Genomic DNA, 72,089 nt, shown 5'->3' on the forward strand with positions numbered 1-72,089 from the left:
ACAAAATGTTTACTGTGCTGCACAAGGTTGCAGTTGACCCCCAGAACTCTCTCTTCTAAAAAAAGACAGATTGAGGTAAAATTTCTATTTGAGATATATATATATAAAATTAAATTTCAGAAACAATATCTTACTTTCAACTATTTAAACATTTCACTGCTTATACTTTCATTAGGATACCTCAGGAGCAAGAGGCAGCTTTGCAGCACGAGCCCACCAGAGTGTCCTCACAAAATGTTTACTGTGCTGCACAAGGTTGCAGTTGATCCCCAGGACTACCTCTTCTAAAAAAAGACAGATTGAGGTAAAATTTCTATTTGAGATATATATATAAAATTAAATTTCAGAAACAATATCTTACTTTCAACTATTTAAACATTTCACTGCTTATACTTTCATTAGGATACCTCAGGAGCAAGAGGCAGATTTGCAGCACGAGCCCACCAGAGTGTCCTCACAAAATGTTTACTGTGCTGCACAAGGTTGCAGTTGACCCCCAGGACTATCTCCTTTGAAAAAAGCAAATTGAGGTAAAATTTCTATTTTATATATATATATATATATATATATATATATATATATATAAAAAATGAAAATTCAGAAACAATATCTTACTTTCAACTATTTAAACATTACACTGTTTATACTTTCATTAGGATCTGAAATGAGAGTAGAGGTCATTGAAGTAGCAGTATTTATCAGTTTTGGGGTTTTTTTTTAAACCAGGTCTAAAGATGAACTGCCTATATGAAAATAATAAATAAATTGCTAAGTAGACTCTGAGAATAGAGTAGAATTCAAAGACATTTTGTGCCAACCTTTCACACAACGTACCTTATACTGCAGAAAGAGCAGAAATAGCCTATGCACCCTAACAAGGTCACTGCCCCTCATTTAGAAGCTATTCAAACAGCAAAGTGCAATTACTGAAAAAGCAATGTAAAGGTTTCCCTCTAAGAATCTCATCCACAGATATTGGCAAGAAACAATATTCACAAGTACATATACTGAGATGAGAGACAGTTTTGCTTATGTTGTGAGACTGGAAAAAGCTGAAAATGACAACTATTTTCTGTGGTAACAGCAGGAGAATGTTGTTGTTGTTCATGGACTTTAATCTTTGTAAAAAGTCATCAGAAAGTTCTAGTGTTTTCCTGAAGGCCAATCAATTTACACCAGGAAAAGAAACAGATCTTGACCTTATTGTCAGAAAATGGACAGATACAAGTATATTTCATCTGACTTCTTTAACTAATGGAAGCCTTTCAAGCCACGCAGACAACACAGAGTATATGAATTAAGATGTGTACTAAGAACAATGGGAAAGATAAGACATCGTTTAATGGGTGATGTAATCTGATAGTTCATGTCATGTGATCTAGAAGCTGGATTTGGCAAGGTTGAGATATCAGTACAAGAAAGAAGAACATAGTGAATATCATAAAGAGTCTCTAATGACAACACCTACATTGAATAGCTAGAAGTAACTTTTACGAAAGATGCCCCTAGGAGCTCACCTTTACTACTGAACCTGAGCTGAACCCCTGAGGGAAATCTTTTCCAGCAGCAGTGAATTTCTGAAGTGCACATCTGCACTGTGTGCCGATAGAGAGTAGAAAGAAGATTGCTGCAAACTCTGAAAGTGATGAGATTTCTCTGAAAGTGATGAGATTTCCCAAAGTCAGCTAGAACAGTTTAGAATGTATAAAGACATATCTAGTAGGAGTTATCTTTTGCACACATGAGTCAATATTAATTAGCCCAAGTGGGCTTTGCATGCTTGTATAACCCAGAGTTTAAGCCCAGGCCTTGCCCTATTTGGAACAGACACCTGAGGCAGACACAGCTATGTCTCATCTGAACCAGTTGGCCACCAATTATTTCAGAGTGGAAATGAGGGATGATGAAAAAAATGTCTTTCATGACCTTAGAAGCTTTCTGCAGAAAAGTTCAGTTGCAAGAAGCGCATTTCCTAGCAAAAGACAAGAAAACCTCCTGCCTGCCCCCCACTCCCATCATTTCATATGAAAATGTTACAAACAGAAGAGTGAGTAATGCTAATGCTTGCCCTCAGGTCCTGATCAGCTCAGACTTGGCTCTGAGATGACAATTTGTCCTAGAAAGTGAAACATTTCTGAAGTTGCATGACTCATTCTGTACACCTGGCAAGACTTTCAGAGTTGATTTAATCACGTAATCGGTTTTAGTGGTTATATCTCATCCTTTTCCCTGTTCTTTTCATGATCACCATTGAGGTTACAGAAAGAAATCAAAATAAATAAGCAAATAAATAAATTTAATCTTCCCAGCCACTCATCCTCTCCTTGAGATCCCCAAGACCTGATTGTTGTTATTGATGGCTTTGTGGAAGAAGAGACACAGAAAAGAATAAACTGAAGTGTAAACTCTCTTGCAGTGTATTTATGTTTGCCACTATAGTCTCGAATCCCCAGTGGCCACAAATTCTCTCTTATCTAGCTTACAATTTGCATGGGAAGGAAATGTCTTGTCTTTGTTCTTTGGTTTCTGCTGAACCATTTCACATTTCCCTCCTGCTCTCTCTGAACATTCCCAGAAGGCAACCATGGACCAGATGTGAATGAAGCAAGTCCCGAGGACGACCATAAATACTTCACCATGCAAATGCAATTTCTTTAGCCCCATATAACAAAATGCTGTGCATGTCAGACTGCTCATTCACACTCCAGCTTGCAACTAATCAGCACTAATCAGAGTGATCAAATTCACACTTCACTGAGCTATCCCAGATTTATGCTGCAGAGGGCTTGGAATTCAGCAGGCAGAACAGAAGTAGGTCCATGCTCCTAAGAGGGGAATAGCCAGCCAGATGGGGCTCTTAGGAAAAACAGCACTGAAACTGTAAGGAGGGAAAAAAAAAAAAAGAAGACCAAATTGAATCCTGATGCCATCTTTTCCTTTTAAGCTAGTGAAGGATCCAGAAAATCAAGTAGCACCACCCTTCATCACTTTCACATGGTAAGTGGAACAATAACATGGCATTACCTGATGTTACCATATATTCTATTTGGTTTTGATAAATCTCTTGTGAGGCTTTGATCTTCAGGTCTTATGAGTCATATTACAGAGGAATTTACTGCATCTAATTTAGAAGTAATTTGAAAAGGTCTGCCACATTTGTATCTCTCTGCACCCCTATGAAGATCTCTAAATGAAGGAAGTAGAAACCAATGAACTCTGTGTAGTCCCTAACTCCATGTAATTATTTGATCAACATATAAAAAACATTTCAAAGTAGAAGGAAGCAATTTAAATTATCACAGTATCACAGTATAACTAAGGTTGGAAGAGACCTCGAGGATCATATTGATTTAAGCAGCTGTTGGATCCAAAAGATACAGAATTACGGTTTTTAATGGTTTTCATTGTGAGTGAAGCACTGACTGAGGAAACTTTGGGAAACAAGGAATGGTCCAGAGGCTAGGAGACCTGGGTAACCTTCATGTGTAGTTTTCTTATCTTTAGAAATCAGTTGGCAGGCTCAGTCTGAGATGACTGCTTTTCACTTCTAATTAATTATTCATCTCATTTACCCTGTAATAACCTAAAATGTGGGCACTTTATCTAAATACCCTTTGGAGGCAACAGAAAAAATGATGCTGGAAGACAGCTGATCTCCCCTTCTGCGTGGTCTGCAGGAACTGAGCTAAAAAAGCTGACTCAGAAGGGTGTTCATTCTTCTGGTTAGTTGACTGTCTCAACTTCTAGGTTTTTTTGTGTTTGGTTTTTTTTATAGAAAGATAGAAAAGTGCACAACTGATTTGGGAGAATTCAGTGATGCAAATACTGCGTATAAACTTGGGCAAATTCTCTGGAAAGAAAAGTAGTAATGCTGCCCAAACACTACCTGTAACCAGCTTTAATTGCAGTACGTTAAATTGCAGTATGTTAAATACTGGAGCTAGCTGAAGAGCAAAGTTTGTGAAGAATATCTCCATTTTGGGAGAAGAAGGAATGTTTCACTTTCTTTGCAGGTACAGGTCTGACTTCAGAATTCTCCATTTTCAAAATGCTCTTTCAATTTCTTTCCTTCCAAGCTACAAACATAAATCCTGAAAGAGTGTTTCTTTGGATTTTTCAGTGTTTTCCTTTGGAGACTTTTCATAAGCAAAATTTTATCATCACATCAGTGTTTCAGTCAACAAAGTTGCTTGTTTTGGTGAGGAGGGAGAGGCAGCGTGTAAATCATTCATCTTCTTCTGAAAATACAGGTAAAACACCCACATGCCTTAGAAGTGGGAAGCATTCTCGTGCTTAACTAGAAATATCCCAGATTTGTGTGTGGATTAATACTATGTAACAGGTATTTACTTAGATATGATGTGTTAACTTACATCATCTTCCCTTTATGCTTTGAGTGATTCTTAAATCTTTAGTGAGCCATGATAACTATAAAATTGCCAATCTTCCTTCCAAAAGTTCAGGAAATATTACTGGATGTGTGAACTTCTTATTGCACTTATGTAAATCTCCCTGACAAGCGTTAACAGATCTCCTAGCTGTACTTAAGCAGAGGCAAATCTATCAAGCCTTTGCTATCAGATTTACAAGCTACGGCTTCGGAGCTGTTTAATCACCACCACTGACCATTTAAACACTTCCATAAGCTGCTACATGAAAGAAGATGACATACTACATTTTTCATTTTGAGTGTGAATTTGATATTTCTCCTGCTTTGAGGTGGCAGGGAGAAAAAAAAAAAACCCACCAACAAACCAAACAAGAAGAGAACCAGAATAAATGTCAAATTTCAAAAGTAAATTACATCATATGTACATAGCTCTTTTAGGTTAAGCAGTTTTCTTTTAGCATTTTGCTCTTACTAGTGATTAAATATCAAAGTGAAACCAGCTATTTTAATAAAGCAGAGCACTTGTGTTGCAAAAATGCTTAACCATAGTCAAACGCTGGCTTTCAGTGTTTCTTTTTTAACTTTAGGTCCTGACGCCACAGATTAATTTAACCTCTGCCAAATCAACAACTTCCAATGGAAAACCAGCTTGCACGAAACAGATGTGTTTCAGAATGGACCAAACTGATCCTCATTGCCACGGGCACAAGTTTCTAATTTCCAAAGGAAAACTGCCAATGACCTAATGCAATTGCTAAGGATTTACAGGAGGATGGGAGTGAGACACAATGAGACATGACAAGAGCAGAATGCATCCCTTCCATGCATACATCAGCCCCAGGGGATGTTGGGAGTAGACAGATCCAGGCAAAGCTAAAAAAACCCAGGTAAGTTACTTCAAGGTTGCCAGGAGACTACCCAGATACACTGGCTATTTGGCAGTTCCTTGGAAGATGGAGGCTACTTAGAAAAAGTTGGTGTTTTTTCCCACATTGAAGCCATCCTATAGATATCATGATGCCCCAAACCCTAGGGAGCATATGCTCTTCAAGGGATATACAATCCACATCATTATGGAATGGAATGGAATGGAATGGAATGGAATAGACCAGGTTGGAAGAGACCTTCAAGATCATTGCATCCAACCCATCATCCAACACCATCTAATCATTCTTTTTACCCTAAAGCTCCTGTATGGGTCCCACCAGCTTGATGCTGTGGCCCTTGCTGCATCACTACCTCTCTGACCAGAGCTGTGCAGCAAGGGCTGAAGAATTACCAGCAGCCATGGGCAAGAAAAGGTCACAAATCATAAATACAAGTCTAGTAGCTTACGTCAGATGCCACCACCCAAGTAAATCCTCACTTTATATGCAGGTCATTATGGTGCTAGACTCATCCATCCACCAGTCAGACTGATAGCTGCCTTAGTATTCTCAAGCTGGTCACATAATCACATTTTATAGTTATGTGAGTGAAGTGCTAAAAGTACAGAGGCCTTCTCTTATTTACCCAGATCTTTCATCATCAGAGATACCAGCCTCCCTCCTGGATCACCAGGACTCAACTCTGACAGCCCCTGGCAGAGACCCAGCCTCATCTGAATTAGCCACTAATAAAGCATCATCTGCTTTCACCTTCTTCACACTGCAGAAGTGGCTTGAGCTCTCCCAATATCGACTAAACATGCTAATGACCCCCTGCTAATGCTATCTGCCAATGACCCCTGGAGATACAAGCTAATGATATCTACTAATGAACTGCAATTGAACTGCACCTTCTGCTCATTAAAGGCTAAAGTCCACTAACTTTACTGCCCTTAGGTAGAGCGTCAGTGTATTTGCTCTGCCTGGTATTGGTAGGACAACTTACAGAAGATAAGAAAGTGACAGAGATGGCACCTATGGGTTAAACTGTGTTTCCCACCTGTGGTGCTTTGAAGTGCCTTCCTCTAAAAGGAAAAGATGATCCCCTGATCAACCCAGGGCATCAGAAGTCTCAGCTGGGTCTGTGCTTTATCACAAGTGTCCTGTGAGACAGGTTGAGATTCCCCTCTTTACATCAGCTTAGATTCTCCAACTGAGCACAATATCTTGCAAAAAGATGTATATGTTATTTTCTGAACATGAGATACCATCAGTAATGAATCTCAGAGTCAAAATATATAGTGGAGGAAATCCAGAACCTGTAAGATCGTGAAGAATTGTTCTGGTAGAGCGTTTTTTTGGTTAGCATTTAGCATGCTAAAGGGAAACCTTACAAGCTATGGTGACTGAGCTTTTTAATCACTAGAAAGAGAATTTATAGAAAGAGATTGAAAGTGAGTGGAAAGTTGGGGGATAGCCAATCTATTGCAGTCAAATAGGAAAAATACCCAAAGGCTCTGTGATGCAGCCATGATAAAGTGGGTTTCTTTCCAGGCCAGGTGGGTTTCAGAATGCCTCTTAAATATCCTGCTTTTTGGCTCCTGGGTCATTATGTCTCTGGTAGATTTAACCTGTCCTTGTGGATGCTCTTTGAGCAGGGAGTTTTCCAGCTCTGGAGCTATGACAGCTAAATTCAGCGGAGTCCATCAGGCAGAGCCCTGAGCTAACGCTGTCCACAGTGTGGTCATTGCAGTAAGCTAAAATCAATGACAATTTGTAAATACCTGGGGAGATGTGGATACATCACCATTCCCTGTGCCTACTTTTGGCAGCATCAGCCTCCTGGGTTTTGTGTGTCCAAGGGGACAGACATCCTGGAGCAGAAGTGGCTAAAAATGTCTGTTAAACTTAAATTAAGAAGAGAGTAAGTTTAATCCCCCTGGACAAGGTACCCCCACTTGTGCTTTGCTAATGATTGAGTGTGCAAAGAAGAGTTTTAGACCCACTTGATATTTAATTGAATGAAATCTGCAGCATCCAAACCACTTGGAAACAGAGGTTTTCTTGCACACAGCCTATTCAGTCTAAGTTCTGCCATTTTCAATGAGTTTAGCCTGTGCTTTTCTGGTACTGATAAGTCAGGTGGCTGAGACTTCTCCATAGCTTAGCTGCATAAATGAGAAAATGAGAACACAGAGGGCTCTACTCTCCAAAGACAGACATGGCTGGCCAACCACATATATAGGATATTAATACAGAGTGAGCAGCAGTGTTTATTTCAAAATGTATAAGCAGGCAGGAGTTGTGAGGCGGGGAAAAGAAAACAGGAAGCCCAGAAAACAGATATTTACTCTGCTGCCTTGCTATAAACATTCCAGCAACCCTGTCCTGGGATCCTAGCACCATTATACAGCTAATATTGCTTGATTACCCATGCACCACCACAGCTTCAGCCTCCCAAGAACTGAAATCGAGTTTTCTATTCTTAGCTCGTGGTAATTTAAGCTCATTATGGAGGTGCTTGTATTCCATGAACACAAGAGATAAAGGAAGCAATATAACTTTAATGAACAGCTGAGATAGCAACAAAGGCAGGCTCTGTATGGAAAAAAACAAACCCAACAAACAAACAAACCAACCCCAAAACACAACACAAACAAAACCCAACAAAAATAATAATAAACAAAATCTTTTCTCAGATGTTGTCTTGATTTTTGTCCCAGAGGTCTAAGCAGCTAGTGGTCTCTCTATGTTTTATGAAGATATTCACACACAGATACTTAACAAAAGCAAATGTGATATGGTACTTAATAAGAGCAGGTACATACCAGCTTGAAAGGTAGACCTAATCAACTTGTGGAAAAGGAGGAAAGGAAAAGTGTTAATCTAGAACCAGGACAAATCATGATAAATCATTTAAAACAATGCTCAGCTCAAGCTGGGTAGCTGTAGAGGTTTTCTTTTTACATAAAGAATGTTCTACATGTCTAATGATTCTCAGACTGAAGAAAATGGATGGATGCAGATGCAACTGTTAGAGGCAGTAAGTGGAAGAATAAATGCAAACCATTCTGGGTTCCTCCTGATAAATGTTTGCACACCCCAGATTATTGATTGGGTGCTGCTTTCCTTTCACTACTATTCATTAAGGCTCTGCTCAAATCATAGGGTCAAATCCTGCAGCCCCCTTAGAAGCAGTGGTTCTGTTTGCTGAGGGAAGAGTTCAGAAAGAATATGAGATAGGTAGAAACCACACATTTGGAGCTAACAATTTAAGGAAACCATCATTCAGCAAGGAATGCAACTAAAGTATTACTTCACAAAAAAATATCCATGTGGTCATGGAGGACTACCTACCTGCATCCAGGGTTCCTCCTTACTGTGTACAGTGCCTCTGTCATGAGAAAAGCCTTCATCTCCAGAAGTGAAAATCAAGACCTGGAGGCAGCTGTGGAAGTGACCTGCCTTCTCAGTGTTAAGACATGTCCTTCTAACTATTTTGAATTCCTATTTCATCAAATAATCACACAAAAATGGGCAGAAGCTACTGTAACTGGTCAGAATCCATCACACTTTTAAATAAAATTGGAAAATATAGTTGGTCCAATAGCTGCAAAGCAGAGGGTTTGTTTGGGGTTTTTTATTAACTTATTTTTCCCTAAGAAAATAATTTTTCCATGTTTTTCACATGGTGTTCAATTTTCTTTTGGCACACACCCATCATTCCTTCCAATGAGGAAACAACAGAGTAAGGAAGAGCAAGAGAAAACATCTGCTTAGGATAAAGGGGGGAAAAAAACCAACACAACACTTCAACTATTAAGATTTTATTATTTCAGAGTAAAGGGAATATTATGCTGGGGAACAAAAAAAAAGTATCTGAAAAGCTTCTGACTTTGGTACAGGATTAAGATTCAGAAAATGTTTAAACACGATTATTGCCACAGCCCAGAACCTTCTCATAATAACTACCTATGCAACACCTCTGAATATCCCTGGACAGAGTCAAGTTTAAACTTATCCCAGGGGCATACATTCCCCTCTGTATTTGGGAGAAGGAGTTCTGCATGGTTCTCTATGGACATTTGATTTTTGTAGCAGCTGGTAATTATTAAACCACAAATTTGGAGTTCTTTTGCTATCAACCTTATCCAACATTTAAGTTCACATCTTCAAAGTAGGTTGGAATTAGATTATTTATATATATATAAAAAAAATCCAATATATTTCTGCACCAAAATATGCTAAAGACAGTAGAGATTCAGCATCTCTTTGAAAGCATTCTGTTCTTGCATTTGAAAGAGAAAAGAAGGAATATTTGTGGCAAAACTTCTCCACAATAACAGCAACAAAGTTGTTTTTGAATTATGTTAAAGGGTTTCCTGCCAGCTTTTCTGTTCACCCACATTCTCCATCAGTGCAGGGAATTCCACTGATGTCAGTGGAAACACAGGCTTGAGTCCACCAAGATCTAGGTTAAGACCTAAAGATGACACCTGAGAAGCGTCTTTAGGATTTTTAGAACTGTCAATTCAGGCAGAAAGAACTCACATTGAAGATTCAGTTAGGGTGGGCAGGGGAATAAGGTGGAAGCATCTGGAAAAAGACAACAGAATCCTGTTTATGGACATACTGATATAGTTTTAGCCAATAAGACTGCTCTTATGATCCACAGCACTGAGAATACTTTGAAAGGTTTTATTTCTGCCACTCTATGAACTCAGACAGTGAGATGAATCCATAAAAGCTAATGTGTAGACAATCTTCTTTCGTTACCTGTCATCCACTCAGTGCTCTGACATCTGAGAGATGTAGGAAACTATTTCCAGATAATAGAGGAGATGTAACCTGAGTTCCTTCCAGGCATATGACCTGGAGGTTGCTATGTTTGTCATTGGATTGAGTTTTCCAGGGAGCTGCTGTGCAGCTGTTGCACCACAGAACTGGATTATAAAATACTCCCTCCTGCCTCATTTATTTTCATGCTGGAGAAAAGTCAGAGGATGTCACCAAGAACCAGAGTGACCACAAGATTACAGTGCCTGGAGTGTTTTAACCTCACAGTAGGACTTTTTTGTCATACCTACAGCAGAATGATCATCCTGGACACTGTTTACAAACATAACATCCAAAGACAGAAGTGTTTACAAGCCAGGAATTCTGGGATCAGAAACAGATGCGTGAACCTGTTATGAGTCCAAAAGAAAAATCTTAAGCTACTGATGACTCCTTTTTTGCAGGTTTTCTGACTAAAGGGCTTTACTCCAGACTCACATACAGTACAGGATCTGCTCAACACTATGTATGTACCTTTAAGTCTTCAGAGACACTTCATTGATTATTCAGAGCCACTGTAACCCTCTACTTAGAGAGTCAATTCAGTCAAACCTCATGAAGTTTTCTTCTTGGAACAGGATGGAACAGGAATGAAAGACAAGGCAGTTAGTTGGTTTCTTTGTCCTTAGCCTGAAGCCCTCATGCTGAGACAAACACAGCAATAAAAGCTTGCACTCAGATCACTCAGCCAAACTGCTGAATCACTGTTTTCCTTTGGTCAGTTGTGTTCTCAAACTACCTTGTAGAGGTAGTGGTGGATCAGCAGCCCAACCTGGTTGCTTTCTTGTCTCCTACTGTGTTTGCTCCTGTGAATGGGGAGAAATCCAGGCAGAGGTGAGATCTGAAACCAAACTCCTTCACATGGCCCAGCTCACACTCACGTTCCCAAGCAAGTTCACTGTTGTCTTCTGAGCATTAGCTTATGTAGTTTACATTTCATGCCTTCCCTGTAAAGTAATTTCACTTTGGGAAATCAGATTGCATTCACAAGTCACAAGAAAAGTCAGTGACATGTATTAAAAAAAAAACAACACCTGGTTTTGAATGTTTGGTTCCACACTTTTATCTCTTGAAATTCTCTTCATGGCTGTATATGACTCAAATCAAACTTCCACTGATTTCTGTGGTGCCTGCAAAGACAAAACAAATAAACAAACAAATAAAACCAAAACCAAACCAAACCAAAATAACAAAACCCCACAAAACATGCAAAATGTAGTCAAATGGAAGCATCAGGAGAGCTGCAATAAAATCTGTTTAGGTTAAAACCTGGTTCTACTCTGAAGACTGTCCCTGTCAGTGCGGTTGTGCCTTTCCTTGGTTGGCTCTAAATAACTTCTTTAACATCAGTGCCAAATTTAATATTTTAAAATCTGTACTTTTTCTCATGAGCTACAGCCCTCTAAAACCAATGTGGGATTAGGAGAGGAAGCATGGTCTTGTGGTGAAGACAACAGACTAGTATTCACTCCCATCTCTGCCACAAACACCCACCTCTGACCTTCATCAAGTTGCTAAGGGAGTGATTTTCAAGAGCACTCAAGTTTGGCCTTATTCTGCTTCCTAACAATTAAATGAAAACATAAATTTACATTAATAGGAAGAGAGATAGGTCAGATCTAAGTGTCACAGAAAAAAACACCCTTTGTTTCCTTCCTTATTTCCTACCATTAAGTTGTATTAATCCTTATCCCTCAGGCCCTTTAAAACTGAAATTCTTCAGCGTGGAGATACACTCCTACACAGGGATTATAAAGTGTTTGGTCTAACAAAGCCTCAGTCTTGATTGAGTCTGCTAGGATGATGTCAAACTGGGACAGGAGTGAGGCTCCACCTTGACAGCCATTCTGCTTCTGGCTTTGTCTGCCTAAGGAAGTTTAGACTCAAGCATATCAAGGAAACATGTTGAGAGTGTTCCTTCCACAGCTCCTTCCTCTGAACTTTTAACAATATGTTATTTACTAAATGAATACAATATCTTAATAAAACTTAACATATAATGTTAGCTAAAAAGACAAATAATGTTAAAGAAAAAGTTAACAAATAAGTCTAATGCCAAAAATGCAATCTTCTGTATAAAGAGGTTGGACTTGATGACCTTTGAGGTCTCTTCCAACCTTGGTGATTCTGTGATTCTGTGAAAAATCAAGTTTTTCATAACATGACTAAATACACAATCTGGTAAAGAATTACGGATTTCCATATATGCCCTTTGAAAATATTGAGAAGGTAATATACTCCAACTCTATCCTGCAGTACCACTAGCTTAAAATACATCCTTAGGCAAATCACTTTTCTTCTTAGCAAATCCATTTCTCTTTCCCTCTTTCCCAGTTTCATCTAGATATCTGTAAGGACTTTGGGGTGGTGACTGGCTTTCCATTATAGCTCCTGCAAGGCTTCCCAGTGTGGTCACTGATCTTGAATGGACTTTCCATTTGCAATTGTAATGCAAACAAAGGGAAGATTAGTCTGGGTATAGTCTACATAAAGCAATTATATGAAAACCTTCCATCTAGAAGTATTTCTACAGGTCTGAGAGCACCATGGGCAGTACAAAAAAAAAATTTGATATATTTCTGTTATAACCAACTTGGAGGAAATACATTAAAAAAAATTAGAGGTTCTTTTCTGTTTTAAGTTTACCAAGAATTGGAACTAAACACAAGCCTTCTGAAGAAATCCCTTTCTCCCTCCAGCCATCACACTGAACTGAAATAAAACAGATGTGCTCAAATAAAAAAATCTGTGCTTACTTGTTATTTTTTTTTTTCCCCCTTGCCCTTATTACCAACACAGATGACTTGCACCAATACAGGTAAAAGCAAGGAATATTCCTCAGAAGTTTCCCATCGCTATATTCTGCCAATGCCTGCTGTGATTCCATCCCTGTAAATAATGGCTTTCTTGTGCTGCATTGTCAGATCCCAGCTGCACACAAGCCAAACTCGAAACTCAGACATTCTTGGAGATTCAAAAATCTTAAAAAAAAACCCCAAACTCCCCAAATCCAACCCAAATACATACAAATTCAGCTGGAAATGTGTATTTTCAAGATTCGCGGTCAAATGATGCACATTCTATGATGCAAAAAAATTCGCTCCTTCAAAAAGTACCAATTTTGAGATAGGAATGCAAAGTATTGCTTACAGCTTCATTCAAACATCATTGCAGAAATAAGTTCTCATGATGGGGTTTCATAGTTTCACCATTACAGTAAGAAAAATAAGTTGTTGGTAGAACACTATGCAGTTCATAAGTTACCAGTTATAAACTAATCCTTGCTATCCAGTCCAAATCCTAAGGGAGGCTTCAAGGCAGCCACTTCTTTTTGGCAATACTGTGATGAAAGATATATTGTTGAAAACGATAAAGCCTTGGGAAAAAAAATTAGCAAACTATCTACACAGGAATGAAATATTGAGAGCTTGGCTCATCAGCTGGGGATTTCTGGAGAAGGAGGACTGAAAATATTTTTGCACAGGTTAGCTAAGCCATCTTGAAAACATGGAAAAAAAGCCCATGTGAATTATTAGAAAGGGTTTTCTTGTGTGTATTGCAGAGGCTTGCTTGCCAGGGGTCTGTGGGTAAAGATTAGGTGTTAAATGAATATAAACTATGCTTTTCACAGAATCACAGAATCACCAAGGTTGGAAGAGACCTCAAAGATGAGAGGCTGTGGGAGCTGGGATCGTTTAGCCTGAAGAAGAGGAGGCTCAGGGGGGACCTTATTGCTGTCTGCAACTACCTGAAGGGTGATTGTAGCCAGGAGGGGGTTGGTCTCTTCTCTCAAGCAACCAGCACCAGAACAAGAGAACATAGTTTCAAGCTGCGCCTGGGGAAGTTTAGGCTCGAGGTGAGGAGAAAGTTCTTCACTGAGAGAGTCATTCACCATTGGAATGGGCTGCCCATGGAGGTGGTGGAGTCACCATCCCTGGAGGTGTTCAAGAGGGGCTTGGATGTGGCACTTGGTGCCATGGTTTAGTCATGTGTCTGTGGTGACAGGTTGGACTTGTTAAGTTGTTCATAGACATTATTATCCTAAGTGAAATCTGTATTCAGAAAACACACATATGAGTACATGTTTAGAAATTCACAGGCATGTCTCTTCATGAGGAAGGACCATTACTGGTATACTTTGCAGAAACAGCTTGTATTTCGGGCTTTACAAGCAGCCATTGCTATCCCCTATGCCAGTCTAGGTGAATGTACAGGAATATTGCTTTTCCATAGCACAGAGAATAGCAGAAGACTGCATGAGAATCAGCTGACTCTACCCTTGTGTTTTATCAAGGCAAAGCTCCAGCAAATATCAAGCCTGCAGGATTTAGTGATGCAGCTAGGTTCTCCCTTCCACATCAATGGTAGGAGAAACCAAGGCATCTTAATAAGACCATCTGAGTGTGCAGAGCTTCATCACAGATCATTTTATAAGCAACAGAAATTTCCAGACATACAGAACAGTAGTCCAACAAGGTTTCCTAAACCTTTTGTACTGGATGAAAAAGGCTTAACTGCCCCCTCTGCTACTAAAAATAGTAATTGCCTGACACCCTTCATGCAGCCAAGACCATGGACTCAGAAGGGCCTGAGTCATCCCAAGCCTCTCCTTCCTCTCAGACTTTTGTGCAGCTGTTTGCTTACCTGATAAACCCTTGGAGCCAGCCCCTGTGGGCAATCGTGCATTGAAGGTGCTGCAGTGGTGTCTACAGCTGTTACTGGGGACAGGCTGGGACACAATGTATGGACTTGGTCTCCAGTGCAGCTTTGAGTCACCAGCCTGCAAACACAGACCTCTAACACCTGAGCCCATTCTGTCAGCAGCTACACCATAGGTAGGCATAAGGGTGATCAGCTGAGCTTTGGGGTCCTTATATTCAAGCAGAGCAAAGTAAGAGAATGTACCATTTTAGTAAGGATGCTCTCACTGTAGCTAGAGAGTTGCTGCAATACAAATAACCAGATAAATTGAGCCTCATACCCAGGCTTTGAATATAAAGTGGAAGTGACATGATAATTTTGCCATGTTAACAGTTCAGCTAGGCATTTGGGGTGGGGGGAAGAAAACAAACCAAAATCCTGTAGCTAAGCAGTCCCAGAAGCTGGAGAATGTGGAGTCAGATCTGAAGTTTATGGCAGTGAGGGTTCTGTACACAATTTACTTATACAAGATGATTTATTTTTTACTTGCAGACAATGGAAAGACTTCAGAAAGCATTTGATATTTTTGACAAAATCCTGGTCCCACTGAAGCCAATGACAAATCGTCCATGACTTCAATGGGACCATGCTTCGAGCCTTTGTTCCTCATGCCTCAATACAATAGCACTTTTGCCAACTACACTAACAACTTCTGGTTATTACTGAAAAGGCACGTTATTAACAGAAGAATCTTAGTGAGTTCATCGCATAATTGCGCTGAGGGAAGTTTGATACAGTTCAGTGGCCACAACCTTCTGAACACACACACACACACACACACACTTCAGTGGCAGTTAGAAACAGATGTTTTTTATAAATTTCTCATTCAGAAACAAAGACTGACAGTAAACCCCAAAGCTTTGATATTTATATAAATTGCTAAATGGTTGCACTGGAAAGTACATTTCAATTAATGTGTCACAGAGCATCGCAGTTGTTTCAAAGTTTGCTGACTCAACTGACCCTTTAGCTCTAGGAAAGCGGTTTAGGTTTGCTCTAAAGCTGTGGTCTAGCAAACAGTTTGCTTCAGTGAGCGCTCTCCAACAAATCCATTTGGATCCAGAACATGCAATAACGTTAGTACTATTTCCACCCTGTTACCTGTTTTAGAGCTATGCCAGTATTGCCTCTTGGGTTTTGTGTTAGCACAGTGTTCCAGAAAAGCCTTCTAGTGAGATTTTCTATAGATAAATACTAACCAAACACAACTTTGCCCATTTGTGTGTTAGCTTTTGTGTTTCTTATGTACTCTGCTGCCGCCTCTAGGACGACGTTGTAAACCTAGGTTTTGTTCTACGGCATGCAGAGAAGTTGCTTCTACACCTCATATAATGCTAGAGGAGACAAATGAGACAATTCTAGCTGTATTTTTGGCTAACTTTGGGAACTAAAATGAAAAGTGATAGCAAGTATTGCATTCAGTTAAAGAAAAAACCAGATCTTCCCAGCAAGGACACGACTATCCTATTAAAATTCACTGACTTTTCTAGATTTAGCTAATCTATTCGGTTCTTGGGTCTCAAATCACTAAAATCTCTTTAAAACTTGCCTAGCTTTCAACTTTTCCACAGATCAAAGAGTCAAGTAGAGTAGTGTGTATAAAATGCCCCTTAAATGTCAGAAATTGCCTGTGAGCTGGGAACCAGACAATGCACTCTGGTTCTAAACCTTTTGCTCTTCTAGGAATACATCAAACTGCATTGACCAGCTCATATCCCACAGGGTGCTTGTATTCATGGGGAGCTTACAGCGTATTTCCTGATATTGATTGTACTGGGCTGGGGGCTGGTAATCTCAGGGAGGAATGGTTGTCCTTGAGCAAGAAGAAAACAGTGTGTCATCTTATGCTCCTGTCACAGGCTTGCACAGGTGACTTGAAGCAGATCTTGATGGGCAGAAACCGGTGGATACCATGTGCCCTTTTGTCAGTGTATCTTCCCTGGCAGGTGTCAGTTATCCTAGTACTCAGAAGACTTAAGAGAAAGAACATTGGATAAATGGTAAAGGAAAGCTGTAAAAAGGTCAGTTTGGACTTGGAATTAGTTAGCAGAGAGCTCATGCTACACATGCAATTCTCATTTCCCTGCAGCATTTAAATAAAATAACTACCAATCCTGAGAAAAGCTCCTTTCTGTTTGAGATTGTCATCTCCAAGTCCCCACATGGCTGACAAAGGGCTTCACTAGCCTGCCTGGCTGCTCTAGGCTAGCAGGACACATTCGAAGCAATGTGACCTTTATTGCCTAATTCCACAAATGAGGGATTTTACCTTCTTATTGTAGCATATCTTTGGCCAGATGATGTGCAAAATCGACTGACAGGGGAAGAAGCCCCTTTGCTTGCTGTTTATTGGAGGTATCTTGTTCAAAGTTGTAAATTTGCAACATTCACATTCAAGCTTGAATTGCCATTTCAGCCTCCCTTCCCCCAAAGTCACAGCCAGCTCCAGTGCGTACAGAATGCTATTACCATATTAATACACTCTCACAGTATTGGCTCCTCTGCAAGGAAAAAAACCACCCACCACCCACTAATTAGTAAAATTGACTCAAATGGAAAGACATGTAAACAGTTATTTTCACCTACTTATGCTTCACTCACCAGCCCTTTTGCCCTTCAGATGTTGATGATTTCCTTCTTCAAGCTCACCTTGTCTCCACCGGTGCTCCTTGCAGCCTCTGTGACTATCTGTCCAGACTAACAGATCTATTCCAGCTTCCTTATTCCATATGCCTGCCACTACCACTTTGTTTTTTCCCATCAGAGATGAATATTTTTTCCTTCCCAATGTTGATGCTGTGTGTTAGCTGACTTCCAATTAGGCTGTGACCAAAACCTACTGAAATCAATGAGAGCTGTATGATGCTCTCCACTGGGGTTTGGATCAGTCTCTTACAGACTCCCAAGGCCAGTGTGCTTTGGAAATGAGTTAAAATATTGACAATTCCACCTAAAATGAAGATCCCAGTGAAGTCAGTGAGTGTTTTGTCATTGACTTTGCTTAGGTCAGACTCCCATTCTGTTCAACTTGCTACAGGCAAGCTGTGCATTGATAGTGCAGAAACTAGGATTACTGAGGCACTGCTGTAACCAGGATTTCCCTATGGAAAACAAATGGCTTATTGAATCCAACTCCCCTCAACATTAAAACCAGAAACATGTATAAATCATGTTAGCTGAAAACGTGTGGAACACTTTCAAATCTTTTTTACTTCTTATCCTGCAAATATTTCCTATGTACTTTGGGCTTATTTGAGAAATGCTAAACTCCTTAATTTAAACCGGAATAAATAAACTGCAGTCATCAGAAAATGATTATGGGAAGTTATGCCAGAACTCAGTGTCTTGTGGTCACTCCACAGTAAGAGATTGTTTATGATGCTATGTTTTGGTTCCTTTCCCATTAACATTTTAAAAGGGGTAATGATTGTTAAAGTCCTGTGCCCCTGTACACAGCACTCTGCCCCTGTACACTGCACTGCTTAGGCTACACCTTGAGTACTGTGACCAGTTCTCAGCCCCTCAGTTTAGGAAGGATGTTGACTTGCTGGAATATGTCCAGAGAAGGGCAACAAAGTTGGTGAGGGATTTGGAACACAAGCCCTATGAGAAGAGGCTGAGGGAGCTGGAGTTGCTTAGCCTGGAGAAGAGGAGGCTCAGGGGAGACCTTATTGCTCTCTACAACTACCTGAAAGGAGGTTGTAGCCAGGTGGGGGCTGGTCTCTTCTCCCAGGTAACCAGCACCAGAACAAGAGGACACAGTCTCCAGCTGTGCCAGGGGAGGTTCAGACTGGATGTTTGGAAGAAATTCTACAGAGAGAGAGTGATTGCCTATTGGAATGTGCTGCCTGGGGAGGTGGTGGAGTCACCATCATTGGAGGTGTTTAGGAGGAGACTTGATAGGGTGCTTGGTTGCATGATTTAGTTGATTAGGTGGTAGATGATGTGATGATCTTGAAGGTCTCTTCCAATCTGGTCTATTCTATTCTATTCTATTCTATTCTATTCTATTCTATTCTATTCTATTCTATTCTATTCTATATGTATAGACATGAGCATATTCCCAAATAATGATCTGAACAGGGCAAAGTCCAGTTTGGTTTGGCTGTTTCATTTATTTATCTTAAAACTAAGCGTTGTGCATTCAAAGTTTTTGTGTTGTACCAAATAGTGATATATGAGTAGTATGAAAAATGAAAGCTGGCAGAAGCAGATAAAGAAAAAAAGAAATCTCCATAGGAGCCTGGATGTAAAACTGCAATCGCTGTAATTGATGAATGCAAAGCAACATTCTTTTCGAATGCTAGCCTTTGAAAAATGCACACTTGAGAAGAACATCTTAAAATGCTTCAAGCATGAAATACATATTTTGCCATGTTTAAAATTTATTTATTAAAAAAAAAAATAATCTAGGCTTTAGGCATCTTCTTATGCTTTTACCTACTCACAAAATTTATTAGTATTAGTCCTTTTTTATCCCCCCATGCAAAGACTTTGAGGAAATTTAATATTATAGCAGTGGAAACGCAGAGAAAGGAGAAAGTCACCTCCAGTACAGTTCCCAAATCTACCACAGGAAAGGGTAATGCAATGGACCCTTTTAACGAGCACAAAAAAAAAGAAGAAAGAGGTGTAACGAACAGAGGAAGCAAATAGGAGCCAGGATTCTTTGGTCAGATTTTTGTTCATTCATTTTTGAAATGGGAACAGAAACAACTTGGATCCCCTGGGTATTGCTAAAGACTTAATTACATTTTGGCTTTTTTTTTTTTTTTTTTTGTTTGAAATGATGCTTCAATTATACTTGCATGGAACGATAACTGCTTGTTGCCACACACACACAATCATCCATTTGTAGTCCGGTAGCACTTCCAGTGTAGTCTTATCCTCCGAGAAATGACAGACCCCACCCTGCTGAGATTACAAAAATAATAATAATTGTTATTACTTATTGTTGAAAAGGAAGATAATCATATCTACCAGATGGGCAATGTGGAGGAAGCTATTTGTTGCTTTTCGTAGAGGAGTACTTCTAGCTGTACGTCCACAAAGGCTAGTGTGTGCAAAGTGCCAGTAGATGGAGCTCGAGAATACAGGCACGCTCGCAGGTTTTTGAGGGGTCACCAGAAGAGAGAATGCTCCCTTCTGCCTTGTTATTTATGTGCCAAGATGTGAGTGCTGCTCAGATGCCATTGAAGCTGAACCTGAAATCTAGCCCTAATTACACTGCCAAATTTTGTCTCGATACTGAATCGCACTGAAGCATCAGCTCTGACAGGAAGTCATAGGTCACTGCACATCCTGAAAGGCTCCCTGGATCTTCACCCTTCTCTTGACTGCTGTAGTCCTCTCCCACCACCTGTCCAGACATCTACTGAGAGCAAGGAACTGGATATACAAAGAGAGACTAAATGCAGACAAACCTGGGAGGAGGAAGGAAGGCATGGGGCCAAGGGGGAGGACATTTACAATCATGGAGCCTTGCAGTATTCAGGCACCCTCAAAGTCTATGGCCTAATCACCTCTGATTTATTTGGGATTTGCTTGAAAACCAGGGTCCAAGAAAGACCTGAAAAAAACCAACCAACCAAAAAAACCCAAAAACCCAAGAGAACCTTTTTGGTTTTAATAAGGAAAATAGAACAACAACAAAACAAAGCAAAGAGGGGTGGAGGCAGAGGGTGGGGCTGTTAATACAAAAATTTCAAACTAATTTTATCAAGAAATACCCAAGTTCTGTATTGATTACCACTGAGAAATACCATGCTCACTTAATTCATTGGTGATGACCAGAAGGTTCCGCTGTGAAGCTTTTGAATCTGTGCACCTCAATAAATCAAGAAAATTGATACCTAATACATGAATTTTAGAAGTGTGCAGGGCAAGCATCTCCCTCCCTCTCTTCCTCTGGATGCTGATATCCTTCTGTTCTCATAATGTCCAAGTTGGGCAAAAAGCTATGGGCAGTTCTTCAAAGGAGGAACCTGAAGGGAATCTCCTGTCATTCAAAGGCAGATTTTCTCATGCAGTTGACATTTCTGCTTTGGCTTTAATTTTGTGAATATACTATTTATAAACACAGAATACTTTTAGACAAAAACAAAAGGATTAAGATCCTAGTTCACTCAGTGAATTCTTATTTTCATAGGATCATAGAATCAACCAGGTTGGAAGAGACCTCCAAAATCATCAAGCCCAACCTATCACCCAGTCCTATCCAATCAACTAAACCATGGCACTAAGTGCCCCATACAGTCTTTTCTTGAAGATCTCCAAGGACAGTGACTCCACCACCTCCCTGGGCAGCCCATTCCAATGGCAAATCACTCTTTCTGTGAAGAATTTCTTCCTAATATCCAGCCTAAACCTCCCCTGGCACAACTTGAGACTGTGTTCCTTCATTCTGTTGCTGGTTGCTTGGGAGAACAGACCAACCGCCACCTGTCTACAACCTCCCTTCAGGTAGTTGTAGACAGCAATAAGGTCTCCCCTGAGCCTCCTCTTCTCTAGGCTAAATGACCCCAGCTCCGTCAGCCACTCCTCTCAGGGCTTGTGCTCCAGACCTCTCATCAGCCTCATTGCCCTTCTCTGGCAACTAAATAAGGGCAAAAAGCTTTGGTGGGGCAATTTTACAGGGCATTTTTAGACAAACGCTGGTGGAGTTTGGGGGATAAAGTCCCCTGGCATTAGTTACATTATATTTGCTGTTGCTGTTCCACACACTGCTATATGCTGACCCAGATGAGGGCTCTTCACAGGCTGCATAAAGAAGTAGTTTATTTATAGCTAAATAAATACATTTATGCTTCAGTAGGCTTAAACCAGGCCATCAATGACTGCTTGCAGAGGAAGTGGCAACTTTTTCCAAAGGCAGATTCTAGGCCATATAGGTTTCCAAAGCCCAAAACCAGGGCAAGAAAACCACAAAGCCTTAGGAGAGAGCTTATAGAGAAACAGGTGCTAGAAGACAAGAAGATATCACAGTAAGGGCAGTACCTATCTAGTAAGCAGCATATCTTGCCAGTTAAGATTGCAAGCCAGTATCATTCCCATGAAAACTACAGAAGGTTGTGGCAGCAGTATCTTTTATTTTTCATGGAGATGTTCCTTGCATCCCTCTCCCTGGGAAGGAATATTAAGAAATGCTTTTCCTCTTGCTATAGTGCCTGCCTTAAAGAGATAATTAAGTGACATTCTGGAAACTGCTTATGAGTTCAGAGGGAGATTCTGAATGCTGGCACATGGCACACACTTTACTGTGGCAATTGTGCAAGCTCAGATTTATTGGGACGGTTAGTCATATCAGTCCAAAGACTGTCACATCCCGTTTTCACTAGTGTCACATAATTAATCTTCCCTTGACTTAAAGTCAGACCTCATCATTCTAAATACTATAATAGATTTTTAAATGAGAACATTAATAACAAGGTCTCTCTATTATTTACCTTGGCTAGAGTAATGAAAGCCAAAAAGGAGATGGCTACTCCCAAGGGCAGGTGAAGAGAGGCATAAGAAGGAAATGAAGGTTGCTGACCTTCCTGTAGAACAACCTAGGGAAAGAGTATGATTTGCAGAGCTTCAGCTCATCACTGAAGAAGAGGTTGTTGTTGTAATTTCTATTAAGTACTTTGGAGGTACTTCCATATGATGCTGATGAGAGCCACAGGCATGCTTAAATATCTCTACTGAAAAATCAAGGCATAAAAGTGTAATGTGTTGGTCTCATTTAAAACAATGATAACTACATTGAGCTGGATTTTTTTTTCCTACCAGTAATCACACTAAATTATTTATTTAAACTTGACAATAAAGAATGCTGAGCAAGTTCTTTGCAAATGAGCTCTAGTTTTTGGATTGTATTACATGAATTTGAGTAAAAAGCCAGAGGCAACAATTTCATCTGAACAGATTTCAGAAAGTTGATGGAGTATAAGAAACCTTGAATTCCATGCCTGTGTCTTTACTTCTTTTCTGAGGTGTCTACAATATGCAAATCTTTCTACAGATGTGGGAACACAATACACAAGGCAGTGAAATTGTGACTCTTCATTCACGTACAAAATGGGAACAGAAGCAGCAAAGCATTAATCCAACTTTGTGACAACCACTGTGAAGAAAATCAGATGGTAGAAAAAAACACAACCTTCTCTAAATTACAGGGTTAGAAGTTGTCTCATGCTACTGTTCTGCCTCAGCACTCTGTTAGAATGAGAGGGCTAATATGAAATGTATCTCTCAGGGTTCAGTTCCAATCATCCAAACATCACAGAGGACACAGAATGAAGGCAGATTATAACAATTTCAAGCAGTCAATGGGTTTTTCAGGGAACCACAGAAATGATGTCACAACTAGAGCTTTTCCAGAAAGTTAAAAGGAGATCTGTGTTCCTGGTGTGGCACAATCTGTGAAACAAAAGGGAAGATCGCTCTCCTGCATGGAGGCTGAGCTTGGACTTCAGTGTCCTGGTGTTAAATGCTGTGACCCTTGTAGAAAGTGATTCTCCATCTGTTTTCTGAAAGGCTTCAAACACATTCCTGAACATGGAATAGCAAATGGAGAGGGTCAGGCATCTTCTACCAAAGATTACATTCTTTAGTACTTTACTATGCTTTACTACCAAAGGCTATGTTATCCATCTGGAAGCAGAGAAGGCAAGCCAGGTTCGTTCATATGTTGGCGTGAGTTGGAGTATCCTCTTTGTGAGCAGTGAGCAAACACTGGGGGTAACATCCTAATGCAGAAGAGCATTATAGAAAAAGTGGCGTCACACTAGGATCAGTACCCACAACTGAAAACTGAAATTGTCAGAAGTAGCAGAAATACCACTCAAGGGTCAAGACACATTGAGGGCAGGTGCCTCCAACACAATGGAAAGATACTCCTTGCACCTGCTTAATAGTTCAAAGGAAAATGTCTCTGAAAGGCTATCGAAATACATAATAGAAATTGGTCACAGAGAGCTTACAGAATCACAGAATCAACCAGGTTGGAAAAGACCTCAGAGATCATCAAGTCCAACCTATTACCTAATACCTAACACCTCATGACAACTAAACCATGGCTTCAAGTGCTATGTCAAATCCTTTTTTGAACACCTCCAAGGACAGTTACTCCCCCACCTCCCTGGGCATCACATTCCAATGGCCAATAACTCTTTCTGTGAAGAACTTCTCCTCACCTTGAGCCTAAACTTCCCCTGGCACAACTTGAGACTGTGTCCTGCCACTGGTTGCCTGGGAGAAGAGACCAACCCCCACCTGTCTACAACCTCCCTTCAGGTAGTTGTAGAGAGCAAGAAGGTCTCCCCTGAGCCTCCTCTTCTCCAGGCTAAACAACCCCAGCTCCCTCAGCCTCTCCTCACAGGGCTTGTGCTCCAAACCCCTCACCAGCCTCATTGCCCTTCTCTGGACACATTCAAGTATCTCAGTGTCCCTCTGAGAAGCCCACAACTGGACATATTACTCAAGGTGTAGCCTAACCAGTGCTTCCCTGCTCCTGCTGGCTACACTATTTCTGATGCAGGCCAGGGTGCCATTGGTCTTCTTGGCCACCTGAGCACACTGCTGGCAAATGCTGGAGCAGAGCAAAAGTTTTGCTAAACAGAGTTAAGCGCAGCACAGAGGGCAACCCTCTGACTAGAGTCAACAGGAAGGAAGACCTGGGCATGCAGCCTGTGCTGTCAGATTCTGAGATACCTGAAGCTACCAAATGGCACAAGAAATCTGGAAAATGTTTGCATTACACTGTGCTGATCTTGATTACTTTTTACAGGTGAATCCTCCAGACAAGGCAGAAAATACTCGAGTTGTTTTATTGTTGTACACCCCCTTACAACCTCTCTATTTGTGTTTTTGTTTCATTTTCTCTCTCTTAATAACAATGACAGCAGTACCACAGCTGAGAGAAACAGAAAAGGTGACATAAAATATGGCCAGTCAGAATGACACACTTTACTTTTATTATTTCAAATGACAAATTTGATTTGAGAGCTTTTGGGGGTACTATTCTTAATTTATAATGAAAGAGGTTGAAATTGATGAATACCATAGATCATTGTATCCCAGAATGGCACCTTGAAATGTTAAAAGTATTAATCTAAAGTGATATACTACATCCAGAAACTGAAATGGGTGAGTATGACTTTTCTTCCTTCAAAACTTCATTGAATGGAGTCTACCACAGGACAATATAGTTTCCTAGTAGAACTAAAATTTCTTGTCCCAAATTTCATGTAATTTCAAAGTAATTTCCCTTTTGCCCTGTAATTTGCCAACAACAATTAACAGACCCAAATGTTCATAATTGTATCACCATCATTATGATATCCCTTTCTATGGCATATTTTTTTCTGATGTGTCCTAGACCACTTTGTAAATTAAAAAGTAGCATAGGGAAGCATACCCTCAGTCCATGATGACAGAAACAGGAAAGAGTCGTCTTGCTGAAGCCAGCTATTTAGTTCCATGTCTGCTGACCAGAATGAGGAATAACCCATGGAACAGAGTAAAGGAAATGAACACAAAATAGTCAGGACAGGGCTTTCTACCATTAATGTTTGATTACCTCAGACCCTGTATGTATAGGACATATTGATAGGAAGAGAGAAATGTACTGTCATCTTCTTTTAAAAGCACCTAAACACCCATAGAATAGAATAGAATAGAATAGAATAGACCAGGTTGGAAGAGACCTTCAAGATCATCGTGTCCAACCTATCATCCAACACCACCTAATCAACTAAACCATGGAACCAAGCATCCTGTCAAGTCTCCTCCTAAACACCCCCAGCAATGGCGACCCCACCACCTCCCCGGGCAGCCCATTCCAATGGGCAATCACTCTCTCTGTGTAAAACTTCCTCCTAACCTCCAGCCTAAACCTCCCCTGGTGCAGCCTGAGACTGTGTCCTCTTGTTCTGGTACTGGTTGCCTGGGAGAAGAGACCAACCCCTGCCTGACTACAACCCCCCTTCAGGTAGTTGTAGACAATTTGCTAATCTGAGACCCTTGCTAATCTGGAGACCCTTGCTAATCTGAGGGATAACTATATGAGATACACATACCTCAAGGGACACAACCTGCTTAAGGAATTGCCACTCTAAACAGACATGACAGCCAGAGAGTAGGAAAGGAAGAAAATTATCATATGTAGTCACAAGATAAGGATTTGAAGCACCTACAGATTATGTGCAGTCAGGCTCCTGTTCATCACTGGAGGGAGATTAGGGAGTATTTTGGCTCCCTTGTGTGCCACGTGGAGCTGTGTCACACATGGTGATGCCATGTGGTAACAGACATCTCTGACCACCCTACAGAGTGAAATTGTGCAGATCTGAGAAAACAGTCCATCCTCCAAACCCAAAGTACTGAATGGAACCACAGGCAAAAGCAAAAATCTCCTGTTTGTATAATCCAGCTCTTCTGAGGTTTGGAACACAAGCCTTATTAGGAGAAGCTGAGTGAGCTGGGATTGTTTAGCCTGGAGAAGAAGAGGCTCAGAGGAGACCTTATTGCCATCTACAACTCCCTGAAGGGAGGTTGTAGCCAGGTGGGGGTTGGTCTCTTCTCCCAGGCAACCACCAACAGAACAAGAGGACACAGGCTCAAGCTGCACCAGTGGAGGTTTAGGTTGGATGTTAGGAAGAAATTCTTCTCAGAAAGAGAGATTGGCCATTGGAATGGGCTGCCCAGGGAGGTGGTGGAGTCCCTATCACTGCAGGTGTTTAAAAAGAGACTGGATGAGGCACATAGTGCCATGGTTTAGTTGATTAGATGATGTTGGGTGATAGGTTGGACTTGATGATCTCAAAAGTCTTTTCCAACCTGGTTAATTCTGTATTCTTATCAACAAATATTACTGCTATAGAAGACCATACACATATCTCAGAGACTAACGCTAAGAAGAATACACCGCTTGTGACTGCAATAACATTATTATTATTATTGCTCCTTCAGTTCTTCTCAAATATTTCAGGAGTGGTTTGTCTCTCTCTACATTTTTTCTTCCTGCTCAAAGTCCCAGTAAAGTCAGTAGCAAACACCCTCAGAATGCAAGACCTTTTGCTCTGAAAGGTTCCTGAACAGAACTGTCCTCAGTGGGACCAACCACTCATTATACTATTTTCACTATAAAATAATGGGGTTTAAAGCATCATGCAAACATTCTGTACATACATATATACACACAAGGCTCTGTCCCTCAAGACTACCGTCCCCTCAAAGTATACATTAAATAACTACAACCTTGAAGACACTCTAGCAATACAATGTTTTGTTCCTGCGTGCCTCTTTGCTATTACTCTTCAGGAAAACTATTGCACCGTATTCTTTGGACTTCTTCAGCAGAAAAAAAGTGGGTGGCAGATCCCAGAACAAAAAGCAGGAGTGGATCTGTAATAGTGATTTAATGAATGCCAAAAATGATCCCTTGCCTACAAGAGCTAATTCATCATGCCAGTGAGAACAGGAGGGACTGTTGCAGTGGTACGGCTCAGAGAGTGCAAAACTGATCTCTTTGCCAAATTCCCCAAAGAGAAAAGAGTAGCTCTGTTTAAAGTATCATGATAAGTCACAATTGTCACTACTGAATTTCAGGGCAACATGCTTTATTTAGCTCTTTCACCTTGGCCTATTTGTTATCAGCACAGTTGAGAATAGTTTGTATTCATTAGGAGACATGTTTATTTTGTAACGTAATCCTTTTCTTTGTTAACATGAAAGCACAGAGCATGAAGCAGTGGAAGGACAGTTCATCCAGGTCCGCAATGATGTTCCATAAAAAATGTCTCTTGATAAATGATCACCAGGATTAGATTTTATGGGCCAGATTCATAAGAAATTTCAGTCTTGTTCCCATATGTTTCTTGCATAATAGGAAACACGCAAAAGATACTTGAAAGTGCAGTTCCCGGTCATTCATTAAGTGCTCCCTTTCTCTCATATTTCTGGGCAGTATAAGGCATTTTTGTCTACTTTGTGGATTTGCTCATATTTGAAGAATTTGTTTATAGGTGTCAACTGTTTTTCCCCCTGTAACTTGAAACCAGATTTTTACCTGCGTTCCCAAAGGGGCAGCAACAAAACCAAAATATGTTTTCACTCCTCTCTCATCTTGCTCATATGCAGCTCCAGAAAGACTTCAGCACAGGGAAGATTACACTGGAGCAGGTGGCTGCTATTTGACTTCACTTTTCTATGAATAACTTGTGATTCCTGCTGCCATCCTTAGGCTTTCACCAACAGAGGGTAAAAATAGAATGCTCTCACTCCCTCAAAATATCCAGCTTCTCAGAGTCTCAGGGTAGGCTGGAAGAAGTGGAAGTACACAAAATTTTCTAGCCACCTTGAAAACATATATTTATGAATCCTGAGTCCGTCCTTGTACAGACACATTTATCAAGTAAGTGGAAAATGTCTCTAGATAAACTAGATATAAACCCAATATGGAACATCAGAAGCACTGTTTTTTGAGATCATTGCACTGGTTAGTGCTTGGGGCCAGGTTAATGAAGAAATGGTACCTTTTGGAGATAAAGATATGTGATCATGGGGATTTAATACACTGTCTAAGACAGAGAACCTAATTTCATTAGGGGCTCAAATGTCTTTTCAGACTGGTGCTGCCCCACATTTGCATTCATCCAAAAGAGGAATTGATGGGAGATTCTTCTTTTCCCCTGCCATTTTATTCCTGCGGCTCCATAAAGTTAGTAGACACAGATCAAGTGTTTCCAATCTCAAAATAAAGGGTTTGGGTTTTTTATATATATATGTGGGCTATGAGCTTCACTCTCCTTCCTTCTTTCTTACCTGTGCAGAGGAGACCTGTGCATTTATATTTCAGTGCTTTTCTTATGTCTGGGGCTTAGCAGACATTTGTCCTCTGAGCAGAAGTAAGGACAGACCAAGAACCCACGCACACAGGCTGCTGAGCACATTTTGTATGCAATAAGAAAGAAGTATCTGTTCGCTCTTTGTGTGTGAAAAAGAATCTGCAGTGTTCATATTAAAGCTGAACTTTTGAACCTGAAGTGCTTATGTTAGGAATATCTTGTTCACCTTTTTCCTCTCCTGGAATGTTTTCCATAAAGCTTTATGATGGAACACATAGTAAACAGAAACAATCTTCATCGTTCACAATCATTTAATCTTTCTCACAGCACACAGTTCATCCCTGCTGCACCCTGGATTTTGGGCATCTCTCCCTCCCTGTGCTGGACAGATACATTTAGGTAGGCTTTAAGGCACTTGGACTTCTGCTTCTAAAAGAGGCAATGGAAATGCACCTGAAACAAAGTGATATCTGTTTCTGAAGGTAAAATTTCTCATATATAATCAAGCTATTGAGTCTTCTTCAAAAGAGGAGAAGTAGGATTCAACTTGTAGGTTTAAGTGATGGGGGTTTTAGTCTAAAGAAACAGTGATGTAGCTCTTTGTCTTGTAGGACGTGTGCAGCTCATACTGCAAGGTTACTAAGTGAATGTGAATTAAACTGAGTGTGGAGTAGGTGGCTCACAGAACAACTGTTTCCGGACCGGCAGAAAGAGACTATGCAAGACCAAAGAAAGCTCATTTCAACCACTCTTCTACATAAAAAGCACTCCGATTCCATCAGATTTGGGTTCCACAGGAGGAGCCATCTGGAGTTACAACCACACAAGGATCTCTGGAAATGCCTTGTGGGTATTCTTTGTGCTTCTGGAAATCATACGCTATTGAGAGACTTCACAAACTTTTGTTCTTTAATGGAGAGCATAAGTGTGGTTGATGGAGGGCTAGCAGGCCCAAAGGGTGGTTGAAGTACAGTAGCTTCTGTAGCCAGTGGCACACAAGAGGGTATTGTGTCTCGCATAAGCGTTTCCCTGCCGCTGACTCCTGACACTGGACAGAGACCCATTTACAAGGAGCGCTGGCCCTGTGCCAGGGGCTGTCTCAAGGCTGAAGCACACATCTCTGGAACACTAGCAAGATGCTTTAACCATGCTGCCTCAGGAGCAAGCGAGCCATTTTTCACAGAGCATCCTACACTTTTCTGTGAGTCAAAAGGACACATGGTCCTTAAGAGGAGTGATTTATGCTCTGCACATAAAGAGCTACAGTAAAAACCTGGCTTTCTGTTATGAAGGCACCCACTCCTGAATTTATCCCAGTCCAATACTGTTTCCATTAGATAAACCTCCAGGTTTGGCATCATTTAATGAACAACTTCATAATGAAAATGCAGTTCACATTGGAACTTGGCATGTGCACTGCTGTGCCTAGGAGCCAACTTCCCTTTTCTTCATATGCATTTAATAGGTTGACCTGTTTTCAAGTAAGAGGGATACAGATTGGTTAGTGTATGTTTATAGGTCTAACATCTGCCCTCCTGCCTCTTACATTAAAATTGTATTTGTTCCAGGAGCTCAGCTTTTTTTTCTTTTCTTTTTGAGTTATTACAAATTAGCAGCTGTCCTTAATTCCATCACTTCACAAGGACTTTTATTTTCCTTTGAGCTACAGTGTGTGTGGATGTCACAACACCACCTTTAAAATTGAAGAAGGTAAGACTGCATTACACATTTGAAAGAATAAGGCATTGTGGATGTTTTGATATTCTGATGATTTCTGGATTAAAAAAGAAAGTAAATAAAGTAAAAGACTCCTCTTCAAAATTATTTCTTATGTTGTGAAACATGCCTGGCAATCATTAAGTATAAAATGAGAGAATAATTTAAGCTAGCAAGCTTCTCAGAACCTGTAGAACCTCCTCTCTGTTATGATTCTGACTATATTTAGCATTACAGACCAGAGCATTTTTAAAAAATACTTTACTTTTCTTCATATTTGAAAGTGTATTTAAAAGCAGCCGTGTCAGAGTAAAGCCATATACTCCTCAGCATCCCTACTTTGTAAACATGGTATAGCACAACCACAGTTTGGCAGTTTAGGCAGGGTTAAAACAGGATTTTGGGGAAGGATCAGGCCAGTTGCCCATATAAAAGCAAACAGGCAGAACGTGCAAAGCCTGAGGTTTCCAAGAAGTTTCAGTTTTACTGTGCACAGACACAGCAACACTGCTGGGAAGTCTTGTCTTTCCTGAAAGCTCTGTCCTGTTATCACTGAGCCACCACTCCTTACACAGTCCTTGGCTTCAATTCTATATTTGAATGATCACTTATGAAAACAAACAAACCAACAAACAAAAATCCCAGTGCAAGTCATTCTCAATAGATAACATGAAGTCAGGACTGCCTAACCTCTCTTAAGGACATTCAGAAAACCTGGACAAATACATCAAGTTATTTCTGGAATTGAATTCCTGATTCCTTTAATGCCATTCTTTCCTCTAAGCCAGGCTGAGCAACATACTAGTTCAGGGAAGAGGTAATAAGATCAGGCAGTGATAATGTACATCAGATTAAGTGTGTGCTTGAGAGAAACACAGAAACCAAAAAGGAAATAAAACACAATTCTGGGCTGCATTACAAAGACAGCAGCTACGGAGCTACGGAGAGAATGATCAGCCATTTCTTTCTGTTAAACCTCAAGAAGTCCTTTCCTCAAAGCCTTGAGAGGATGAGAAAAGTAAATCCAAGTGTTGGAACTTTAAGAAAGTTTGGTGAAAACTTACCTGTTTTCTTACTGCACCTCTGGTGAGGGGTTTGGAGCAAGCCCTATCAGGAAAGGCTGAGTGAGCTGGGTTTGCTTAGACTGGAGAAGAGGAGGCTCAGGGGAGACCTTATTGCTGTCTATAACTACCTGAAGGGAGGTTGTAGCCAGGCAGGGGATGGTCTCTTCTCCCAGGCAACCAGCACCAGAACAAGAGGACACAGTCTCCAGCTGTGCCAGGGGAGGTTTAGACTGGATGTTAGGAAGAAATTCTTCACAGAGAGAGTGATTGCCCATTGGAATGTGCTGCCTGGGAAGCTGGTGGAGTCACCATCACTGGAGATGTTTAGGAGAAGACTTGATGGGGTGCTTGGTACCATGGTTTAATTGATTAGATGGTGTTGGATGATGGGTTGGACACAATGATCTCGAAGGTCTCTTCCAACCTGGTCTGGTCTGGTCTGGTCTATTCTATTCTATGCTATGCTATGCTACGCTATGCTATGCTATGCTATTCTATGCTATTCTATGCTATTCTCTGTCCTTTGTTTGGGACTCATCAACTTGTGCTAAGCACTTTCAGTATGGCAATCACACGGATCACAAACTGCAAGAGAATTTGAGGTGCAGGGTTTAGAAATTCCCTATATCTCAATTCACAAATCTTTCAAAAGTCAAAAGAAGCATTAATAACCAATAGCATTGAAACAGAGGCTGAGCTCAGCTTGGAAACTTCAACCACCATCTCCACATTCAGCTGCCCTTATGGAGGCAAAAAGTTTACCTCCAATAAAGACAAAAAAAAAAAAAGTTTAAAAAGTGTTGTTTTTTTTTCCTCTGAAACTTTGGGCTGCCCAGGGAGGTGATGGAGTCACCGTCCCTGGAGGTGTTCAAGAGGAGATTGGACGTGGCACTTGGTGCCATGGTCTAGTTGTGAGGTCTGTGGAGACAGGTTGGACTTGATGATCCTTGGGGTCTCTTCCAGCCTTGGCTATACTGTGATACTGTAACTTGTGAAATGTTTCTTTCTTGGTGGAAGGAGAGGAAATAAGAAAATCAAAAAAAGGGGTTGGGGATCATGGTTTTGTAACAAAGCAAGCAATATGAGCCAAGCCAGACCTGCCCATTGCCTCCTAAGCTTGGTGTCACTCCCGCCTCTCTCCTCAGTAAGTCACATTCCCAAGAGACCCCACAATGTCTGTCACATGTTAGGTCACAAGAAAAAAATACTGATACTAATGGCCTATAAAGAGCACAGGGGCATGAAGCATCCAAACCACATCTGCCTCCTTCCAACTCAATATTTCAATTCAATGCATTTAGAGTTTAGGTGTGGGTCAGTTGGATTTGAAAGGATACATTTTAAAAGATTTTTCCCCCACCCCTCAAAAATTTAAAAGATTTGCCATACTGAACATTTCCCCCCAGCTAAAATTATCAATTTTGCAAAAGCTGAGTGTTGTCAGGAGGTTTTTGAGGACTTGTCAGTCATAAAACAGAAAACAAAAGATCATATAACCATACCGGCAAAGAAGTCCAAGAGGCAATTATTAGGGCTGCTGACCTCTTCTTCACCCTTTGCCTGCATAAGGGGAAGACGAATGCCACTTGCTGCATTAAAGGGAGAGGTCAGGTTGTCCTTGGCCTAAGAATAGAGCAATCAGGACAGTATAGACTTTCATCTGCATTGAAATTTGGGAGACAAAATCAGAACCAATAAAGCTAAAGTAGCATGACAGCTTGAAAGTCATGATGAGAAGACTGAAGATGAACAATCAATACAAAGCATCTGTTTCCCCCCCCACCTCTACTGCAAGGTTCATTTCTATTTTACAGCCAATCTCAGGTTCTCTTTTTATCCCAGATCGTTGCTTTTATTCCTTCTACTGTTTTCCACCAATTTTGGCTTTGAAAAGCCCTATCAGCAAATCAGCAAAGGTTGCTTTAAATTAAGATGAAATATTAGCCAGATCTTTCTCTGCATAGACAGATGAGTACTAAGTTCGGCTTCAGTATGTTTAACTGCTTTGTAAGACTGCACCCTAAGAGAGGAAGTACAGGGCAAGACAGGAGTAACACCAATCTGTACCCCCTGGATCCACCATTCCACAGTAGCTTCTCCAATAAACATCCACCCAATGTGACATGTGCTCCCAGAGCCAAATTCCTTGAGGAGCCATGTGCTGGCTGTACAGCTCTCCTGGCCAGGCAGGGAGTCTTCCACGCAGTGCTGTGTTAGATTGCTGAAACTATGAAAGTTCAGTGAAGAACAGGAATCCACATGGATATAGTTTTGCTTACCCATTCCAAGTTCCTTTTGCTCACAGCCTGCTCTGGGGACACTTTTTATGCTGCAAATGTCTGTATTCATTTTCATTTGATTGCCGTAATCTCCTCCCCGGTGGATAAGCTGTGGCACAAGGGAACTGAGCTTTTCTTGTATATGGCCACCTCGCTGCAAGACACAGATGTTGGAGTAGTTTGGGTTCTCTCCATCTTTCCTTTTAGCCCTCTCATCTCCTTATTTTGTAACTTTGCATTAGTTTGGCTAGAATTAAAGAGCTCACTTTGCTTAATTACACAAAACATGCAACTTAATACTGGTGGCAGATGAGCGCAGCTCCTATTTTGAACACAATAATCTGTTCACACAATACAAAAATTAAACTAAAAAATCAAAATACCCCACCCCACCCCCCTCCAAAACCACACAGCATAGGAGTGGAGATGTCATGTAGCAGAACTCTCTCCTAAATGTGTTCTATCAATCTTTTGGTCATGCCCTTCTGGGGGTGGAGGGCACTAGTTCTTCTACTTATTTTATCGTTCAATGTTTATGGAGTTTTTTGGTTGTTTGTGGTTTGGTTGGGGTTTTTTTTTCTTCTTTTTTTCACATAGCCTGTAAACTGACCTTTTGACTTCTGCAGGTATTCTGCACTAAATGAAGTGCAAAATCTGTCTTGGCAGGCAGTCACTTTGGATTTCTGCTATCTGTTAGCACTCCAGGATTTCAGAATAGCCTCACACCAGTTAGTTTAGCATATGCTAAACAAAACTTCCCTGCATTGCCTTTTCCCGCACTTACCCCTCCCCTCCCACCCCCCCCATCATTTGTCATCTGCAAATAGAGTAAGAAAGAATGAACTTTCAAAAACCAGCAGTATGTTCTGTATAGAGAGCAGCATTGCTATAAATACATGGCAATAAGGAAATGAAGTATGGTCTGGTAATCTTGGCTGTGTCCCACAGTCCCTTCCTGAAGCCTTTGGTTATCTGAGAAACCCGGTGAAAGCTGAACAGGGACCTGACACCTTCTTGCACCCCAGGGCATTGTGCATTTGAACTCATGCTGCTCCAAGTGTGCTCAGGGAAAGCCCAGCACCCTCAGCTCTCGAGGAGAAAAAATGCAGTAGGCTTTTTGCCTTTCTTGATTCCCACTTGCTTTAGCTACAAACAGTAGTGCTGAAGAGATGCTCACGGATTCCAGAACGAGAGAAGACACCACAGCAGCACAGAGCCCTTCAGGAGTTCTCACAAGGACACTGCCCTCCTCCACCGCTCTGTGGAGAGTTCAATCTGTTTGTCACAGGCCAGAAGTTTGTCTCCATTCCCAATATGCAAAGTAAGGATAATACTATTTATCCCATGGGGAAGTTCGGAGGGCTTAGGTAATGTGTATACATGGCTTTTGAAATATAATCCACTCCAAGGTCAGCCCTTAGTTTGTCTTATGAAGCTGTGTTTGCATGTATGCAAGCAGGTTTCAGAGAGAGTCCTGAGGGCACCTCAGAGGTGACCATCCCTTTGCCAAGAGCCACCCCCTTACCAACCACTAATCGGAAGAGGAAGAGGCAATCAGATCAGTTACACTGGCAGGATAACATTCATTTGATGAATAGCTGTGTACTGAGCAACACCATCCATCGTAGCTTATTAGAGCATAGAGGAAAGAGGAGAATTAGCTTCATGTTGGCAATGAATGGATGGTCCGGGCACCCTGATAAGGTGAGAGGCACATCCTGGTGATTAGCTGGGTCGGTACTAAAGAACATTAGGAATTCACTTCTGCTGCTCTGATTGGTAATTAAGTGACTCGTCTACTGGCCGACAGTCCTGTATGCTTCCCCAGGCAGTTGTTAGTTCTTCGAAAACCACTCCTGACAAAATGAGGTTTGCCCTTGGTACACAGATAATGAGACTCAGCCTGACAGGTGTGGCGCGATTAGAGCCCCCCGCTACACACGGCGCTCTCCGCTATAGCCACTCCGCAGTAAACACACTCATTACAACCCACTGGTCCCTGGAGGCAAAGCATGTTTGACATTATTAATTGGCTTTTCTGTATAAGGAGTCAAATAGATGAAAAGGTTTATCAAGCTGAAATAATTAATTTCGCCTGAATTCGCTGACAGTTCAGTTCTCCTGCAAAAGACCATTTTAAGGGTTTGGTTTCTTTTTTTTTTTTTTCCTTCCCTTTTTTTTTTTTTAACCTTTTTTTTTTTTTCCCCCCCTCTTCTTGAATTTCAAAGTTCAAAAGACATAATAGTGGTAAAAGTGGAGCTTTTTTAGTAAATTATAATTAAAAGGAATTTAATTAATTTAGACCTGAGAAAAAGGGTGTGTGCGGGGGGGAAACTCCTATCTTTGTCTATACAGAGGTCTAGATGGTAGAACATCTCATGGCTTAATAATGCATTAATTTTAATCTAATCAAAATATAATAAAAGGGGTAATTATGTTTAAAAATTATCATGCTCCAATATTGGTATATTTAAACACTTAATACTTGACACTGCTTCCAGTTAGCAAAAGTTGTAATTGTTGCTCTGAAATTTCGTTTATTTAATGATAGGGCTTATATTCATGAGGTTAATTGAATAAATCATTGTAATAACTCATGGTGAAACTATGATTATCTACTGGGTTCTAATTTAACTTTCAAAAGGAGAAAAAAAAAAAAACCCAACCCTCAGAAGTTATTTTTCTTGGTTTCTCTCCCTAAAAGGCAGTAGATATTCTCCTAAAAAAAAAAAATAAAAAAGGCTGAAGCCAGCATTTGATTTAAAAACTCCCAAAACATACTTCTCATGTACTTTTCAAATGACACACGCTGTGTTACATTTAGCCCTTTCAAAGCATGCCAATGTCACTTAGAAAATGTTTTAAAACCTTCCATATTAAAACACCCAGACAAATATTGTGTAATGATGTGTATTCAGGCCGCCTGTAAGCTCTTCTGCACTACTGAAAACACTCACCTTCTAATTACAAAGACATAAGACTTGAGATTTCAGGAAAGAGTCTGCAATACAGAAAACTCAAGCAGAGCTTGTGGGTCAGCAGTCGCTTCTTGAGCACTTGCTTTTTAATACATCTGATGTACTTATTCAGAGATTTTGAAAGGACATCCTCACACCCATCTTTTAAAAATCATTTTGACCTCTGACAGACATGTGAGCAGCACAATGAAAAAGTTCTCTAGCAAACTAGCTATTTTTGCTGGAGCCTCAGCAGCTCATGACTGTCAGACCATTTAACTTCATATGATATGTGGACTGTTGCAAAATATTCTGCACTTAATGTATACTTTCTACCATCAAACACTACAGAGTTTGGTCCACAGCATTAGAATTCACCAACATCTGTTTATTTGTCTCAGTTAAAGAGGGAAATTTAGGAAGCCTTGATTATTCATCCAGCAGAGGCTGAGGATCCAGGAGTAGCAAGTAAGTACACAAGTAGCACACAAACAGACAAGTAGAGCACAATGTCAATATATTTTGGTTGTCATTTGAGAATATTTGTAAACTTTATAGTCTCTCATGCCTACATAAATGTTTTTCTGAACAGACTGGTGGGAATCTAGAAACCCAGTATCTCATCTGTAAAAGTGAAAGGCAACCCACCACTCAGTTTTCATGAAGGGGGAGATACAACTCCTAGTGGAGAGAGAAGGAAATAGGCTCCTGGGGGTACCTTACAGTTCATGGTGTGATCCATTCCTCTTTACAGACCCACATGGGCAGAAGAAGACATCAGGAAAGAGGGAAAAGCAGCAGGACCCACTTTAAAAGTCATATCCAGAAAAAGAAACCTGGAAGTCCTGCACAGAAATAAATTGTAATATTTGCCAGCAACATGACATTTGTTTCCAGAAATGCCATCTTCCAAAAACTCAAACATCTGTGCGCTCACAGTGGACTAGTCACTGAATGTATCAATGTATCAAAGGGATAAGAAAAGAAGACCATTCATTAACAGCACCATTTTCACCCCTTGCCACATTTAATGACACTTAATATATTTTACACTTGCAGGTACTATATTAAGCTTATTAATTGGCTACATAATAAAGCTCAAAGGATGTTAAAGCAACTGGGGAACTGAGAGCAAGGAATGGAAAGGATGGGTATGAGCTGATCTACGCACGCTGACCAAGCTTGGGGTTTTTTTAAAGAAAAATATTTTAGTTGGCATTTTCCACAGTATGCTTAATTCTTGTGTCTTACAGAAGGGAATTCACATGCTAATTCTAAAAGTAGTTTCGGGGGGGGGGGGGGATTTGTAATTATTTATCCGACATTAACAAAACCTGTCTTAAAAAGTCTGGCAAAACCACACGCAGCTAAAGCAAAGACACACACACACACACACCCCAGCCACATCTCACATTGTTCTGCTAAGAGAATGAATAATCCTACATTTTATAATTCTTGTTTTCAGCAATTCAGTGTGACAAAATTCTCCCACCTGGAAGGATTCTGTGTCAATGTGGTCAGTAGAAGAATATCCTGGGGGAAAGCACATCTGCCCAGGACCTCCCTTTCATTCGTTAACCCACCAGGGGCTAACACTAATTAGATCAGGCTGCTCATTTTAAGCTGATAATTGATTTAAATAGGTTGCTCATTTAAAATAGAATAAAAACCTGCTAAACATTTGGTGCTTAGGTTTTTTTCATCTGCAACTTTCAATTGCTTGTGCAATGTAGCATAAAATGTAGAGGTCTCCCTTTGCTAAAAAGGCCATAAAATTAATTACAATGAGTATGAATTGTACAGGGTGAGGGGGTGGGGGAAAAAATCAGTGTTGGAGTTAACTGCTGATGTCTAAGGGTCAAAAGCAATAGAGCTTCTTTCTTTTAAGCAGAATTTTTAAAGTAACTTGGATATCTGAACCATTTAGCTTTATAGACCCTTTTTTTGTCCCATAAGAGAAGGAGCTGGTTTATGCATCTGCCATTGCTGGATGCACCAACATTATTACATACTGCTAGAGATTTCCATTGTCTTTCTTCAATTAATTAATATCTCAGACTCTGTGCAAGCATGTAAATACAGTCTTCATTTTGTTATTAGGACAACGTCATGCCTCATTCAACATTAAAAACTATTCCCTTGGTGAAACTGCTAATCAAAAACTTAAGCTGTGTGTGTCTCTGTTATTTGCAACTTGTTTCTTCCAAATCTAAATAAACCATTACCTTTTCAGCCAACTATATGTTTATTTGCACAGGGCTCAGGCTTCAGCCCAGGCTACCACCCAGCATTTGCTGTTGATTCAATATGCATAAGCAGCTAAATCTGCCAGCTAGCTGGCACATGCATACAACACAAAACAAGTAACAGTAGCCCGAAAGAGAAACTTCGAACAAAGTTGTAGAGAATTTTAAAGGAGGATTACCAGTGGACAGAAATACAAGTGGCTGTGAGCTGCAGATTGTCAGTGCTGTAATTTTATTTTAAACCCACTTAAAAATGCCAAGTCGCTGCCGCTCTTTCCGCTGCCGCGGCCCTGCTTGGGGAAGTTGTTTCCACGTCGGTGGCACTGTATATCCCCCCTTTCATAAACCTTACTCTTTCTCCAACTTCCAACAAATTCACCCAGAGGTTCAGACTGCAGCTCAGAGGGGTTCAAGGTCTCTCTGCTGTGAAACACTATTCAAGAGCACTCACTAGTGGCTGAAAATTAAAACAGCACTTTAACAGGCCATTACTCAGCCCGTTTATGCCTTTCTAAATTGTAGGGAAGACAGCGAGAAGACAATAAACACCCTTTCGATAATTCCCTATTCAGGCAGCAGATCATTTTCGCAGTTAATGGTAAACAGTATATACCAGTAAGCAGTTTTTCAAGGCAGCCAGTTGTGAAATACATTGAAAACAATACCAAGTTTCTCAATCGCTATCAAGGAATATTGAAGCCAATTCAATTGCTTACATTTTACACGAATGCCTGGATTTCTCCATTCAGTTTTGAACAAAACACATGTTAATAAAGCAAGCTTTTTTCCTTTCTTTTTTTTTTTTTCCTTTTTAAAGAAAAATGCTGATTTATTCCCTTGCATTTCAATTTGTCACCGAGCATATGCTTTGTTGTGTTCTCCTGTTAGGTGCACTGATATATAAGCATGCAGCACATGAAAATGCATGTGAACAGTCTGTTTAATTGACATTCTCTGTAACAGTTGCACACAAATAGGAATTTTGTGGCCATACAGCAGCAGTCCACTGGGCTATACACGGAAACTTTCAGTGGCCAAAGATGTCTGAAAGCTCCTAAGCAGGGGAACCAGGTAAAACTGCAGTACACGGAGGGGGGGATTTTAGAGTTTTCCCATCACACCTCTCTAAAAGGCAGTAACCTTTGTTCATCACCTCTGCACGTGAGAACCGGCACCACACCACGCTGGGGTCAGCCGGGCAGCCGGCACACTGCAGGGCTGCCTGCCGCCTCTGCCCTGCCCAGGGGCCTGGTAAGCGCTGCCTAGTGATGGGCTCCTCGAACCACAGCGCTGTAGAGGAACAGATTGCTGGCCAATATGGAAAGCTGCCCATTTCCTAGATTAATGGTGAGGTAATTCAGAATTTACATATGTGTGCAAAGGGACTCTTTTGATCCCAAGGTAGTATATATCTGCAGTATAATAATGCAGGCGAGAGAGAAAAGGTGAAGCAAGGAAGCCAGATAAGATAGAAGCAGTGTCTCTGGTGCCAGTGCCAAGGAGAGACCTAACAAAGGGCTGGGCCCAGCTCAGTGCTAAGTAGAGGCGTTTCTGGAACAATAGAGATATGGATGAGCTGGGGAAAGGTGAGTGCACAGCTAGGGACATTGCAAAGGTCAGTGAAGTGCTTTGCACAGCCATGCAGCCCGATGGGCTTCTCTAGCTCCAACTCCTTGCCTCTGGCATTTCAGTAGCTGAAAACTAGGCTTTGCTGATACCTTTTCAGTTGTCTCAACACTTTCAAGTGCCACTGGGAGTTTTAGCTGGGTGAGGCTAAATGTGCATGACATCTCCTTAGCCCTGCATTCAAGAAGCTTTGATACTTTTGCTCCTACAGCAGCCAGTTGGATGTGCTGCCTCAGACACAAGCTCCAGAGAGGTAAAACGATTTGCCTGTGGTTTCATGAGCCCCAGAGAGGTAAAAGAATTTGCCTGTGGTTGCATGGGCAGTTGGCAGCAGAATAGGGAACTGCTGCTGTCCCTGGGGAAATGATCTGAGCAGCACAGTGGTCCTCCCCGAGCACAAGACTGGGGCTGGAAACAGAGAAAATAGGCTTGCATTCATTCACCAAACCCTCAGTGAAGAGTCATGACCTGATGGCAGAGAAGTAGTCAGCTGCACAGTGAAAACATAGCATCATTCCTGGACCCTATATATAAAAAACCCATTTTTAATACTGGCTATCTCACTTTGGCTTCTGTTTGATGCCTGAGTTTGGGGGTCAGGGAGGAAGCTTGAAAATACCATAATCTCTTTTTGACATTCCATCCCATTTGGAGTGGCAAAAACAATTTCATTGCAGAAGTACTGAACAAAAAATCCCCTTTTTTTTCTTGTGCATCACACACGATCTAAGCAGGGAGGTACGTGGAAGCAGCTCAAGCCTGGGAGTTCTGGTCTTCCCCATTTAGAAAACTCCTCACACAATGAGCTAAATGTTGTCTGCTACTATATGTCCAGAGGTGTATGTATAAGTGAAAGGCCAGTGTATTTACACTGATCACAAAAAAAAGTGGCATCAAACTGACTGTCAGAGTAGCCAACCATTGAATCTGAAACTAATCTCATTTTATTTCATGCTTTTCTTTATTTTTAACCTGTCTACCCTATATTTGCTGCCTGCCTTTCCTCTTTGGCACATTTCACTGTCTGTATTTTCCCTTGGAATACTTTTCCTTAACATGTCTTTTAATTTTGCTGTAATTCCTCTCCTTCTAACTGTGCCTTTGTCTTGAGATGTAATGTCTTATGGCTTTTAATTATCTCAGAAGAATAACTTTCTATGGAACTACTGTTTCCATCTCCTCTGAGCATTGCTTCTAGTCTCATGTCTAGCTAATTTTGTACTTAAGAATGCATAATAATACTACTTTAAAAATCTGTACATTTCTTCTTTCATTTACATTGATAACTAGATATAACTATTATATCCCTTTCCCATCTCCTGAAGACCATCTCTAAGCAAAACTTCAGTAGGGCTCTACTCTTTCTTGTTTCCTTTTGCAGTGGCAGGACAGAAGGGGACACACCACCCCTTGTCAGGGGAGCTGCTAAGTCTTTCTTGTGTTTCCATGAGAGCAGCCACCCAAATTTCTAGGAAACTTGGTTCGGTTTCTTTTATTTAGAGGTCCAGTGCATTATTCCTCATTTAGGACATCCATCAGTAGTCCTGGAAGCAGTCCTGGCCACATGGCTGCTGTAGTTAATGAAGTTCACTAAAAAGTACCAGAAATGGGGCTTACAACCAAATCCTCAAGGTAATTTCAGGCACTAATTTTGGAGAAGACTACTTCACTTGCAAGCAGTAATCTACCTTGTACAGAGGTCTGGCATCCTTTTCCAGTGTTCTCCCAGGCAACCTGTGACAGAACAAGAGGACACAGTCTCAAGCTACACCAGGGGAGGTTTAGGCTGGATGTTAGGAAGAAATTCTTCACAGAAAGAGTGAATGACCATTGGAATAGGCTGCCCAGGGAAGTGGTAGAGTCTTTATCACTGGAAGTGTTTAATAAGAGACTGGATGAGGCACTTGGTGCCACAGTTTAGTTGATTAGATGGTGTTGGGTGATAGGTTGGACTTGATGATCTCAAAGGTCTTTTCCAACCTGCTTAATTCTGTACTCTCTTGAGAGGAGGTAAGAGGTAACATGAGTGCTGGGCAGAGTTATACAAACACTTCAGTTTGAGAAGACAATAAGGGCTATGAAGACTTTTAAGTGCTTCTCAGACATGGTTCTCAGACACAAGAGCACCTAAGTATATCAAGGGGTTTTCCTTTATGTTTCCATTTTTGTCAAAACAGAAGAGGTTATAAGGACTTCAACTTTCTGATTGCTCATTTGTTTTTAACTTTCAGTCCCAGGGGATTTAAATTACCTGTATTTTGGGGACCAGATCAGCAGAAACACACAATGGGAGCAGTGTGCTTGAAGGCAGATTGTGCAACTGTTTCACTGGCGGTGTGTTTTCTTTTGTATCCTTGTAGTCAGCGACTGCTCTGGATCCCGTTCTAGGACACAAGCCAAGAATGAGAAATAAGGCTGCAAGCGAGACAACAATTCACAACCACGGTATTGTTTGACTTGCAGTACTCACCAGGGTAAAAATTACAACAGGAATAAGTGATGCTTTAAGTAGCTGCTGATGATTTTAATCTTTCTGGTAGTTAGGAAGTCCACCTTGCAGAGCTGCACGTGGCCCACAGAGCCATGAGGGAGCTGGTAGAGGGATTTCTTCCTGGTTATGTGAGTGAGGGAATGACAGCTGGGGCAAGTGTTGGGAAGCACCCAAGGTGATCAGTAGAGTAAGTAGGATGTCTATGAATATATGCTTTGTTAGAGAAAAGGACTGTGATATTGGTGAAAATAAGCAGCAGACAATTAAGAAAATGAATGGTCAAAATGGGGATAGAATACCTGTGTTCTAGTTCGCTCAGAGTTTTCAGCCAAAAACATGACAGCCTTTGAACATAAACACTGCATAAGAAAGCAAAAGCCATTTTCTTACTATTTGGAAATAAAAATACAGAGGCAAAACAAAACAGACACTGAGAGTTTGGTTCTTATTAAAGAGGAAGAAAAAAACCCATTGAAAACTGCTGCAAAACTCCAATATCAAAGTTGAACAAGACAGCAACAGATAGTAACCATCACGGTGCTAGGAAATTGCAGAAGGGTTTTAGAAACATGTACCCTAGATTTTTTAAAAGACATTAGAGTAATACAAAGTAAACTCTGAAAGAAAACTCCTGCTTAATTTTCTGATAATTAGTAAAGTTTGTTACAAAGCCTTAAAATGTTTTAGGAGACATTACTGTATAAAAATTGAGCTTGGGAATGCAGCACAAATCATTGTAGGGGATGATTTAAACTCCCTGCTTTCCAGAGCAGCAGTTGTTGGAGCTGTTCAGAAAATGCTGACAAAAATTTATGTTTTGATGAAAGAGAAAACCTCTCTCAAAACTGTTTGTGATTTCCTAATCCAGCCCACACTCCCAGTAACCACCCGTCTTTGAGAATGCTCTGGGTGGGATCCAAAGCCTGTGAAAGCAATGGACAGGATCCCACTGGCATTCAGCAGGTGGGACACGAATGCCAAGTCAATGTCGTGGCGTCTCTTGAAAGCCATATCTTTCGCTGCAGATCCCAAATATTATATCTAGGCCTGAAATAATCCTCTGTAAAACAAGCTACAAAGGCTTTGGGCATTTTGTGGTCAAACTTACCAGTGCAGACAAAATGACAAACAGCAAATTTGTAAGGGTGGCAATTACAAAATGAAAATAGTCCAGGCATATTGAATGGGAAAGTTCTATACTATGCTGTCCAAGAAGTGAATGCAAATTTTACTATTCAGAAAGGCCAAGAACTATCAGCTCAAGCAGTGTTTGTACCCTGGCCCTGCATCAGCTGCGGTTTTACCATGGGAGGGAGGCTGAGGGTCTCCAAGCACAGCCGCTCTTGGCGTGCCCAGGCTCCCATATCGCACAACACATTCACAGCTGCCTACCCATGTAGGCCACCCCGCCATTCAGCTGAGAGCAGCATCCTTCCAGCTTGCTTCACACACAAACTGGACTGCTTCATATGCACTTGCTCACCTGACAGGCGTGTACTCTTTCCCTTTCCCCCCTGAAACTCAACATAAAGCAAAGGAGGAAGAACAATGGCTAGAGGAAAATATTAAACTTTCTGACCTACTGTCATTGCCCACCAGAGCAAGAAAGGAGGGTGTCATGGATCTGCTCACACATCCTGTGCAGATAAGCCAGTTTAAGAAAGATGTTGAGTTGCTCAAACGTGTCCAGAGAAGGGCAACAAACCTGGTGAGGTTTATGCAGCATAAGCCCTATGAGGAGCAGCTGAGGCAGCTGTGGTTGTTTAGCCTGGAGAAGAGAAGGCTCAGAGGAGACCTTATTGCTGTCTACAACTACCTCAAGGATGTAGCCAGGTGGGGGTTGGTCTCTTCTCCCAGGCAACCTGTGGCAGAATGAGAAGACAGTCTCAAGCTGCACCAGGGGAGGTTTAGGTTGGATGTTAGGAAGAAATTCTTCACAGAAAGAGTGACTGGCCATTAGAATGGGCTGCCCAGGGAGGTGGTGGAGTCCCCATCACTGGAAGTGTTTAAAAAGAGACTGGAAGAGGCACTTAATGCCATGGTTTACTTGATTAGATGGTGTTGGGTGATAGGTTGGACTTGATGATCTCAAAGTTCTTTTCCAACCTGGTTCATTCTGTGATTCTGTGAGTTCTGTGGCATCTTAGGCTCGAGGTGAGGAGAAAGTTCTTCAATGAGACAGTCGTTCGCCATTGGAATGGGCTGCCCAGGGAGGTGGTGGAGTCACCATCCCTGGAGGTGTTCAAGAGGGGATTGGATGTGGCACTTGGTGCCATGGTTTAGTCATGAGGTCTGTGGTGACAGGTTGGACTTGATGATCTTTGAGGTCTCTTCCAACCTTGGTGATTCTGTGATCTTCACCATTACTGGAAGTGTTTAAAATAAGACTGGATGAGGAACTTGGTGCCATGGTTTAGTTGATTAGATGGTGTTGGATGATAGGTTGGACTTGATGATCTTGAAGGTATTTTCCAACCTGGTTGATTCTATTCTATTCTATTCTATTCTATTCTATTCTATTCTACTCTACTCTACTCTACTCTACTCTACTCTACTCTACTCTACTCTACTCTACTCTATTCCCACTGTGTCATATCTGGCTATGTAGACAGTCATTAACAGTGCCAGCCACCATCTGATAGTCCAGGATCAGGGCTAAGGAAAATTTTCAAATGTAGAAAATGCAACATCATTTGTAGAAATCAACATCATTTACCATAATCAGGTTTTCAACCAGAGGCTTATATGCTCTAAAGCAAGAAGTCCCCTATCCTTTGGACAAAGCAAATGGTACAGGTTGCCTGTCTCCTGATTTGCCATGGTGTCCAATGGTACATCTCCCTGGATGAGGGTTTTTTTTTGAGGCTCTGTCCCATCTAAGCTCTCTTGTGTGTGCTGCATATCCCTCCAGCCAGTATCCTTACTGGTGTATTTGTGGGTTATTTTTTCGCTATCATACTATGTATTTTCACTGACCTTCATGGAATATTTATTCCCTCTCAAACTTAGTTAAAATGGGTCAGATTCTTGATGAAGAAATGGCATATGCAGAAGCAAAGACACACGTCAATGTTTGTCTACAGCTTGTTTGGTTTGGGTTTGGGGGGTTTTGTTTGTTGTTTGCTTTTGTTGCTCTTTCTTATGAGGGAATCAGCTTAAAATGCTATTTAACAGAATGAGATTTCCCTCCATCAGCCACAGTGAACACATGTACTTCTATTTCATTCATGCTTCCAAGAAATAATTTTCACAGTAGGAAAGTTAATCTGTCAGGATTATAGTATTCAAAATGAGCTGCAAAGAGGAAGAAAGAACCATAAATGATAAATACATGTAAACTAATTGCTGGCTTTATTTTATCAAGCCACAAAAATGTAAAGCAGTCAGCTCTAGGGATTCTAAATGGATTGAACACTATTTTAAAAAAGAAATCTTTCATTTGTTTTATTCCAGGATAATGAGTAAGTGCCCTGAGGACAGTCTTGAAAGGAGATAATGCACTTCAAGAGCTGATTTCCTCTTTCTGGCAATGTATTCTAACTGTAAAAGTATTTGGATTAAGCAACCAGACTGACTGGCTGTCAATACTGCAAAGCAACTCTGCAAAGCTGCCTTAGTTGCATTGCACAGCTGCAGCTATCTTTCAGTATTCAGAACTGTCAGGTATATTTTCTTCTCATGTGAAAACACAATTTTCTCTTCAAACTTCAGCAGCAACAAAGAGAGCAACCAACCCAGGCAGTGAGCTACTTGGGAATCCAGAGATTTGTGCCTCTTAAAGCCTTGGCAGCCTTTTGTGCCTTCTTCCAGGACTCACTGGGGGTGGTGGTAAGAGGAATGCAGACCATCACAACACTGCTAGTGATCTGGCTGGCCCTTTATGGAGGAGAGAAAGAGCACATCTAGTATTTGCTATCAGCAAGATGAAGAGCAACAAATTCTTTTTGCTTTCAGTTTAGGATATATAATGGAGTTCGGGGCTCAGAGCTCACTGAATATGAATGGCAGGAGGGGTCCCAGGGAACTCAGGAGAAGAGCTTAGGAAATTAACTAACCAGATGTACAGGGGAATTTTTACAATGTGGAAAAAAACCCCAACAACAAAGACACAAACAAGCAAAACCCCAAACAACAAAGTAAGATTATAAGAAAGGAAGGTAGAAGCAGGCTTAGGGTGATTGGATGCTGAACCTGAAAGCGCATTGTTCTGGGGGGGTTGAAAGACAAAATTTAGCACAAGAAATACAGAAAAGAGAAATATGGAGATTCAAAAGCCAGATAGTGTAGTGCCTGAAACCTAAAATGTGCACAGAAAAACCCCCAGTATGGTGCCCAATGCTGCAAGTCCATTTTACTTAACCAAAAAATTTTGTTAAACCTCTTTGTGCATGGAGCACACAGATGACCATGACTGGCTGGTGTCTCTGCAACAGTTCACACTTTTAGACAATGAAGGGAACAAAAATGCAAAGCCAAATGGAGAAGGCAATATGAGCAAGTGGATTAGGAAAAGAATTGGTGATTGAAGGATATGGGCTTACATGCAGCTCTGCCTTGCTGAATGATGGGCAAATCAAGCTCCTGCTGCTTTAGATCCACAGCTAAGCTGGATGGTGAGCCTTGAGGATCTCAGACAGGAATTTCTAACCTGCTGTGAAATCAGATACTGCTGCAGCTACCACAAATTAGGAGCTTCAGCACTGACCTTCAGCAAAGAGGACTGCACAGTAAGCAGAGAGGCAGATGTTGCAGTCTCACCTTCACCCCCAGACCAAGGATGGTATATTTCCCACTAAACGTTGAATTCTGAGGAGGTCCATTGGGCAGCAGGGTGGGCCATAACTGACAGATTGAGTCTCAGTCTTCTCTAAGGAGAGAGGTGAAAAAGATACGCTTGGGATTGCAGCACACCTGTGTGTCAGGTAAAGCACAGGTAGAGCTGTGGGTTTTATCACCCCAGTAATTCCATGAGCCCTCCTAATTCTTCTGACAGTCTCATTAAAAGAATATACAAGGAAAATGTTGAGGACCATACCTGGATATGTGCTCAAAGATTTGGAATGTTCAATCTTTCTGAAAAGTTGTAACAAACCATTGACTTGTTCTAGTGATTTGGAATGACTGGGTCAGAAATACACACATCTACTATCTAGTACTGCAAAGTCACAGTTGCTGCTTATGGAATTCTCATGGGCCATAGAATCAAAGAGTTGTTTCAGTTGGAAAAGACCTTGAAGATTATCAAGTTCAATGATTATCCAACTCTTCCAAGTTTGGTATTAATCATAGAATCATAGAATCAATAAGGTTGGAAAAGACCTCAAAGATCATCAAGTCCAACCTGTCACCCAAGACCTTATGACTACTAAACCATGGCACCAAGTGCTAGGTCCAATCCCCTCTTTAACACCTCCAGGGATGGTGACTCCACCACCTCCCTGGGCAGCCCATTCCAATGGCTAACAACTCTCTCTGTGAAGAACTTTCTCCTCACCTTGAGCCTAAACCTCCCCTGGCGCAGCTCGAGACTGTGTCCTCTTGTTCTGGTGCTGGTTGCCTGGGAGAAGAGACCAACCCCCTCCTGGCTACAACCACCCTTCAGGTAGTTGTAATATCTGTGTCCTTCCAACCTTTTGACTTTGGTGTAAAGTCAGAGAAAACTCGCCATGGGGGCCAGTTCAAAACAGAAACACAAACTTGTTTTCTAAGGCTTAGGTGCATTCAGACCTCTACAAATAAAACTGTAAATGAGAGTGTCAAAAACATGGCACAAAAATACTTTACTGCTCTTACTGACTTTCACCATTTGTTAGATAATGAAATTCACAACCTAATTATGGTTGCCTAGTATACAGTACTTGTATACTGTCTCCTTATATACATGCAAGTACTCCTTGACTAGTATGCCTCAGTTTCATTGAGTGTCCTGATTTTTATGGCTTCCTTGTAAAATCACTAACCTTCAGGAGAGATGAAACCTTAAGAAATGTTGATTTATGAACTACAACAGTCTTTATTTTTCTTGTAAACCTGGGTGGAAAATTGATCAGTTATAAGCCTGCTATAGATCTCACAGGTTTGCAAGATATATTATTGTATTTCAAGATTATCTGATATTGCAAAAGATGTTTTTCCATATATATATATATATATATATATATATATAAAACATGGTCATATATTTTCCTGTCTCTATTTTTTTCCCCTACTCTTTTTAGAGTCAGGGAAGCTATCAGAAAACAAAAATAAAGAGGAAGAAATCATCCTAGGGAAAGTAGCTGTGGGCCACCCCAGGTTTTTCCAATCCATCATAATGTGGGTTTTATTTCATACCCCACTGAGGTGGAATTTCCAGAATGTTTCTTGAATTACCATGAGGCACTCTTATAAGACAATTGCTGTCTTTTTTCTCCACTTTTGCTTCACTCTGCTTTTGACAGCTGTTGGTGTTTATTACATAGCAAAGAGACCCAGCATTAATTTTCAGTGATGATCCTTTCTGCAGGACACAGATCAGTTAAACAGTAAAGTAAAATGTGTGGAGTGGAATGGAACAGAATAGAATAGAATAGAATAGAATAGAATAGAATAGAATAGAATAGAATAAACTAGGACTGCTCATAACCATCTAGTAGAAAACAAAATTATTTAAAAATTGTAAATGCTGCTTTGGACAGAAAGTACAAGATCTTTACAGTATCACAATGTAACTAAGGTTGGAAGAGACCTCGAGGATCATCAAGTCCACACACACACACACACACACAAATCTGAAAAACAACCTTTTGACAATGTTAGAATAGGTAAGAAAATGTTTATCAGAACCTAACTGTCATTCAAAATGCCAACAATTTTGATAGTTCAAAGTCCAAGTCCATTGCTCCAGCTTTTTCTCTTTGGGATAACATCAGGGAGTCAGGGACATTTTTATAGTATTCCCCAGATGTCCCCTGTCTTGAGATTATCTTAAATAATGAAATTTATCAGTAAGAAAACGTAATCAAACAGTAGTACATGTCCCAAGACAAGTTACATTCCTGGTCATTTATAGTTTTATTTATGCTAATAATCTGTACAGATCCAGAGCATGTAAATGCTCTGGTGAGGATAAAGTTATTTTGAAAGGCACATTCAATGCGTTTTTGGAACTTTGGAATGTTTACTTGTTGCAGATTCCTTAAAATATTTGGGTGCTCAGAGTGCAAACAAACTGCCCTTTCTCTGAAAGGGATTGAAAAACCCAGCCTTAGAGATTCAGTTCTGAGCAACTGGTCTCCAACTCAGTAACACTTAGAGGTGCCAGTCAGTCACAGGCTGGCTTTTGGGTTCTATCTCTTGAGCAGGAAGGCTGAACAACAATTACAAGCTGTATTTTGACAAAAGCAACAAACAATCATCACTTTCGTGAGACAGCTCTAAGGCTTTGGCAGTTCAGTTGTGACCGTCAGCCAGATATTTATCCAAATTATCTGTATCTTTCTCAATCCTTTTCAATGTTCACTTTATGCCTTTGGTGACATGCTGCTTCTCTTTTGGTGTCATATCTACAACATTTTCTAGGAGTAATTGTTTTACTCTCACCCTTGTATCAGGAACTAATAGCAAGGAGAAACTTTCTTGTGCTCCTTCTAATTGGAAGGGGACCTGGATGTAGTCCAGAATGCAAATGTACTGCTTCCTGAGCATCCCCTACTAAGGGTCATGTAATAACAATTATTTTGCAGACATTCAATTTTCCTTTAACCTGATGGAATATCCATTAATTGACATCAACAAGATTTCTGGAAGATTGAGACCTTTTTTTCACTACTAACACAGATGTTGCAATCTAGACTGAAAAGCAGAGCTGTGGACTGAAACAGAAGCTTAGCATGAGAGCTTCAGTTAATCCTCACATTAATCAAAGCTAAAGATGTTTACCATTGATTTTGACACATATCTGAACCAGCTCTTTGGGTGTACATGGAATGGCTCTTCTGTTCGTGTTAGACTTACCAGTCATATAGGGGGTTGTTTGCATAGGCAGTGATTTTCTTCAGGTCTCAAATTCACACCTCTCCTGGAGAGTTTACTGAGTACTTACAGCTGGAATAATGCATATCAGAAGAAGCCCTCTACACTGAGGTTTTATATTCCCATATAATATCTAGTAAGGTCACTTACTGCATGACACAATGTAGGCCAGATGGACCAACAATCCAGTCCAGCTGGTTCTAATGTCCTTGTCACCTTTCTATCAATGATATGATAATTATGCACACTAAAAATGTATTCAAAGAATTCCTTAAGCAGCTTACTCATACAGTCTCCTGCTGGAGACATTCTTTTCCTTGCCATGAGCAAGTTTCAGCATATAACACCATGATTTGTTAGGTGGAAGAAGCTGTATGACAAAACACTTCAGAGATGCAATGCTTTCTCTCAAGCAGCTGAAACTGTTTTGTTGATAAATGCTCATGTCTCATACTATTAACACTGTCACACAGGTAAAGTTTGATCTCCTGACAAAACCTCTTGTGGCTGTCTCTTAATCTATTCAGTAATCAATATTAACACTGTCAAATGTCTCAAAACATTCCTTTTTGCTTGTTTGTTTCAGTATGTGCTATATCCTCATACACATATTTCACCCCATATATTCATTCTGTATGTGTATATCTTTCATTCCAAGTGATAATATACATTTTCTGTAACAACTGCAACAAGCCAGAATGTAACAGAAAGATGAACACCCAGATACTCTGGCAGAAAGCAAATTATTTAAGATTTGGGAAACAGGAGAGGCTGCTGCCTACATAAACCTGCAGTTCATACTGACCTTCAGGCTCCATCAGGATCTCAATAAAGTCTGACAGTTTTGTTTGCTGTTTTCAGAGTCTTTTTGGCTTTGTAACCTCAGCTCTGCCTGACACCAGCAAGAATGGACAGTGTTTGCTTTGCTATGGAAACTTGCCACTCCTCTCATCACTGAGCCTATCACTTCTCAGATATTTATGCAGCCAGGTAATAAAAGATGCAGTTCTGTGATAAAAAATAGTACACATTTTACCTATGTCAGGCTGCTTCATAGTAACTAAAATCAGCTGTGGTGACACATAAACCCCAAAACTTGACTATGCCCTTGCACCTGATCACTCCAAATAAGCTAGTGAAGAAAGCCTTTCCTGACTAATCACAGCAGGCACTTTGACTCCTTCTCAGTGCAGTAGATTCGATTTTTCTCTTAAACACTTGTTTCCTTAAGGTCTTCAGAACTCCAAAGTTACAAGCAACTTAGCATGTGTCTTGGCTTAACCAAGACCTAGAAGGATGAAACTTATTTCTTGGAGGCCAAATGAATGTAACTGCAAGGCCTGAGTATTCACAAGCAGACACTGCATTTTAATAGTTTATCTTCTCAGAAGAGCATATAGTACCTTGAAATAGAGCCTGAAAGACTTCACCTTCTAGAGAATGCAACTACAACAAAAGAAAACTGAAAGCCATTTGCCTGCTTGTGACCAGCTCAGAGCTCGAATTGGACGAATTCCACACTCAAGCACAGAGAGAGAAAGAGACACACAGCGGCTGCAACCAGCCCACAGTGCCAAATTGCAACCATATTTATAAGCCTTTCAAAACACTTGGGTCCATTTTTGTGGGAACAACAAACATAAAAATAATGAAAAAAACAATATTTCTTTTAGGAAACGAAGTGTCCCCTCTCCCACGCACCCAGTAAAAGCAGTCATGTTGCATTTCCTGCTGTTGAGCTGAACAATGCCAGCTATTAACATTTGTAGCTGCTTGTCAAGATTGATTTGGAATAAACACAGAAAGAAAAAAAAAAAAAAGAAAGAACCCTTAACATTTTGATGTATATTATCTTTTCTGACTAAATCTAAGAGAAAAATCACTCATACCCGACTTTGGGGGCAAGTGTTTGTTCGTAATTTGGGTTATACCCATTCTTTTGAATCTATTGTTCCAACCTCAGAAAAGTGTTTCACTCTTTAATGTGTGTGCAGATTGCATTTAGGGGTGGCACAGATTCTGTACCTATGCTATGTGACTGTTAACTGGCAGTGACAACAAAGAATCCCTTTTAATACTCAAACACTACTGTAAAGAACAAATGTTTTTTTTTGTTCATACTAACATCTCAAAAGTCACAACAGCATCCTCATATATGCTTGGGAATATATTCAATTCAAAATACAGGCTGGGGTCAGAGTGGCTGGAGAGTGGGCAGGCAGAGAGGGACCTCGGGGTACTGGTTGATAGTAGGTTGAACATGAGCCAGCAGTGTGCCCAGGTGGCCAAGAAAGCCAATGGCATCCTGGCCTGTATCAGGAGCAGTGTGGCCAGCCGGAGCAGGGAGGTCATTCTGTCCCTGTACACTGCACTGGTTAGGCCACAACTTGAGTACTGTGTCCAGTTCTGGGCCCTTCAGTTCAGGAAAGATGTTGAGTTGCTGGAGTGTGTCCAGAGAAGGGCAATAAAACTGGTGAGAGGTCTGGAGCACAAGCCTTATGAGAAGAGGCTGAGGGAGCTGGGGTTGCTTAGCCTGGAAAAGAGGAGGCTCAGGGGAGACCTTATTGCTGTCTACAACTACCTGAAGGGTGGTTGTAGCCAGGTGGGGGTTGGTCTCTTCTCCCAGGCAACCAGCACCAGAACAAGACGACACAGTCTCAAGCTGCATGAGGGGAGGTTTAGGTTGGATGTTAGGAAGAAGTTGTTCATAGAAAGAGTGATTGGCCATTGGAATGGGCTGACCAGGGAGGTGGTGGTGTCACCATCACTGGAGGTGTTTAGGAAGAGACTGGATGGGGCACTTGCTGCCATGGTTTAGTTGATTAGATGGTATTGGATGATAGGTTGGACTTGATGATCTCAAAGGTCTTTTCCAACCTGGTTAATTCTATTCTATTCTATTCTATTCCATTCTATTCTATATAAAACAATAAGTTACATTTATACATTACCAGGTTTGGGGGTAAACCATTACCTAGTGGCATCAGTCAACACCATTTAAACTTTATACCCCCATTAGACACTCTCCCTTACTGTTGTTTCTGTTTGAAACTCTGAAGAGGCTCCCACTACTCCGAAGTTCCAAGAGACCAGCTCCTTCCATTGCTCTAAATCAGCCTGCAATAACCAATTTCATCCTCAGATGATAGGTCCCACATGAACCAGTAATATTTCTAACACATCAGAACAGCAGACTGAAAATTGTTTTCATATCTGAAGTGGCAAATATTTATTGAAGGGAAGGCACATATCTAGCAAATAAAAGGAGGGAGACAATATTTTCCACTGAGATGTGGGGCAAAAAGAAGAAATAGAGAAGACAGAGATGGATTCTTCCCTGAAACTGTGGCACAATGCCACTTATGATTCTGAAATTATTCTGAAGCAGAGCTGTAGTAAAATGACATTAGCAGCTTTCATATGTTAATTCATATAGAAGGGAAGCTTGTTTCTAGGTGGGGCACTAGCCAAGACCAAGTTCGCCGAACCTAGCTCACCATTCAATCAACCATGGAAAAAACAAGGGACGAGGGAGATGGGGGGAGACTTTTATTTTGACTTGGTGGCAGACCTGAAGGCAGGGGGTGAGTATAAGGAGGGGAAAGTGAGGCTTCAAGAGAGCTAAATATTTGAAATGCCTCTAAATGTGCATATATTATTCATAACAATAAAATAACAATCAGTCCTGCATTGACGTACGGGGTGGTAAACCAAGCAAATGTAGATTTATATGGTACGTGTAACAGATGAAATAATGAAAGAAGACAGTGGCAGTCTGCCAAGTCTTCCCCTCCCCATCACCCCCCTTCCCAGTCATTGACTTTCAAAGAGGAAAAGATTTCATACAACAAAATCTACCCCAACTTTCAGGAGATGCAGTGAGAAGGGATTTACACTTACTTGTATCTACTAAATAGTCCCAAATAAATTCCCAAGTAATTCCTTGCAAGAAATAAGGTTTTTTATCTTGTTTGGGCAGTTGGGATTTCCTTGGCTATGTCTTTTAGTCAGGATTTTTTCCACCCTTTTTCTTTGCCATCTTTTGGCACCATTTTATTCTTATTTAAAAAACACAAGCTACAAAAGGCTGTTCTATTTTCATGGAAATTGCCCAGCAGTAAGAATTTCAGCTCATTTCCAGAAGAATAATCTTTATGTTGGTCAATTCAACCAAGATCATTTGCTGGCTTTCACACAGTAATTTGCTAATTAATGACAAATTAAATAGTGTTCTATATGAACATGACTTCAGAGGTGGTGCATAGAGCTTGGGATTCCTGAAACATCTTCAGACTGGCCGTGTAGCATGAAAATATGGCTGCTAAAATCTTGTTGAGTTTTGTGTACTACCCAGCACAAAATAAGCCCTTCTGATGCATAGGCATGTTTCCTTTAATCATATAAGGTATTTACATCTGATTCAATACTCCTGGTGTACCTTAAAACATGTTTATAATCCAAAACCTCAGAGCTATCGTATTATCACTTTGCTGCACTCTTTGGGAAAAATCATTCAGGCTGCTCTGAAAGATGTAAGCCATGCTATCAAAATGCATTGCTTTGCAGCGTAGCTTCTGTCTGAAGGAGTGAGGGAATCGTTCACAGTGCTGCACTCTTCAGAGTTTCTCAGCAGGGGCATCATTTCAGAGCGAGGAATTTCCAAACACTCAAGACTGATAAACTTTTAATCTTACTGAAACAAACAAGTAGCTTGTGCTTGACTTTAATGGGACCTCACCATGATATAGTCCTTATGAAAGAACTCTTGAATTCCCATTGTGAACTGCCCCTGAGACCCTCAAAGTCATTTTGGGATGACTTGGACTTTTCTCCAACAGCCTCAGAATTCCCTGAACCTTTTCGCATCATGGACCCCAGTTTTCCTGGAGGGGTAGGGGCATGAATCATCTTAAGGAGATGAAAATCTCCAGTACCATGCAATCACTCCTATGCAAGTAATTCAGGCTGACACTGAATGCTTGTCTGATGCGTGTGCAGTAGCTTTTGATTCTGTGACCTGATCAACACTGTACTCCTGGACTAGATTTAAAGAAATATCCATCAGAAGACTAGAAATTGGTATATTTTACAGAATACAGGATTAACCAGGTTGGAAAAGACCTTTGAGATCATCAAGTCCAACCTATCACCCAACACTATCTAATCAACTAAACCATGGCACTAAGTGCCTCATCCAGTCTTATTTTAAACACTTCCAGTGATGGGGACTCCACCACCTCCCTGGGCAGCCCATTCCAATGACCAGACACTCTTTCCAAAAAGAATTTCTTCCTAACATCCAACCTAAACCTCCCCTGGCACAGCCTGAGACTGTGTCCTCTTCTTCTGTCACGTCCTCTCGTTTTGACATGCTAGAAGGGACTGCGAAGTAGTAGGGTGGAAGAAAAGACACTGCAGTAGAATATTGCTTAGGGGAAGGAGACAAGGCTGAAGACCCTATGCCTGAACCATAAGTTGCTACTTGGTCTAAAGCAATTTTGTTTGCAGCTCATTTGCCTTGTACCACTACAGTTTTCCTACACACCCTATATTAGGTGCTAATCAACTGCAAGGGCCTCTGTTTTCTCTAGCGAAAGACCATGCAGCATGCTGGGTTAATCTCCCCAGACCTGAGGAACTGTGCAATAAGACAGGAAAGATTCAGTTTTAAAAACAAATTGAATGTTTGATCGTAAGTTAGCATTCTGCAAAGCTGTGTGCTGTTACTGTGACAAGTTCTTAAAACTACAGCTAGCTAATAAAAGAATTATATTGATTGTCATGCCACATCAGGTCAGAAATTCATTTAGTGTTTTATTGCATTGCTAACACCAGATGTTTCAGAGGAAGGTGTGAAACTCCCATAACAGAGAATTATGCAATAACTTGCTTATGAGAGAATCTTCTTCCTAAGCCCAATGCTTAACAGTTAGCATTATTGTTCTTTTTCCTATATATTATTGTCCTATTTAAAGTGGCTCCAGCTGTTCTTTCCACACATAACCAGGGAGTCTTGCAGTCTTTGTTATGTTATTTTAATGTTGTCTATATCCAATGAGTTCCACAAGCTAAGATATGTTCAAATGTTGTTTCAATTACTTTTTTTTTTTTTGCTTTTTTTTAAAGAAAAAAAATTCCTTTGATATCATTCATGACCAATAAAAATCATCTCACCTGCACTAATCCTTATTGAGGTTCTCTCTTATGTCTCCTTCACTGTTTCCCTCTCTAAATTCAAATAGAAAATGAGTCACATTACTTGCAGACTTTTGCCTCTCTATACATTCCTGTGCTAGGTGTGAACAGATCACAATTTATGTTGATTTCTGTGAAAGCTTGCAGTAACTAATATATGTTTAGTGTGTCATTTAGATGCTTTTAATTTGACTAAGCCATACAGGTAACGAGATATTTTCACAGGATTAGAGAAGAGCAGGCATGCAGAAGTCCATGAATGAAAAGCCAGGTTACAAAAACCAAATAAAATTGGTTCAACTATTCTTGAATGCCTCCTAAACACCAGGGCTTTCATAAACTTTCCTGACAGAAGCTCCCTTTCAAGAAAGTTAATGAAACTGAACCCAAAGCAGATGGGAATATGATCAAGACAAATTTGTTTTCCAATTCTATTCAGTTGTTGTAGATTTTTTTTCCCCCCTCCGCTCTTCTACTTTCAGATTCCTCATCTGTTTTATGGTTTGCTACTATTTACTCTCCCCATAGTGAAAGATCAATACATTCATATTTTAAAAATATTTTCAAATCTCTCAGTGAAAGGAGCAACTATATCAAATTCATTTTGTGTTTATAAAAAAACACACTTAAAAGTTACTCCACTGAAGGCTTCAAAATCCAGATCAATACAGATCTGAGAACTGCTCACAATGAATCTGAATATAGTGTTATGCACATGCTACTCAGCTAGGCTCTAACCCGATAAACCTCTTAGATGTGTGCCTAGTTTTACACACTGAAAGTAATGCCACTGATCTCCAAAGCATTGCTCAGCCCTAAGTGCTTCACTGGGTTGGGGCCTTGCTGGGAGGCAGAAAGGAGAGTGCCACAACCATTAAGATACATGGGAATCCAATATATTTCTCTCCCAACAGATCTACCTACAAGCTTTCTGTTCATCACCTTGACTGTATTTTCTTTACTTCACAAGCAATTCTCCTTGGAATGGACTGCTCAGGGAGGTGGTGGAGTCACCATCACTGGAGGTGTTTAGGAAGAGACTGGATGGGGCGCTTGGTGCCATGGTTTAGTTGATTAGATAGTGTTGGATGATAGGTTGGACTTGATGATCTCAAAGGTCTTTTCCAACCTGTTCTATTCTATTCTATTCTATTCTATTCTATTCTATTCTATTCTATTCTATTCTATTCTATTCTATTCTATTCTATTCTATTCTATTCTATTCCATTCCATTCCATTCCATTCCATTCCATTCACCAGCTTCCATAAGGGCAGGTGTTCAGTGAACATCCGTTTTCAGCAGCTTGACATGCTTACAATTAACAACTCAAGTTTTTAAGCGTAGGCCAGGAGAAAATATTTCAGAGATAAAAGCCAAACTGCCTCTGTAAAGCAAATGAAAGTCAACAGTGTTCAGCTCACACTGAAAAATTTTATTCAGTTTTGGTAGGCACAAGGAGACAGTTTGCACAACAAAGCTTTCCAGTGCTACTGAAATACTACCTCTGGCTTTTCTTTCTACAGTATAAGAACAAACAAGAACTCATGTTTCTTTCAGGAACTGAGAGCTGCATCTTTGTCCCATTTGGAAGATGTTTATAGACTAAATTCAGAGTTGGCCTTAATGGCAAAAACTTTTCATCAGTTTCAATCTCATTTGCATTCAGCTCCTGATTGTCTTAACTCATAGAAACATGTGAGTTCTCCTCCTCTGCCTGAGTGTATGAGGTACTACCTTGCAATAGAGGGAGTTAGATTTACATAAGGGCAGTAGCTCACATTAATTACACTGCTTCCCACAGGCCATTGGTGAGTCTCTATTAATGTTTTAATTGGGACTAGGAATGTTGAACAGGAATTTTCTAATCATACTGACTTACTGCACCTTGGTTCATAACACACAACAAACTCAGAGGTCACAAACAGGCTCCTTTTTGGATGAAGCTGTTGGGGAAGAAGCATATCAGAGGCCAGTTCATGCCCTCCAGGCACCAACAGGTTAATACTGGCCAGAGAAAAATCCTCCAAAATGCAGAATGTGAGCTTCTTATCCTCAGCCTCATTAGGTCTTCTCCTTTTGAACTGCATTGCTCAATAGTGTAGATGACAGTAGCAAGCCATAATATACAAATTAAGATAATTGCTATTCCACCCAAACATCAATTCTCTACTGGTCAGTACAATCTGATCTCATTTCTGAATGGTGCAAAGCACCTTGCTGAACTGTATGTCTGTTGTAGCAGAGAGCAGGCTTGGAGATGCTTTAGGAAGCCTTCAGTAAAGAGACAAAGTTCACTGCAACAGCAACACAAGCTGGCTCACTTCTAGGAGCATCAGGAGCAGGCTGGTCTCCTCACTCTGGCAGCAAAAGGAATAGTGACACTGAAGAGCACAAAGTGGATTACGCCTGTTGGGCTTTTCTCTTACCTCTGCAAGTTGAGAAGGACCAGGAGGCTTCATTTTACTTCCATGCAGGTCTGAGAGAAGAATTAAGCTTTTCAGCCCAATGTCATTCTGTTTTCTTCTTTCCAGCTCTCTCATCTTGCCATGGGAAAACACCATTTCACCGGGGGATGTAATTCACATTCAATCCTGTGTGACTCTATTTTTCTGGACTTTGTGATATAAAAGGCTCCAACAGTGCGATCAAGTTCATACAGGTAATCCTGACATGTCTTGATAGAACATCCATGTCACTTTTGTGACTTCTGATCAGATCAGCAGCCTGCCTGCACAGGGGCCGCGTTCAACAATCAGGTCAAAGAGAATAGGCAAGCATGGTACTGAATCTGTCCTTCTCCTTAAACAATCATAAGACAGCTCACTCTACTCTGCAAGCATCACCTTTCTCTCATTTCCTTCACTATATTACATGCCCATAAATACCACCTGTAGAAAAGAATTCCAAGAAAACTCTTCCTCCATACTGTTAAAAGGCATTTAATTTCATGGATCTGCTTGGTGTACTGAAACTTTTTAAAGGATGTGATAAGAAATTACCCCATACTCTGCTTTGTGGAGTGATGCACTCTCACTTTGGCTCCTCTCTGGCACCATAAGAGCCTTAGGAACGCTGATGAACAAAGCACAGTTACCAAAGCATTATGTTTTATTTGTTATTCTTTCAACTTCTATTTATTTGGACATTTAATGCAAAGCTCTGCCATTCAAAATATTGTAATTCCACCAAAAGCTTTTTCCTGGCAATCTTTTTTTTTTTTCAATGATGTCATTAGAATATGTTCACAATTAAGCCAAAACAAAGATTTGCTTCCCCTGCACACAATGTATAAAAATATTTACTCTGCATCATGAAAGCAGAGCTCTGTTCAAATCCAAACATTTAAGCTGGGGGTATCTGCAGGAGAAATGTGTCTTTCATAATTATCCCCTTGTGCTAGAGCAAGCCTAGTCAGTCCAGAATCAGTCTGGCTGCAGACTCCTCTCTTGTGTGAGGCTGAGTGGAAAAACAAAGATGAAAGCAAGGAAGAGTTTTTATAGTGCTTCTTGCAGTCCTTTCTCTGGCTAGAATATGATTAAAGATATCTCATGTAAACTGGGAATAGGCAACACTTCCTTGCAACTATTTCAAATTCTGCCCTTGAGGATAATAAAAAAGCCATAAACCCTCATTCTTGCACAGCATTTTTCTCCCACAGATTTCAACATTTTGTGTCTGGCTACTAAAGCACCCCACATCCATGAGGAAAGGTTTTTTGTCTACTTGCCTACTCGCCCCCGTGAATGCCTGAAGGGTCAACAAGGGGTGGGGGGGTTGCATAGTTAGACAGAATCACTGAACGAGCCAGAAGAGCCGTTTCACTATCATATACCAGAGCACATAGTACTGTGACGGCTGGGCTGTGGTAAAGCCTGGTGAAGCTGCCCTGAGCAGAAAGCACACAGGAGCATCACAGCACCAGGGTAAAGGGGCTCTTGTTATCTCCTGGACCACCGTTCTGACTCTGTTACTGCTGTAGCAGTGAATACTGGAACCTCCAGGAGAGAAATCCTTTCTTCATCGTATTAGAGTGCTGTTCCTTTTTCATCTGTCTTCTTCACTTCTAAATCAATTCTCACTCAATGTATTCTTTTCTTTGTTTCATTAACTGATGGTTTTAAGGACTCTCAGTGTTGCATAGTTAATAACTTTTCTGTAGCTTGACTTTTTCCATCAGTTCACATTTCCAAACCAATTAATTCCTTGTTGTTTTCCAATGGTTATTAAAAGGTAGAAAAATCCAGTTTAACCCAGTCTACCGTCTGAGGGATGCATCTATATGCTAATTACTTTTCCAGTTTGCTAGCAGGAAACTCTGCATGATAGAAAGGAGCATGTTCTAAAATTATCAAGGGCCAGACTTTTAGAGGTAGTTAGGTGCTTAAAGATGTATAAGTGCCTAGTGGGATTTTTCAGAAGTGCCTAGAGATTTAAACCCTATTGAAATCAGTGTGATTGAATTAGGGGACTGAATACCTGAAAAATCCTAGCTCCACAAGATTTAAAAAGGTTTTTAGAAATATTGTATTTAAAAGAAAAATATTTAGTCACATAATAAGGCTGTTAAATATTTTAAAGAGCTGAGTGATTTTTTTTTTCCTTAAGTTAATTAAATTTTAGGTTAATCAGCAGGATTATTCAATTCGTGGTGCATTCCAAGTGACATCAGCTAAGCAAGAAAACCCCAAAACATTTCATTGTTGCTATTTCCAAAAGATTTTTTTTTCCTCTGTTTTGTTTGTTTCTTAAACAGTGCTTCCATTAGTGCTTAAAAAGGATAATAATCTGTGACCAAGAGGAAAAAAAAATTGCTTTCCTCTTTCACCAAGAAGATCTACAGAAAATGTGTGCTCAGCTGAACTTCACCTAGTTTTTGTTTGTATGTTTGTTTGCAGAACTGTCTTCCCATTGACTCATTCCTGTGTAAGAGGCTCCAAGGCTGAACTCATGGCCATGCTTCTTGCCTGCTCACGTTGCCTAATTGAAAAGGCAATGCCAGCTATTGCTCTGGCAGCTTTTATCTCTCCCATCTACCTCTGCAGCAATATCACCTCAGCAACACCAGACAGATAAAAAATAGCTTGAGGTCCTTTTTCAGAAGGAGGAACCTTCTTTCAGAAGGAGGCACAGGGGAGGAATGGTTCGCAGGTGGTCTGAATTAATAGGTTCAGGTGAATTCAGGATTTGTACATGGAGCACTGGCTCTCAGGAGAGGACAGAAATAGAGGTTACTTCCAATACCAACCAACTATGTTTTTACAAATAACTGGACTTTGAGGATTAATTCCCCTAGAGCACAGAGGATACATTGTCTTGCCTCACTCTTAATACTCATAAAAACCGGGCTGTGGGTAAAGTTTGAAGAGTTTTCACAAACAACATATAGCTGAGAGTCCACAGCTTCCAAAAGGTTTGGGCATTACATTAAACTACAGACACCTTCTGAATCTAGTTGGCTTATGTTCAAAATGGTGAGCAAACTGCAGGCTTGCTGGAGGTTGGATCAAAGAAATTTGGTTGGATTCACCTGAACAAGATCCTCAGTCATCTACTGTATGAACAACTTTAATAGCCTTTTAACAGTTCAGGATAGACATCATCACCAAGGTAGTAAAACAAGGTTTACAGCCCCTCAAATCTATGGTTAGATTTCCTTCTAGGACACAATGACCATGCATCTCTTAAGGCTATCATCTCATGGCCCGAGGAGTGCAGCTAAGCAAAGCCAGGAAAAATGTATTTGAGAAAAGTGGTTCACTGCTTGTTTATATGATTTGTCCCTTAATCCACAACTTGTATTTATTTCTTCCCTAGAAATATTGCAAAATTGCTTAAGAACGGGATGGCTCAAGGTCTGGTAATGGGATTTTTAGCCTTTCACACCTAGCTCATTTATTTGAGCTTGTGTAGGTCTTCAGGTCAGTAAGTTGTTACTCACTGACTCTTGTCCAGTGGCCTCTGAAAAAAGAAAACATACCCAAACAACAACAAAAAACCCCAACTTTTCACTCGGTGAACAGTTGTCTACCCAAAAGCTGTTTGCCAGAAGAGGACAGTAACAGACCAGAAAACGTATCTACACAAGAGCAGAAGAGAAAACATATCTACACAAGAGCAGAGCCAACATTTTTTGATGACCACAAAAAAAATAAAAATAAAATTTAAAAATGGTGTCTTTCCCTGATATTTCTGAATTCACAGTATCACAGTCTCACAGTATCAACAAGGTTGGAAGAGATCTCGAGGATCAGCGAGTCCCACCTGTCTCCACAGACCTCATGACTAGACCATGGCACCAAGTGCCACGTCCAATCTCCTCTTGAACATCTCCAGGGACGGTGACTCCACCACCTCCCTGGGCAGCACATTCTAATGACGAATGACTCAGTGAAGAACTTTCTCCTCACTTTGAGTCTAAAATTCCCCTGGCACAGCTTGAGACTGTGTCCCCTTGTTCTGGTGCTGGTTGCCTGGGAGAAGAGACCAACCCCTTCCTGGCTACAACCACCTTTCAGGTAGCTGTAGAGGGCAATGAGGTCACCCCTGAGCCTCCTCTTCTCCAGGCTAAACAATCCCAGCTCCCTCAGCCTCTCCTCACAGGGCTTGTGCTCAAGGCCTCTCACCAGCCTTGTTGCCCTTCTCTGGACACGTTCAAGTGTCTCGATGTCCTTCTTAAACTGAGGGGCCCAGAACTGGACACAAGACTCAAGGTGTGGCCTAACCAATACAGAGCACAGGGGCACAATGACTTCCCTGCTCCTGCTGGCCGCACTATTCCTGATGCAGGCCAGGATGCCATTGGCCTTCTTGGCCCCCTGGGCACACTGCTGGCTCATGTTTAGGTGGCTGTCAATCAGCACCCCCAGGTCCCTCTCTGTTTGGCAGCTCTCCAGCCACTCTGACCCCAGCCTGTAGCACTGCATGGGGTGGCCGTGGCCAAAGTGCAGCACCCGGCACTTCAGCACCATTCATCCCATCTGTTCTGGGTAGATATATATATATATAACTGATCCTACACTGAATCAGACATCTGCTGATTTTGCTCACTATTGTGTTTTTTTGTTTGTTTGTGGGTTTTTTGTTTGTTGTTGTTTGGTTTTTTGTGGGCAATAGAGTTGGAAAAAAATAGCAGTTTCCATCCTTTGAAGAAACCTTCCACATTATGAAATAAAATGTTGAGAGATCAATAAAGTCCAATATTTTCTCTATGAAACATGGTTATTTTTACTACTGAACACTGTAATTAAACCAGAAAATCATAAGCTACATATACACACATACAAAACAATAGTTGAATATGCTCTTAAATTAAGGATGTAAGAGTGGAAGCAATAAAGACAGGATAATACAAAAGAAGAAAGCTCAAACAAGGTATTTCATTTTGTTTAAAAATTCTTGGTTTATTTTCCCCATTGAAAGCATTCTGAGAAGCTCTTCCAGACTTTAACCAGAAGTATGTACAGTGTCAAAACTGAATCAGGACTGCAGGATCTGACCAACTGGGATTTCCAGCTGCAGGTTTTACCTTTTGCTTTTGTTCAGTCCCATGTTTCCCATCCCACAAAAAAAAAAAACCAACAAACAAATCAAACAAAAAACATAAACAAACAAGCAACACAAAAAAACCAAAGTAAAAATCAAACCAAACCAAAACTTCATAGGTTAGCCTGGTCTAGAGCCTTTTCAAAGACGTTTTGCTGTTCATTCTCTTTTATCAGGTCAAAGATTAAAAATACTGTCATGAATAGATACATCTGTTACCTCTAAGCTGCAGCTGGAAACAATCTTTTCATTTACAGGCTGAATTTAGTAGACCACCACAGACAACCTTCAGCAATCTAGACCTGTCTCTGCACATGTTCTTAGTGCTCTTAGAGCATGCCGCAAAGCTCTGCCAGAGATAAACATCCCAGCATGTCAGTGCAGGCAAGTACTGGGAATTCCCCATAGAAAGTCATCTTACTTACTCCCCATAGAAAGTCATCTTACTTATTCCAAAGCCCCTCCCTCAGCAACACAGGGAGAGCAGCTATTCATAAAGATACTTCTTCAGCAAGATGGCATTCTCTAATTAGCCATTTTACTGCTATGCAATGTCAGATCAAGAGAAAGCCTTCTCTTACCCTATATATCTGGTTGACAAACACCACCCCCTATTGGAATGTTCTCTGAAAATTATTATTATTATTATTATTATTATTATTGTTATTATCATTGTTATTATTATTATTAATATATTCTATTCTATTATATTATATTCTATATTATATACTATATAATATATATACATTATTATTATTATTAATAATAATAATAATACCAGGTTGGAAGAGACCTTCAAGATCATCGCATCCAACCCCTCAACCAATCCAACCCACCTAAACAACTAAACCATGGCACCAAGCACCCCATCCAGTCTCCTCCTGAACACCTCCAGTGATGGTGACTCCACCACCTCCCTGGGCAGCCCATTCCAATGGGCAATCACTCTCTCTGTGTAGAACTTCTTCCTAACATCCAGCCTAAACCTCCCCTGGTGCAGCTTGAGACTGTGTCCTCTTGTTCTGGTACTGGCTGCCTGGGAGAAGAGACCAACCTCCACCTGTCTACAACCTCCCTTCAGGTAGTTGTAGAGAGTAATAAGGCCCCCCCTGAGTCTCCTCTTCTCCAGGCTAAGTAACCCCAGCTCCCTCAGTCTCTCCTCATAGGGCTTGTGTTCCCAACCCCTCACCAACTTTGTTGCCCTTCTCTGAACTCGTTCCAGCAAGTCAACATTAGTAGGCATTTATTACTTACAGAGGGAGGCAGAGGTGCTCTGTAATGAATGCTCTTACACCAGAATTATGCTCATTCACCAGAAGACTTCCCAAGGGCCGACCAGCACTGAATGGGATGAGCTAATACTGGAGAAACAAATATGAAATGTGTTCAAACCTCAGTAATGAATGCTGCCTTGAGAGCAGCCAGTCAGCTAATGCAAGAAAATGAATTAAAAAAACCCATCCACACAAAAAACCCAACACACCCCACGCTCATGCTGGATGAAACCAAGGAAGAACAATATAGCAGAAGAGCCTCAAAGAATGGCTGAAGTAGCAGAGGGGCTACTTTTGTGGCATACTGCTCTTCTCTCATTTCTCAGCGCCCAGCAAGCCCTAACTGTTCCACAGGCGTGAATTAGAACATCTCTAATGATCTAATTGATTAGCACATTTCAATTAAAGTTAATGATCGATCTGATATTTAGTTGATGTTTTTCAGAACTAAAAAAGACCTCAAATGTGTTTGTGTCCCCACAAATATATCCACAAGTCTATAAATATATAGCTCTAGATCATCACACCGGTATCAATGCCAATAAGATGACAACAAAGATGACATTCTTCATCTGTAATAGGCATAAATAAAATGCAGAATGTGGGAATCCAGTCCTGTGTCACTTACAGTGTTAAAATAAAGAAAAGACAGTCTCTGGCAGTTTAAGTTTCACAGATTGCTGTACTCTGCATCACTAAAAATCCCCTTGCCTCTGGAAACTCCTGCTCATTCATTTAGGTTAAACCAATTTGCAGCAAAGTCGACAAAACTGAAACAACTCCAGTTTAAATGTCAATAATAATATTCATGATGAGATGTTATTCAGGAGCCTCATTTTTTAAAATGACATTTCAAGATAAGCCAGTGAGTTTTCTTGTGCTGCAGTAAGAAAAAATAGCCAGCAAGTGCCTAGTTTTTTATATATGGAGCACTGCGCATCTCGGAAGGTAAAGGCCTCAGACCAGAGTCATGCAGGAAATGAGGTCCTTCTCTGATAAATCAGGCAATTAATCTCCTCCTAACAAGCCCTGAGAAAAGCTCAGTAAATTATTTGCTGACACTGTGTGACATCAGCTAGGGATTTGGTAAAGGGAATAAAAATCCAAGGACAGATCACATTGCTGTGTGCAGGTGGAGGAAAGTGGCCCTGCCAGCGCTTCCTGGGCTCTCTTCTGGCATCCACTCATGCTCTGCAACTTAGGGGTGGTTCAAAACCCACCAAATGAGCAGTGTGTATGCAGCATTGCATGTCTGTTTGGCCGTAGTATGACTTCCAGGTATGCTGTACCCAGGGGTTAACTTCACCCTATAAGCAGCAAAAATCCCTAGAATCCATAAGCAGCTACAAAGAGGAACTGCTGAAGTCTGCAGAGCTGTTGGCTGGTTTTAAGTGGAAACTCCCTTTGCTGTAAGCACACGGAGCATGGCTTTAGGCTGAAACTGTATGTTTTCATTTGCATTGAGCAGCCCACTGCTGAAACATTGGTGACACTAAGGTCAGAGATGAGTATCCCAGACGGAAGTGCTGTTGTAGATTGCCTGCTGCAATCAGATCACACTGGCATGGGCCTAAGATGAGAGAAAAGCCAATTTAACGGTGTTTCAGCAATGTAACATCAGAGCAAAATCACGTGCTGCTGAGCAGCCATCTCGATAAAAAGTCATGCTCGGGGTGGGGTAAGCACGTGGGTGGGGATGAGAGAGAATAGGTCTTTGTCAGTGATCGCGCCAGGGCTCCAGATCAAAACATTCTTCAGCCTCAGAGGGGATTCACCATCCAAACTCAATGCAAACCTGAATCTCATTGCTACTCCTCTCAGCACGCTGAGCTAAATCAAATTCCCATGCGCAAGACTGAAGCATGAATCCCAGTTGCATAGCTTGGCCTCATCTCTAATTTGTAATATTATCAGCAATAAGCTTTCCAAGGAAAAGTGAAGGGGAATCACACACCTATCACCTTGTACATAAAACATGCTAGACCAAATTTTTGCATTTGGTTATTGAAGCCCACAGAAAAATGTTGATTTAAGCAGTAGGGGCTCTGTGCCTAAGTCTCCCTGTAGATGTGCATGTTGTCTCTGTGCCAAAGCCAGAGAAGAAGCCTTAGGTTTATCGAGGCAAAGGAAGCTATTGAACTCAAGAAAGATTGGAAGAAGGCAGAATCCTGGTGTTTTTACTAGGATTTCTTTCCTCAGTAACGAACGCTTTTGCGTTAATGATTTTTCACTCAAAGGGGTAGCCAGTCAGGATGCACATGTATGCATGTGTGTGTCTAAGGCAGGAGAGGGGTAGAGGTAAATGTGAGTAGCTTTACGCTAAAATTAAATCAGGCTTTTCCATAAAACAGATGTTATGGCTCCCTTTTAAAAATAATTAAATTAACAGCAAACAGAAATGTTCAGGAAAAGGAATTTGGGGTTGGGATTTTGGCATTAGTAATTCCCTTTACTTAATCCATAAAAGTTTTCTTTTATGTTTACAGAAGGGGGTTAAAAAAAGAAGCAAGTCTGTTACTAAAGGATTTTAAGATACAGTGGAGATGTGAAAGGCACAGAAGATTTTCATTTCCTGTGTTATAGGGTGCAAATAATATCAGTATGAAAAACCTGGCAGGAAGATTTAAGATAGCAGTTTTTACATTGATAAGTATTTGTTCATTTCCTGACAACAAAAAATATAAATCTCTTCAGAAATTAAATACCCTGGCTTGTTGAAGCACTTTTGTGACGTTCTGTGGTAGACTGGCTTCCTTTCATTGGAAATCCACAGCTAGAATAATAATCACAGCATCAGTTATTATACTTGTATCAGTTCGGTGCGGCAAGAGGCTAATACAGTGTATGGCCGAATTCTCCTACTTTTGTGTCACTTATTTTCTCTGTGGGCCAGATTTGCATTTTAATGGAAGTAGTTTATAGACTTCTTTGCTGCCTTCATAGTGCCACAAGTGGCATCATTAAGTGAGTTAAGCCGGATTAATGCTGATAGTAAAGTCAGATAATACAATAACAGAGGCCTTCATTTCCATTTGGATTAGGTGAAGAGAGCAGCCCTGTCTGGTGCAGGGCGATAATTTGTAAGCGCGATATGTTGTACTTGAGAGGATAAGATTAAATTTAGTGGGTTTAACTGTCATCCCAGTAAGTCAATTACTTCATCTTTTCAGGCTTTGAATTTATTTTATAAATAAAATAAATGGAATATTGAGCTGCTCCACAACCAATTCGAGCTTCCATGAAGAAGAATTACACATGCTGGGCCAGGGGAAAAAAAAAAAGAAGAAGAAGGAAAAAAAGGGAAAAAAGAAAGAGGTGGGGGGGAGAGAGGGGAGGGGGGAAAAGGTTTCTGATTTGGCTCCATAAACAAAATATAAACTGCATTCAAGTGCCAGCATGGCAACAGCTTAGGAATATTGTCCATCTCTCATATCACAAGCATGACAGATTCCATTGTGGCTTTAGTTTATCCATAATAGGAAATATTTATGTTGTGCCTGGCCTATTCTATTTGTACCTATTAGATTGTAGAGGGAATACACTAAAATACTGATCCCTGCTATCATTTACCTCTTTTACTTTTTCCCCCCTGCTTGCTATCTCTTGTATATTTAATGCTTACACCTTGCTTCTAGCAGAGTCTCAAGAGGGAATAAATAAAGGAGATCTGTTCGATTTTGATCCGTATCAGCTGAAACCTTTTTTAATTCCCCTGTCTTCTGTCCCTGTCTCCACTCATATTTGGACACTAAATCCCTGCAATACCATTTCTTGGACATGGGAAGTTTGACAACAAGCTTTCTGTAAATTAGATACAGACAGATAAGCACCAACATCTTCATTTATTCACAGACCCAGCACACAGGTGATGTCAAGGGATACTAGGCATGTCGATGAGGGAGTTTATCCACAACAAGAAATCATTTCAGATGGCCCCCAAATTCCAGATTCTTCCATATCATTTATAAGTATTTAGCTTTCTCCTGTGATTCCTGCTGTGGGGTATTGTCACATGCAAGGGGAAAGAAACCTCTGCTAGTCTCTTTTAAGCCATTGATAATGCTCAGCACTACAATGAAGTCTTAAGGTCTGGTGTGGCAAGGTGCTAGGCACCTTTATCTCCCACTGATGCTGAGGAGAGCTGGCATTAATCCCCCGTGAGGGGGAAAGGGATTAGCTAAAGGCTAAGACAAGTGGTCTTCATTCCCATAAGAATACTTGGCACAATGACCATGAGCTAATTCAGTCAAAGACCCTGACATTAAAGGGCACTTTACAGAAGGTGCTCAGCAGCCTGCAAGTCTAGTGTGAGGTGTCCATGCCCATGGCAGGGGCGTTGGAACTAGAAGTCCCTTCCAACCCTAACAATTCTATGGTTCTAGGATTCTAAATCCATTGTATGAACCCAGATACCCTAATGAGACAGAGCACCTGGAGAGCTGACTAGGAGTGATGGATAGATTCAGACAGGTCTGCCCAGGACGTGTCTTTTTATTTTCCTGCAGCTCTCACACACGGCACCTCTCCAATTTCACTGGGAACTAGAACTGTGGTACTACAAGGTGAAAGGCACCCTTCTGGGTTGACGTGAGTCGGATAAGTGTATACTTTGACACTTTTTCTGTGCCAAGGAGCAAGATATTTTCCACACAATTAAGCTGACACAAATCATAAGTAAATAACTATTTGCAATGGGTGCTTATGGCATGTTTGCCTCTCTTATGATAATATATATGACATACAGTTTCTCAAGAGTCACAGGAATCACCCAACAACCAAACCTGTAGGACAAAGAACTGCATCTTTTCATGATACAAAGCTGCATGAAATATAATGGGCTGCATCTAATCGCAGAATTTGTATCTTAAATGGGGGGCACCACTGAAAACACAAGACTCCTCTGTAGATAGGAGATATTTGGAAAAGAAAGTTGTGCTTTGAAAAGTGTTGAATAATTCCTATTTCATAATTTCATGCCACAATTGGATGGTAAATTTGACTTCCAGGTACCTCGTAATCTGACTAAACTCTTTAAATTTTTCTTAATAGCTGACATTTACATCTTTCCATCTTTTGTTTCTGAAAATATTCTGTAATTACTTATATAAAGATACTAAATGGCTTTAATATTCATGGGTCTGATTTGCTGATATGTGGAGTCTATAATCAAAATCCTGACACTGAGTGTTCCTACAGATATCAATGTCCCATTTTCTCTCAAATTAGCAATGTCACGCAAGCTTTGAGAGGCTGTAATTACAACCTCAACAGAGCAGAAAAGCCCCAGCAGCCAGCCAGCCTCATTCTGCTCAAAAATGAGTCTTGCCTTGTCTTTAACACTGAGATTTCTTCCTTCTTGCATCTGAGTGCTGTGACTGTGATCCAAATTCTGCTCTTTTTTGGACCCAGAAATGCGACAATCTTTTTTTTTTCTTTTCGTGCAAATGTCAGCATGGTAGAATTTGACCATCTTGACTTTAATCTGCCCTGATTTGTCACACAGTTCTGCCAATTGAGTTCCTTAGATGGTATGGAAAATCGGTGCTGCGTTTTTCCAGAAGGCATGTTCGCGCACTAGCACAGCAGAGGGACAGTCAAGTGTGGAGTAAACAAAGAGCACAATAGCTCCGTGTCTTTGTCACAAGCAGCTGGGCTACCAGTCTCTAGTTACTAGGTTAACTAAGCTGTTTCAGGGAAATTAGCTTGTATGCCAAAATAAGGTACCTAGATGTCTTCCTTTTCTGTGCTCTCTGAGCATCTCAATAACGCTGTAGTTAGTGTCAGAACAAATCTGTGAAGTAAGGCAGTATTAATCTTCATTTACCAGGAAGTGAGCCTCAGAAAGAGATCAGGGAAAGTTTGAAGGTAGCCAACGTGATAAAAAAGCCCAAACCACAGTTAGCAGTAAGTATAAGTTAATAAAGCTCATTTGCTGATTTTCCCCCCTTCTTCTCAGGACTCAATCAATCTGCTTAGACTGGGATGTAAATCTGCCAGGGGACACCTGCTTTATGCAATTCTACTATTTAAATATCTTGCTTTCAGTTTCAAAGTGACATT

This window comes from Dryobates pubescens, chromosome 2, assembly GCF_014839835.1.
Source record: "Dryobates pubescens isolate bDryPub1 chromosome 2, bDryPub1.pri, whole genome shotgun sequence".
NCBI lineage: Eukaryota > Metazoa > Chordata > Aves > Piciformes > Picidae > Dryobates > Dryobates pubescens.